A 72,089-nucleotide genomic window follows, 5' to 3' on the forward strand; every position below is an offset into this window, starting at 1 on the left:
TTGTGGGCAAACGGGTGCTGCCCCCCATCCATGCGCCCCTTTTGGGACACGGGGTGCATGGATTCCTATGACGGGGGTGGGAGGGGGTGACAATTTTTGAAGCACCTGATTAGAGCCAGAGGCTCTAATAGGCTTCAAAATAGGCTGGGATCGGGCGCAGAGAGTGCGTCCTCATCCCACCCAATTGTGTGATGATAGCAAATTAATTTTTACTATTTTCACACTAACGCTCCCCCCCGCCAACCAGGGAGGCAGGTTGTCAGACCTGTTTCCCGATTGGCCAAAGCCTCAGGCATCCTATTGGATGCCTGGCTCTTAGGAAGAGGTGGCACAGAGGAGACACGAGGACAGACATTTCCACTGCCACGATCTGCGCTGGTGGACTCAGGACTGGCAATAAGTGCAGGACCACCTGGGGGGGGGGGGTTCTGTCAGAGAGCTGCAAGCGGAGAAATCAGAGGCTCAAGTGGAGGGGGCTGTCAGAGCCACGAGCAGGGGAGCTGTCAGAGCTGCGAGGGGGGTGTGCAGAGCTGTGGCGGGAGGGTTACTGTACCCTGATAGTGCCCAGCAGCCCCACCAGTGCATGTCATAAGTAGCCTGCTAGTGCCCATTATCTGCAGCCTGCCAGTGCCCAGCAGCTTTACCAGTGCTCGTCATATGCAACTTGTGGCGGAAATCTCTGTGTGTGATTGAATCGAATTGCCCGGACTGCAGTAACAATGTCTCGCCCAGTGGCGATGCGTCCATAAGGGTGCACAGGTGCTGCCACCTCTCTCCAGCCACCCACTCTAAGACCAATGGATAGATTCATGCATAGCATGAATCTATCCATGTCCTCTGCTGCCACCCCCCCTATTGAGGCGCCTGGCCCCTTTTCGGGCACCGGGTGCCTAAAATTACAGCAGCGGGGGGTGTTTTTAAAGCACCTGATTAGAGCCATAGGCTCCAATAGGCATCAAAAAAAGTGACCTGCAGTTCACCCAGGTAAGTTGAAACAGTGAATGAATATTTGCTTTCCTAAGACTGAACCGCCTCTCCACCAAATCAGGTGCTCGAGTCGTTACCTGTCACCCGATTGCCTGAACCGACAGGCACTGTGATTGGACACCTATCATGAGGAGAGGACAGGAAGAGAACCATGGAGGACACCACTCGCCACAGCCACTCGCTGCCCTACCAAGACAGGGTAAGTGTTGGGAAGATGGCAAGTGGACAGGGGGGGGTCACAGTAATAGCATTTGATGAGCACAGTGGCTGCATTTGATGGGCACAGTGGATGCCTTTGGCACAGTGGCTGCATTTGATGGCACAGTGGCCGCAATTGATGGGCACAGTGGCTGTGTTGATGGGCACAGTGGTGCTGCAATTGATGTTTTAATTCTGAATTTTTCCGTTTTTGTGCCCCCCCTAAAAAAGTTTGTTTGTGCCACTGCCTACCCATGTCACCTGACTGCTCCCACCAAGTTTCTACCCATGTCACCTGACTGTTCCCACCAAGTCCCTACTTGTGTCACCTGACTGCTCACACCAAGTCTATATTTTCTTGTACAAACATCACACTGAATGAAGAAGTCCTCCTCCCCAGCCTGTACCACAATGTATTTTCCCATCCCCACCTTTTACCCAAATCATAGTTGTCTAATCATGACTCAAACATCTCCATCCTGTCATTTTCCATATCCATCCACATGACATGAATTTGGTGTGTGAACATGATACTGGAGTTGATCAGAGAGTGTGCGAACATGACACAGGAGTGGTCAGAGAGTGTGCGGACATGATAAGGGAGTTGATCAGAGAGTGTGTGGACATTATACAGGAGTTGGTCAGAGAGTTTGCGGACATGATACAGGAGTTGATCAGAGAGTGTACGGACATGATACAGGAGTTGATCCGAGAGTGTGCGGACATGATGCAGGAGTTGATTAGAGAGTGTGCGGACATAATACGGGAATTGATTAGAGAGTGTGCGGACATGATACAGGAGTTGGGCAGAGAGTGTGCGGACATGATACAAGAGTTGATCCGAGAGTGTGCGGACATGATACAGGAGTTGATCAGGGAGTGCGTGGACATAATACAACAGTTGGTCAGAGAGTGTGGGTCAGGAAAGGCTCTGTCTGCTGGTAAGAGCTATCATTTGGCGTGCAGTACTGAGTTCCACCAGCAGGTGTCTCCTGGCAGTTTGGAACTGCCAGGAGAGTCTTTCCCTGCTGGTGTTATGTCATCATTGGACCGCAGTACTGACGTCCACCAGCGGATGGATCCTGGCAGTATGGAGCAGGCAACACTCCCTGCGCTCAGGTGTTACGTGAGGACAATCACTGGCAGTCCCATAAATACCCAGCAAGCCCTCACATGCTTGCCTTGGTATCTTTCTTCCTTGTGCCCTGGCCTGTACCTGTGACCTGTATCCGGAACCTTGTAACCTGAGACTGTAACCAATCCCATCCTGATCCTGTCCCTCCTGTGTTCCTGTTCTCTTGTAAGCCTGATCCCATCCATTAACTCCCTCTCCTGTCCTGCCCTTGATCATTTGCTGATCCCCTGTGTATGACCCTGGTCTGGCTAACGTGTTTGATTTTGGTACTTCCCTTTGGCTGTATATATTATCTGTTGTCTGTGGGTTTCTGTTGGTTGGTTAAGCACTATTTGTATTTGGGGTGTTTACTTATTTATATCGCTTATCTTAAATAAACATTATTCTTATTCACTTTACATGCGTTTTGGTTTGCTCTTTGCAGTCCATACAATCTGGTCACACCTGTTTATGACAGTGTGTGCGGACATTATACAGGAGTTGGTCAGAGAGTGTGCGGACATGATGCAGAAGTTGGTCAGAGAGTGTGTGGACATTATGTGGGAGTTGGTCAGAGAGTGTGCGGACATAATGCAGGAATGATACAGCAACTGTGAAATGTGGACGTGACTTAAATTGTGTAGCGTTACCCCTGTAGGGGCTACTGAGTATAATGGTCCATCTATTATCATGCGAGATACTGTACATAATGCAGAATGACGTAAAGTTAAAAAGAGAATGTACAGTGCAGAGTGGATGGTGGTGGATAGTAAATGCAGGAGAGGGTGTGGATGGTGTCAGTGGTGCAGTGTATGGTGTCATTAGGGCATTGGAAAGTGTCAGTGGGGCAGCAAACTATGTCAGTGAAGCAGTGGTCAGGGGCAGTGGATAATGTCAGTGGGGATGTGGACGGTGTCAGTGGTGGTGTCAATGGGGCAGTGGATGGTGTCAGTGGGGCAGTGGTCGAGGGCAGTGGACGGTGTCTAAACAGCCCTCTGATATTTTCTCATTGAGACAGAGAAAGGACTGTGGACACAGATTCCCCAGTCCTTTTCTCACCACTAAAGAGACAGCGGATCCTCTCCATTCATAAACTGAAGTAAAATAACACACAGGTTACTCTGCTCAGTTATCACAGGACATAGAGTGCAATCTGTAACAAACGCTCTCTGTGCCCCATTCAGAAAGGGAAGGGACCTTCCTCCGCTCTCAATCTTGACAGATTCCCCCCATGCCCATGGGAGAGGAAAGGAGGGAAGCAGGTGGGGGGGAGGGGGCGGAGGAAGAGTATACAGAGACACAGCGGGCAGATGAGAAAGACATGGAGGGGGCCAGAGATAAAGGGGGGGGTGTTGGAGGAGAACACGGGGGCTGGAGGAGGAGGAATACATGGGTGACAGTCGGGGAGGATCGGTGTGGCGGAGACAGCTGAGAGCACCAATCCCCCTGCATGGCTTCTCATCAGCCGTTTCTCCTTCTCTCCCTCCCTTGGCTGTCATCTGAAAAGCCATGCAGGGGGATCAGTGCTCACAGCTGTCTCTGCTACACTGATCATTCCCAACTGTTACTGGACATCCATGTGTATGTGTGCATTACTGATAACACACTCTGTTTTTGCCCAGAACACACGCTACCTCTCCTGTGCATGCTCTAGTCAAGGTGAATGTAGAGAATGGACGGGGAGTCTGCTGATGTCACGACTCCGCCCACCAAGCAATACGCAACAGACCTGCCCACTGAATCCCGAGTTTTTTGGGCCTCCAAATACTTCTCACAAAGTAGTGTTGAAGCCGGGCTTTAAATCACACTACTTTAAATCGTACCCGGAGTGACCGCAGGCTTCTACTCAGTTGCTATTCGTATTGCAAGACATCGCTCATTTATCAAGTATAAAAACATTTTGCTTCTCTTGTAAAGCACTCGCAGACCAAGTTATCGCAATCCAAGGTTTTACTGTATATGTATTAAGCTCTAGAAACAATTTAGCTATTTTCTGTTATTTTTTCTAACTTTACCAGCACCAATAATGCATTGTCTTTTATTCATTGTTTGATTATATCAACAAATGACACACTTCTGTGTGTCAGTAAAAAAATATTTCTGCAACAATGGTCAATTTACACGTTGTTACATTTATCTTGCACTGTGCTGAAAGTATTTGCCATTCAATAAAGTGCAGCCCTAACAAGCAAATCGTAACATTTCCAACCTTGTGAGTCATCAAATATATGCAGAGATCAATAAAAACGAGCAAAGAGATGGAGGTTAGACAGCATAGATGTGACTTGACCCATGACATTGATAATTGCCAACTACATTTTGTGGAAAATACATTTTGTTTATCTATTTTAATAATGTTTTTAGAATGTCATTGAATTTCATCTATCATTTTGTTGATCTATTCTTAAAGCCACCTAGAGACAAAACATTCAATATCTAGTAAATCAGTATATATTATTTTAAAAGAAATGAATAATGAAGCATCTTGTGTGGTAAATGACCTTCATATTTACTTTATGTAATGCTTGTTTTGTTGATATTATTTATTTAATACACTATTGTATTTAAGAGATGCACCGAAATTTCAGCGGCCGAAACATATCGGCCTAAAATGGCAATTGTGCTGTGATTTTGATGCAATTTTACTGTGCCTATATTGTTTTTTTCATGTAACGCAAAATCAAAAGATCAAAAATGTAACACAGGTGCGTTATTGATGCGTTCTTGTTGTGTTTTAAATGCATTTCAACGGAGAGGTGCATTTTTTCTGGCGTTTTTTTTTTTTTTTAAACCAAAAATGCAGCAAGCAAGATTTTTTAACACCACAACAGAAGTGCAATAGACCAGTATGAAGACATACATAGAATTTAAACTGATGCATTTTTCTTGAGATTTTCTTGTGCTAAAGGTGCCTATAATGGCCTACAATAAATTCATATTCATTCAAATTTGTGATATTAATTAAAAAGTCGAATATAATACAATTATATATAAAAAATATATTTTTAAAAACTCATTTTCGGCTGAGTGCATTCTGCATTTTTGGCTTTGACACCTAATTTTCCATTCTGTGCACCTCTATATTTAATATTCAAGTAACTCATTGAGTGAATGTTAAAGTTAGATTTTTTTTGTTGTCTACTTTTTGTTGCCAGTTTCAAGGTGTGGCACATGATGGTCTTTACAACTTTATAATGTTCCTTTTAATCCCCTATGTCAATCTATATTCTCAATGGACGGACATTTAATTTAAATTTCTTTCTATCTATCTATCTATCTATCTATCTTTGAGAAATGCTATGACAATAGATATGCAATTGTTCACTTCTACTTACCGTTTTTAAAGGGCAATTCCACTTTTGTTGGGGAAAAAAACAAATGCACGCTACACTTTTCACATACTTATTTGTAAAACATTAAAAAAAAACATTTATTATTTTCCTTTCACTTCACAATGATGTGCCACATTGTGTTGGTCTAGCACATTAAATCCCAATAAAATAAGTTTATATTTTTGGTTGTAACATGACAAAATGTGGAAAATGTCAAGGGGTGTGAATACTTTTTCAAGCTATTGTATTTGGTAATACATTTTACATTGTTGTCATATTTACTATGTTTCTTGTACAGTAAGAAGGTGGGATTTTCAAGTGTAATACACTATATATTTATATATAATTATATATATATATATTAACATAATCTAATGAGGGTATAATGTACCTTAAAGTAAGGCTTCCTTAAAGTGTTACTAAACCCACAACAGTAAAATCAATCTGTATGTGCAATAAAGAAAGCTTGTTATACTCACTGTGGAACATAAGGGGTTAACCCTCTGCGTTGGGTAAAAAGGTTGTTTGATCCTGTCTTCTTTGACACTTCCCTTTTTCCACTGTCCTCAAACCATCTTCGTATAGAACAGAGCCTTGGGGCAGTGGTGTAACATGGGTTGTCAGTGCCCATGGCATGGCAAGTAATTTGCACCCCACTAACTCATGGACTTCTAGCACTCCCCGAGTCCCTTCCACTTGTAGAGTATTAAACAGACATGTGCAAGTCATTTTGGTCCGAATATAAATTCTGACAAATTTTGGGTTATTCAGAGATTCGGATTTATCTAAATCACCAAATTAAATAGTAACGAATAGTAACAAATTTTGTTAAAATTTGTTTTGTTTATTTGAATTCTAATGAATTCCACATTTTCAGGATGATTATAATTTTGATTGGTTGAAAAAAGATTCAATGATTCAAATTCTGTGTGAAGAATAGCGGGTTGTTAAGCAGCGGGCTGGGAAGCTGGCAGCCGCATCCTTAACAACTGATGACTCATCAGTTGTCAGCGAGCCCCCTTCATGTCTGGTATGGATTCTAAGGGGAACCCTATGCCAAAATCTTTTTAAAAAGGGGCTTGGGGTCCTCCCAGGATCCATACCAAATCCTTATTCGAACATGCAACCCTGCAGGCCAAGAAAGGGGGGGGGGGTGAGTGCCCAGCCTCCTGAACTATAATAGGCCACTTGCCCTCAATACGGAGGGTGCTTTGGGATGGGGCCCCCACCACAAAGCACCTTGTCCCCATAACTCTGGGTTGTGGTTGTGGAGGTCTGCAGGTGGGGGGGCTTTTTGGAATCTTGACATCCCACCCCACTGCTTAACAACTATTCTTCACATAGAATTCAAATTGGTTAATCAACTTATTCAACTGACCCAACTTCGAATTGTTTCAAAAATTTGGAATTTGTTAGAAAATCAATAAACTAAACTAAATTTCATGAAAAAGAAATGAAACAAAATGAATTCTGAAATGACACTATGCAAGATATGAAAAAAACAAAATGATCTTTGATGACGCTCTGTGGGATGGGTGAAATGCATTAACGCAATTTCCGGTTCTCTAACTATGTCGCTTCCACCACCCGTGGAGTGCATTCCAAGCCATGGCTTTCCTAAGCATTACTCTGTTGGATATTCTGTGTTATTTAAATTTTGTGTATTCATAAAGAGAAGATCTGTGCTACTCCCTAACCAGATACAAGCGAGCTTGACCCCCAGACTGTAAAGCTAAGAGCCCATTTTCTCTGGTGAGTAGGGGCACAAGATTGGTGTGTGTCACACTTCATGGCATGTTTATCTGGAGCACTTCAGTACTTTGTTTATGAAGTATTGAGCACTGAGTACTATATTGGAAGATGGATGATTATGGAATGAAACACTTTTGAGCTTGGACCATTTTTCATTTTTTTTGGACTAATTAATTTACATTCATTCAAAACTTGATTAACCGTTTCTCAACAGGCGCACGACGATGTAAGTCGGCAGAATGGCATGGACAGGCACATGGGCGTACAGGTACATCCCTTTAAATGTGCCGCTGTGGACTTGATCGCCATGGAGATACCCGCGATCGTCTCACGGGGAGGAAGAACGGGGAGATGCTAAAGTAAACAAGCATCTCCCCGTTCGGACTAGCAACAGTGACACTGATCTCTGCTCCCTGTGATTGGAGCATAGATCAGTGATGTGTAAAACACAGCCATGCCCCCCACAGTTAGCAACTGTTAGCACCTGTTAGCACAGTTAGCAGTCAGGACACATTTAACTCCTACACTGTCACCTCCTGGTTAACCCCTTCACTGCCAGTGTCACTTACACAGGAATCAGTGCATTGGTATAGCACTGATTGCTGTATAAATGACAATGGTCCCAAAAATGTGTCAAAAATGTCCAATGTGTCCGCCATAATCTCACAGTCACAATAAAAATCGCTGATCGCTGCCATTACTAGTAAAAAAAAAAGATTAAAAATACCATAAAGCTATCCCCTATTTTGTAAACGCTATAACTTTTGCACAAACTAATCAATAATCACTTATTGTGATTTATTTTACCAAAAATATGTAGAAGAATACATATTGGCCTAAACTGAGGAAAAAAAATCTTTTTTATATACATTTTTGGGGGATATTTATTATAGCAAAAAGTAAAAAATATTGTGTTTTTTTTTTTTTCAAAATTGTCGCTCTTTTTTTGTTTATAGAGCAAAAAATAAAAACTACAGGGGTGATCAAATACCACCATAACAAAGCTCTATTTTTGGGAAAAAAAGGATGTCAATTTTGATTGGAAGCCACGTCGCATGACCGCGCAATTGTCAGTTAAAACAATACAGTGCCGAATCGCAAAAAGTGGTCTGTTCTTAAGCCAGCAAAATGGTCCGGTCTGAAAGTGGTTAATATTACATATTTTTGTGGGACACACTGTATGTGCTGTGGTAATACTGTAGTTGATATTTTTTTTTCCAAATAATTTTTATTGTTTTAAACAAAGTGCGAACAATAAAGAGAAAAACAGATAATCAATGACATGTATATTCAGCATGTTACATAGTTCCGAGTTACATTACATTTCCACAAGTATAGTATAAGTAAATAACCAAAATCCCTGGGAAGATTACACTTGAGCTATGCTGAGTAGATTGTGGGGGGCCAGATAATGGTCGCCAGTCTTATCCATAAAGAGGATGATTGTACCTTGTCGGGCGTTCATGACAAAAGTTGAAGATAGATCAGTCTCAGATATCCTAGTTTTCAGAGTAGGAGAACTAGCTTGTGGAAAAGCTGAACGTACAAGTCATAGTATGAAAGTTGCGTAAAGATAAAACTGTAATTGTCAGTAGAGGTTAGGGGGTGGAAGGAGAGGGGGGTCAAGGGAGCAAAAAGAAAGGGGAAGGGGGAGGGAGGGTAAGGTGGGAGAGGGCAGGCAGGATACGGGTGTGGGACAAGGATGGGAAGAGGGAAAGTGGGAAGATAAAAATAGAAGGGGGGGAAGGATAAGGAGGGGAAATGGGAAAGGGCTAGAGGGAAAAGAGGGGGGCAGGAGGGGGGGGTCTCTGGCTTTCCCCCGCTGTTAGGTAAGGAAGCGGTTAAACCTAATCCAGGAATCGGATGGAAGATTTCTATTGGGAGGACATAAGGGATAAATATTCTTGTTTAGTTTGGAAATGCAACCAGCAGGCCCATTTCATATTGAACTTAGAGGGGGTGTCATGAGAAATGTTAATAAGTTTCTCCATTTAAGCAACTTTTTGGATTCTGGAAAATCAGTCTTTGACGGTAGGAACTCGGGAGGATTGCCAATGTATGGGTATGCATTGTTTCGCCGCGTTTATTAGATGCATCCCAAGAGATTTATGATAAGTGGAATGTGGTAAACTGGAATGGTGTAGGAGGAACAAAGCAGGGTGAAATTCTAGTTTATAGGAGGAGATTTGTTCCGTCAGACGATGTACCTCCGTCCAAAAGGTTTGGATCAATGGGCAGGACCACCAGATGTGTAGAAGGGTTCCCTTATCCTGGGAGCACCTCCAACAGGACTCAGAGACAGTGGGGTAGTTGATATTTTTAGCATAAGTGGTATAGCACTTGTTGAGCAGCAGCTATGGGAGATTGGATGCATTGAGGTTAACGCATTTGAATTTTAACAAAACATTTGAATAAAATTAGTAACATAATGAATCTATCTGAAACAAAACCAAACACATTTTTCCATTCTGCACATGTTTAGTATTGAACTGAGGATCTGCTCAGCACTGCTCCCTAAGGATCTGCTCTTATTTTACAAACAAGTTTCCACCAAGACCAAGGGAATCTCCTTCAGCTACAACACTAACTAGACCTACAGCCACAAGTAAATCCACCAGCATGATATAGTGGGAATCAAAGTTGCAAATCTCTCTCCAGAGGCATGTTACCATGCTCTGCGGGGGCACTGGGCACTGAGGAGAGGATATGTTGGATCCTGAGACAAATGTAGAAGTTTTACTGGGCAGACTGTAGGTCATTAATAGTTGTTGAAACTGTTTGAGGCTCTGGTGGTGAAAAAGGTCCTCTATAATATAGATCCCTGCAATGTTCCAATGCTGAATAGGTAGGTCTGGGGAGATTAGTTGCAGAGAGAGAAGTGGGAGAAGCTGCAAGGCGTTGTGTATCCAGTGAGAGGATTGATGTAAGGCTTTCCAGAGATGAGGTAGTGGCATTGACAGTGGGTAAGAAGGAACGTTGTGCATGAAAGTTCATCCATATAGCTGCCAGTAGTAGGTGTGGGGCACAGGATTGCCTTTGACTCAATTTGGAGCCATAGGGCAGCGGACGATGATACCACCACTGCTTTGCTTGGTCCAGGAGGACTGTCTTGTAATACCGCTTGATGTTTGGTGCTCCAAATTCAGACAAAGCCGTAGGTGTGCCTAATAGTTAAGCTTTTAATTGAGGCTTGTGGGCTCCCCAGATAAAAAAATTTGGCAAGGTTAGCTGGTAATAGTGATAATGGTAGTGTCCTGAAAAAGTAGAGGACGTGTGGGAGCAAGAACATCTTAGCCAAGGCTATATGCCTTGTCCATTATGGCTCTATATTCATGTCCCTGTATGTGTTTGCTCCTCTGGAGCCTTGTCTTATGAATTTCCTATTACAAATTGGCCCTATTCTCAATAAAATAGGGCTCTTTGCAAATGACACCACCTGGTTCTTATGAAACTTCTACATTCACTGTCTGCAACACAACATACTCTATCCTCATTTGGCGACATATCATACTATAAAATGAATGAAAGCAAATCCCAAATTATTGGCCTCAATATATCACCCCTACCTAAATCGACTATCCAATCTTGATTTACTTACGTATTGCTATCCACTCAACACTCCCCACCCACATCTTGACATCCTGCTACCATCCTCTTCATCAAGAATTTTCTCTTGGAACTTCCAATCTTTTCTTGATAAATTGCTCAAATAATTGGAAAAATTTACCACCACAGAATTATCCATGGGTGGGTAGAAACACTACCTTTTAAAGGGTCACTCTCCCTTCACTGTTTATCTCATTTGTACCATTCCAATCTTTATACCCAAAAATAATTTATCAAATTGCAATCCTTCCTTACCCAATTTATCTGGAAAAGTAAAATACCCTGATGTGTCTTCTCCAAGTTGGGAAAGCACATATTGGCAAATAGAATGTCTGTACCCAACCTTTATTTTAATTTTTTTACCTAGATTTCCTATTAGATCAAACTTGGTATTGGTGGAACATTTTGGCTTTGCCTACTAAAAACATTAAGCCCTTGTACACACGGTCGGACATTCCGGCAACCAAATCCATCGGATTAATTCCAACGGATTTAGTCCAGAAGAGGTCTAGAAGTGGTGTTGCATACACGCAGTCGGACTAAGTTATCGGAAGTTACGGTTGCCCAGAACGCGGTGACGTAAGCCGCTTACGATGGGACTAGAAAAGGGAAGTTCAGCACCATGTCCGGCACCCTTTGGGCTCCTTCTGCTGATCTTGTGTTTATCGCGTGTTAGTAGAAGTTTGGTGAGAGACGATTTGCGCTTTTCAGATTTGTGCTTCAGTTCGGTACTGCTCTTCAGGTTGTGCTTGTCTTTGCGTATCTGATTATCAGTGTGTGTAGTCAGTAAGCATTTCATTGTGGACTATAGACATGTGCATTCGTTTTCGTCCGAATGCATTTTCGTCCGAATTTCAGCTATTTTCGTTTTCGTTTTGACAAACGATAACGAAAGCACAAAATCCGAAAAACGAAAGATCCGACATAAATAAATGCTTTATTTTCGTTTTCATTGTTACAACAGTTCGATATAGAATAGGAGATTCGACATGACTCTGACGATAACAATCTGTCTATAGAACCTGTGGTCGAATGTGCTTAACCTTACCTCTATTAGTCCAAGATTATATAGAGAAAATATTCGACAGAGAAAAAAGATTTGACAGAGAGAAAAGATTCTGCAAGTTACTGTCCTAAAAAGTGTTTGGGGACCCGGGTCCTGCCCCAGGGGACATGGATCAATGCAAAAAAAAGTTTTAAAAACGGCCGTTTTTTCGGGAGCAGTGATTTTAATAATGATTAAAGTGAAACAATAAAAGTGTAATATTCCTTTAAATTTCGTAGGGGGGGGTTGTCTATAGTATGCCTGTGAAGGGGCGCATGTTTCCCGTGCTTAGAATTGTCCCTGCACAAAGTGTCATTTATGCAGGAAAAAAAGTCCTTTAAAATCACTCGCAGCTATAATGAATTGTCGGCTCCCGTAATACAGAGAACACTCATTGAAAGTCATTGATAAAAAAATAAATAAATAAATAAATAAAAAAGCGTGGGGGTCCCCCAAATTCAATTTCCAGGCCCTTCAGGTCTGGTATGGATATTAAGGGGAACCCTGCCTCAAATTTAAGAAAAAATTTGACGTGGGGTTCCCCCTAAATATCCATAACCAGACCCTTCAGGTCTGGTATGGATATTAAGGGGAACCCCGCATCAAATGAAAAAAAAATTTGACATGGGGTTCCCCCTAAAAATCCATACCAGACCCTTTATCCGAGCACGCAACCTGGCAGGCCGCAGGAAAAGAGGGGGGGACGAGAGAGCGGCCCCCCCTCCCTCCTGAACCGTACCAGGCCACATGCCCTCAACATTGGGAGGATGCTTTGGGGGTCCGTGACCCCTCAAAGCACCTTGTCCCCATGTTGATGAGGACAAGGGCCTCATCCCCACAACCCTGGCCGGTGGTTGTGGAGGTCTGCGGGCGGGGGGCTTATCAGAATCTGGAAGCCCCCTTTAACAAGGGGACCCCCAGATCCCGGCCCCCCCCCCTGTTTGAAATGGTAAGGGGGTACAAAAGTACCCCTACCATTTCACAAAGAAAGTGTAAAAAATGGTTAAATAAAACAAACACACTTTTGAAAAATTCCTTTATTAAAAATAAAAAAAAGATTCCAGCGGCGGTAATCCACTCTTGCTATCCAGCGACGGACGGTCAGCTCTCCATCGATGTCTAATGTCATCCAGCGCAGCGCAGCATCCTTCTTCTGTCTCCGTGGAGAAGACACTACAGACATTCCGGCGGCTTGACGTTTCTTATATAGGGTGGGCGGGGCCACCCGTCACCTGACCCCGCCCCCCTCTGACGCAAGGGGAAACCCGGGGTTCCCTGTGACGTAGGGGTGACCCGCACCCCTCTGATGTAACACAGGCAGGTTTCCGTTACATCAGAGGGGGGCGGGGTCACCCATACGTCACGGGGAACCCCGGGTTTCCCCTTGCGTCAGAGGGGGGCGGGGTCAGGTGACGGGTGGCCCCGCCCTCCGTATATAAGAAACGTCAGCGCCGGAATGCCTCCAGTGTCTCCGTGGAGGAGACAGAAGAAGGATGCTGCGCTGCGCTGGATGACATTAGACATCGATGGAGAGATGACCGTCCGTCGCTGGATAGCAAGAGTGGATTACCGCCGCTGGAATCTTTTTTTATTTTTAATAAAGGAATTTTTAAAAAGTGTGTTTGTTTTATTTAACCATTTTTTACACTTTCTTTGTGAAATGGTAGGGGTACTTTTGTACCCCCTTACCATTTCAAACAGGGGGGGGGCCGGGATCTGGGGGTCCCCTTGTTAAAGGGGGCTTCCAGATTCTGATAAGCCCCCCGCCCGCAGACCTCCACAACCACCGGCCAGGGTTGTGGGGATGAGGCCCTTGTCCTCATCAACATGGGGACAAGGTGCTTTGAGGGGTCACGGACCCCCAAAGCATCCTCCCAATGTTGAGGGCATGTGGCCTGGTACGGTTCAGGAGGGAGGGGGGGCCGCTTTCTCGTCCCCCCCTCTTTTCCTGCGGCCTGCCAGGTTGCGTGCTCGGATAAAGGGTCTGGTATGGATTTTTAGGGGGAACCCCACGTCAATTTTTTTTTTAATTTGACGCGGGGTTCCCCTTAATATCCATACCAGACCTGAAGGGTCTGGTTATGGATATTTAGGGGGAACCCCACGTCAAATTTTTTCTTAAATTTGAGGCAGGGTTCTCCTTAATATCCATACCAGACCTGAAGGGCCTGGTAATTGAATTTGGGGGACCCCCACGCTTTTTTTTTTATTTATTTATTTATTTATTTATTTTTTTATCAATGACTTTCAATGAGTGTTCTCTGTATTATGGGAGCCGACAATTCATTATAGCTGCGAGTGATTTTAAAGGACTTTTTTTCCTGCATAAATGACACTTTGTGCAGGGACAATTCTAAGCACGGGAAACATGCGCCCCTTCACAGGCATACTATAGACAACCCCCCCCTACGAAATTTAAAGGAATATTATACTTTTATTGTTTCACTTTAATCATTATTAAAATCACTGCTCCCGAAAAAACGGCCGTTTTTAAAACTTTTTTTTGCATTGATACATGTCCCCTGGGGCAGGACCCGGGTCCCCAAACACTTTTTAGGACAGTAACTTGCAAATTAGCCTTTAAATTTAGCACTTTAGATTTTGAACGTTGGAGTCCCATAGACTTTAATAGGGTTCTAAAGTATGCTATATAGTTAGCTCCGTCGAATCTTCTTTATACATTCGACAGACACCATAAGCCTTCCAAGACAGATTCGACCGTAATTCATGTGGATTTTCGGACGAATGCAATTTTTGAACGAAAAACGAAATAAATAAAAACGAATTTCGGGAGTAACTAAATAAATTAAGTTTTCAGACGAAAACGAAATTCCGAAACGAAATATTTTACTCTGCACATGTCTAGTGGACTATATCTTGGTACACGTTGATTTGCATTGCTTATTGTCTGCTTGCTTCTGCTTTTCAGGTCGTTCTTTCAGGCATTGCTGTTTATCAGTGCTTTCTGTTGTCCATTCTGACCAGCCGACCGTTTTAAACCATGTTTCCTGTATGTACTCGTCGTAGAGTTTGTGCTGTGCAGGGGCTTGGTGTTGGGCTTTTAGCTTTCACACAAGCCCAGTCCATGAACAAGGAGAGGAGGCGTTTGTGGAGCAAGAATTGGTTGCGCCAGCCTTTGCTCCATGAGATCCGGGAGAATAATCCTGATGATTTCAGGAATTATCTCCGGATGACTGACCCCATTTTTGCTGGCTTTGCTGTCCCCTTATATCACCAGGCAGGATACCTGCATGTGGCAAGCCATCACTCCAGAGCAGAGGCTCATCACCATGTTGCGCTACTTGGCAACAGGGAGAAGCATCTCCCCCCAGGCTCTGGGGATCATTATTCCAGAGACCTGTTCTGCCATAATTCAGGTCCTGCAGAAGGACTATATGAAGGTGAGTTTTATCCTTTAACATCACATTCTATGTATTTAATGATTGCTAATGTCTTGGATTTCTTTCCTCATTCCCTAATTACCATAAGCTCTAATTCATATGCTCTGCCCCTTTGTCCTCATGCATGCTGGAAGATTTTCAAGTTCCTTTTTTTGTCCTTCATGCATATTTGCCTTCACTAACTTTAACACCATGCTCTTCGGGGCCCAAAAAAACTATAGTCTAGCCACTTAGCAATGTCTTTTGTGAGCTCCATAGTATTGCTTTCCCCTAAACACCCCTAAAATGTTTACAAATTTTATGTGCGTGCTTCAATTCATGCAGAGTGACATTTTTTTTTTTTTGGTTGGGCCAAACTCATTATGAACCCCCCTCCCCCCAACTGCTAGGTCAGCTGATAGCAATCCTCTATCTGCTGACTTTACCAAACCCAACACACACTCTACCTACCGTAAGCACCACCAAAGCATGTAGTGTAAGGGCCTGCCTCAAAACTTTCAAATGCTATATTTTTGTTTCTCCTATTATTATCTTGATAGGTAATAGCAGAATGTCAAAATGTGCTTTCATTTTGTTTTATTTTTGGTATTATGACACTTCTTACCTGTCCGGTGGGCTGCCAATAGTGTAAGTAAGGAGGGGCTTCCCAAAGTACCTCACATTATTTAGGCATTCAGCTCTTAATCAAATGGAGAGGGTTACCTGTCCAAACATTTTTTTGGCCCATCGGATGGGGGGTGGGTGAGGGATGGGGGGGGTGATGACTCTGATAAGGGGACCTTATACTTTAGGCTTTAAATACTAATTTCCCAAAATTTTATACTGATCTTGGCCCAAAATGTTGGTGTCTAATCTGCTTGCAATGTTGATGTGCAAAATTACTAATTTTTTGTCTTGTTTCACTCCACAGTTTCCTTCAACGCCACAGGAATGGCAGACTGTGGCCTCCCACTTTGCTAGCCATTGGGACTTTCTGGAGGTACAATTGATGGGAAACACGTCCGCATCATCCCACCCCCCAACTCGGGGTCGTACTATTATAATTACAAGGGGTTTAATAGTATTGTGATGTTGGCAGTGGTGTCAGCAACCTATGACTTCCTGTATGTGGACGTGGGGCAAAATGGCCGGATGTCAGATGGTGGAGTGTTCTCACGGACGGAATTCTATTGGCATCTCCAGAGTGGTAGTCTGGGCTTGCCACCCCCAGAGGAGAATCAGGAAGGACTCCCGTTCGTCTTCGTCGCGGATGAGGCATTTGCCCTGGCAAACAATCTGATGCGGTCTTTCCCGATGAGGACCCTCACCCCGGATCAGAGGATCTTTCATTTCCAGCTGGCCAGAGCCAGAAGAATCGTGGAGAACACTTTTGGAATACTGGCCAGCCGGTTCCGCCTTTTTTTTAACGCCAATCCACATGTCTGAATATAAACTCAATCACATAGTGCTTGCCTGCTGTGTTCTGCACAATTTCTTGAAAAGACATTCAGCAAACTATGTGGTCTCAGTTGGCCCAGATGCAGATTTGCCTGAAAATGACAATCTCACGGCCCTTGAAGCTGCTCGTCCTGGCTTGCCCCCCCAAAGCACCCACGAGGTCCAAACCCAATACATGGAGTACTTTGTGGGTAGGGGGGCTATTGATATGCCACACAATGTCTGAGATGCATTTTTGTTATACATTTTTCTTTGAAACTAAAATAATCTTTATTTTCATTTACTGCTTGGCTTGGTTTTAGGTGTCTCCTAGGTATTTTTGCTTTTTTTTGTTGGGCCTATTTCTACAACAGTGCAAACCAAAGTTCTGAGCGAGATGAGGGCACAGTCACTTCTTCAGATAATCTTATTATGTTGTGGGTCTGCTACACACACACACCTTGTTTTTGTTAACTAATGTTTGTAGTGCATTACTGACCAAAATCTTGCTCGTTTTCTGCACCATGACAAAAATATGTGGGGTCAGGAAAATGGCATGATTGGCAAAATTTACACATCACTGTGGGTGTTATTTACTAAAGGCACATCCACTATGCACTACAAGTGCACTGCAAAAGTGCACCTGAAACTGCACTTGGAGTGCAAAGTGGAGTTGCCTTTAGTAAATAATACCCATTGCCACCGAAAACAACAATTTTACTCCAAATACTGCTTTTGCGCATTGAAAAAGAAAGCCACACATTTTTGATAATTTAACTTTTTAATCAAAGCACATTCACATGTGCGTTTAGAAAAGGGCTTTACAACAAACCAACATATTGGGTGTATCAAAAACATTTTTTAAAGTAATTTTTTTGTAACTTGCTGTTTTTGTGTAAACAGGCATGTATCAAAGCGTAACATACAGAACACAGGAACTTACAAAGTTCAACTTTGAAAAGTGAAGACAATATCAGACATGAGTATGTACAAACTAGGCTGATATTGCCTTCATCACATGGGGTGTGACCCCTGGCAAAGCCAAATTTGGAATATGCACACAGTGTGTCAACATGTGCTAGCTCCAATCATGGGGGATCAATGTACATGTTTTGGGGCTGCAACCCCTTCATCTCAGCCACTTTCCACAAAACGCGTACATTGATCCCCCATGATGGGAGATAGGGCATGTTGACACACTTTGTGCATCTTCAAAATTTGGCTTTTTGTAAAATACAAAATTTGTTGTTTCAAAACACAAAAATAAAACCCTAGCTAGTTTGGGGTGTTTCAGACTCTCCCCAAAGCATCAATGATGTTCTTCATTTTATTTTGAACATCATTGATGTTTTCTGCATAATTTCTAAATCCCGATTGCACCCCATTATCTCCCCAATCAGGACCTGGGCACTTTCACTGGTAAAATGTGATTCTTCTTCCACATCACCTAAAAAAAAGCAAAAAAAACCCACCATGTATTATAAATATGACGACATACATTGATGAGCTTACCGGAAGCTGTGGTCTCAGACACTCACCTGTTGTGGTGACAATTTGTCCAACTTCAACGATCTTTCCTTCCTCCTCCTCCTCTGCTTCTGGTGTTGGAATTTTGCCTTCTTTGGGAGGTGTGGGGTCCCTGGTGTCCTCAGACTTCCCGAGTTTTTCTCTCCCCCCCCTACAGAGGGCAGAAATAGGAATATGAAACATTGCTTGGAAGTGTCATACAATTGTGTTTTTTGGCCGAGTTCAAAGGTGAGAACATTATTGTGGACACTTTGTTAAGCTGGAATACTTACCTGCAGTGTGAAGAAATGTAGTGAAGTGTAATTTGGGAAAACATTGGGTTGGGAGTGAGCTAACGAACAATGTTTCTTACGAACGATTGAAACCATGAACTTGAAAGTGGCCATTTAAACTGTACGACATGATATCAAGGCACATGGAGCAGTATGCAAGCAACAATAATCATATAAACACACGACAACTACTTACCTTTTTGAAGAACACGCTTAATCCTTCTGTACTGATCGTGCTCCCTCAGTTTCAGGTCTGACCAGCGTTTTCTCAGTTGATTCTTGGATCGGCCTACCCCAAAATTCTTCTGAAGACTCTTCACAACTTTAGTCATGATCTTGGCCTTTCTGATATTTGGGTTTGGGTAAGGTCTATACTTCCCATCATAGCCGGCCCTCTTCAATATGTCCACCATCTCCAACATCTCTCCAAAAGACATATTTGAGGCCTTAAATCTTCTCCTCCAGGATCGTGACGTTTCGGGCTCCGGGCTTTCCTCACCCCCTCCTCGTTAGTGGAACTCTGATTGCGCACCTGTGTTCTCTCCGCCATGTGCTCTCCCCACTGCGCCGAAAGAGAAGGGGCAGGGAATAGTCTAGAAAGAACGTCAGGGGTGGGCGGAGTTTCACGCATGCGCACTATATATAAATGCAACATGCGGTGTCGTGCGTACGATATGTCAACAGAGTGGGGAGCTGACGCGCCGATCGTGCAAACGAAGGTACAATTTTTAACTTGGTACATCACTAGACTAGACTGCTTCTATCTAGGCCTATGTTGGGACAAGATTAGGAGGGTTTATCATGGCATAATTAGTATTTTAGGGTTTGTCTTTTGTTGTGTCTTGCAGACAAGATGGATCCCTTACAAAACGCCAATTTTATGGGGCTATTCATTGAACTGTTCAGGGAGTTGACCTGCCTGTGGCAGATGAACAACCCATTTTATAATGACCGAAGAAAGAGGAAGGCAGCGATGGAGAAGCTTCTTGCTTTGGTGCGGATCATGGTCCCCACGGCAGACATGACCTTTGTGATGTTTAAAATTGGTGCCATGAAGAGTAAATATCTCAGGGAGAAAAAGAAGCACCTGGAGTCCCTGAGATCAGGAGATCCAGAGGCCATTTATTACCCCAGGATGGTGTACTTCAAGAGGCTGCATTTTCTGGTAGACCAGGGGGTACCCAGGCCACCACTCGACCGTCTTCCTTCAAGGCTTCCTTCACCCCCAGCTAAGGCTTCCAACGTCCAACCTGGGCCTTCCAGGCAACAACATGTGGAGGGGCCCAGCTTGAGACAGGTATAGCATTGTTGAACATATTTCTTGTTGTACATTTAATGATGTTAACTAGATGTTATTATTGATCAGTAAGTTGTGATTTAACAAAGTGGTTTACATCTCAATAGACAGTAGTGAGCAAAAATGTTTGGGCCAAGAATGAAAAATGCTGGGCTCAGAATGATAGTCTGTTCTCTTTGGTAACATTTGATTTGCAACAGTCATGGGCACAAAATGGTGTGATTGATGAGCAAAAAACTAAAACAATGTCCCATTTTCATACACAGGAAGATCTCAGCCGGGGGGAGGCTGTGGCAAGTGGCAGCCGGGACATCACCCTCCTTCTCCTCCTCCTGCCACAACTACAGGAGCCCAGCCACAGCCTGGAAGGAAGCCTGGAGGGAAGTGCCCAAGGAAGACGAGAGAGTGATGGCCTGGGTTCAGTCTGGTCTGACAGAAGATGCAGCCTCTTGAAGAACCACATCCTGGGGACATAGATGGCATCTGCTCTTCATGATCTCTAGGACTTCTGGACCAGACTTCTCTCCCTGAGATATGTACTTCTCAGGCCACCAATTTTTCATTTTTGAATTAGTTCATGTCTGCCCTGGGGGCCAAAGGCTTCGCCAAATTGACAAGTTTCTCCAGCGCTGCCTTCCTCTTTAGTTGTTTGACACCTAAATAAAGGGTTTTTTTGGTTTGAAGAAATACTTGCGTATGTGTTTTACTTAAAAAAAGAGAGTTTATGTGTGAGTAGGAAGGTACATTTCAAAAATACAAAGTGAAATGAATAACAAGGGGCACCAACACCAAACAACCTCCTGTAGATTAAAAAAGAAAAACAAAATACAAAAAATATAATAATGGTGTTGTGGTAAGTTGAAACCCAAAACACACCCAAAAAAAATGCAAAGATGAACAAACTGACAAAAAAGGAGATGTTGATGGAAAAAACCAAACACAACATTTTAAAACAAAAACAACAAAAAAAGATTGTGTAGATGGGACGATTTAAAATATTGTATTGCTGAAATTAGTAAAAAGACTCAAGAAATACATTCGGGGGAAGTGTGTGTGAATATGAGCATCAAAAGAAGTCAATTCTTGCAGCATTGTAAAGAACAAGAGAATGCGCTTCATGAAAGAATTTTTAACATTGCAGCGTGACGAATGTGCTATATCGATTATGAGCGATAGTTTTACCTGAGCGAACGCTTCCGTGTCCGGATTTGATTGTGAGCATGCGTGGCAGCTTGTCCGTCGGAGTAGGCTACACATGATCAGACTATGTCCGATCGGAGCATGTTGTCGGAAAATTTTATAGACAAGTTGGAAAACTTGGTCCGTCGGATAATCCAACGGAAACAGTCTGATGGAGACCACACACAGTCGGATTATCTGACAACACGGTCCGATCGGACAACTTCCGTCGGAATGTCCGACCGTGTGTACAAGGGTTAAAGAGGGATTCCGCCCAAAAAAAAAATATTAAAAGCCAGCAGCTATAAATACTACAGCTGCTGACTTTTAATAAATGGACACTCACCTGTCCCGGGTTCCAGCGATGCCGGCAGCCGAGGCCGATCGACCGCTCGGGCCTCGGCTGCTGCCGCCGCCTTTCGAGGTGAGGGAATCAGGAAGTAAAGCGAATCGGCTTCACTTCCCGGTTCCCTACTGCGCATGCGCGAGCCGCGCCGCGCAATAGGAAATCTCCGCGCTGTCACTGGGACCCGTGTGTGTCCCAGCAGACAGCGCGGCAGGGCAGGAAATGGCGTAGACTCCCGTGGGAGTCTATGCCCGGAAGTGGGTGAAAATACCTGTCTTTGACAGGTATCTCCACCCCCCTCCCCCCTGAAAGGTGTCAATTGTGACACCGGAGGGGGGGGGGGTTCCGATCAGCGGAGGTTCCACTTTAGGGTGGAATCCCGCTTTAAGACCACGGCAACTCTAAACAAAGAGCTTCCTCCCAAATCTCTGTACCCGACCATCAGAGCTACAATCCTCACTCTTCACGCCCTTACCACTACTTTACAAATTAATACTTTTGATAACATACTCTTACTCCAGCTTCATTATTTACTATCTCACATACCACACACACCTTAATTTTCCAACATGGGACTGGGCTAGTGTTAGATAATTTAGAGATATACTCATAAATAATACCCTACTACCCTTTGCTGAACTCCATTCTACGGTTCGGACTTCCCTTGTCTGAATATTTCCTGTTCATTCAAATAAATCTTTGTAAAAAAGAGTACACTACTGTGACCCTAAATGTAGATGTGTCTTTATCTCATACATATGATTCATCTAGTACATCTGAAAAGGACATCTCCTTTTTTCTGTTCAAAAAGTTTTTATTAACATAGAAGACATAGAGTACATAGGAAGCAGTTTTTTGTCTTGTACAAAATAATGAAAAATAGTAATAATATGTACTCTAAACCATGTCAGGTTACAATAAAGTTGACAGGTTAACAATGTGTTTTACAACTGTCGAAAACCTAATATACGCAAACCTAGGCATCAGGGCATATAAACATACATATGCAACATACATGGAGGCTAGGACATTATCATGAAGAGAGGAGCGGGAGAACTAGCTCAGCGCATACAAAAAGCTACAGAACATTCTCATCTTAACTAGCGTTACTCAAAATCACCTCCAGGGTGAACGAATATTACAATTGAGTACATTCAGAGGGTGGACAGTAAAGTACAAGTCAAAAAAAAAGCATAGAAGGAGAAAAGGAGGAAAAGATGGAAAGACTAGAGAGGGGGTGGTGAGAAGGAGAGGGAAAAAAAAAGGAAAGAGAATAGAGGGGGGATAGGGGAGGAGAAAAGAAGAAAGGCAAGGTTTACGGCCGGCAGGCTCCCACTAAACAGTTATAAGCCAACTGTCAATCGCTAACCAGGGAAAAAATGTTACTATGGGTCTAATAAATGGTGATCGAAGTGCAGGGGTAGGTAGCGTTCAAACCATGGGTGCCAGATTTTAGAGTGTCTGGGGACAGTGTCTTGTACAGTTGCTTCGATTTTGCTATGTATCATTGCCTGCGTAACCCTGTTCTTAGTTTCAGCCAAGCGCAGGGTGGGAGTTTTCCAGGCTTTAGCTATCGTTTGTTTGGCTGCTGTGGTGACCTGTAGGGCAAGACGCATCTGCGCTCTTGTATACAGATTTGGATAGAAATTAAGGAGGGCTAAAGCCGGATCAGGGTCTACTGTGTGGTCAATTAAAGTGGATAAAATCAGAAAAACCTCAGTCCAGAAGCGTTGAACCACTGGGCAGGTCCACCAAATGTGCAGGTGTGTGCCCCTCTCGCCACAGCCACGAAAACAATTTGGGGAATAAGAGGGTAAAAATTTTGCTATTCTATCTGGCACTAAGTACCAACGCATGAGGACTTTATAACTCGCTTCCAGGGCCACAATATTCTGTGAGGAAAGTTTAGTATGAAGCCAAATATCAGACCAGTCGTGTCCTTCCAAGTTCAAGTTCAGATCCCTGGACCAACACTGCGCATATGTCGGTAGTGTTGAAGGTTGGGAAGTAAGGTGTGCATATAATTGTGATATGGTACCTGGGGCGTGTGGATCAGAGTTGCATATTTGTTCGAATATTGTGTACGAACTTCCTCCCCTGTTCAAGCCTATAGTCTGTCGCACAAAGTGTGAAATTTGGAGATAGCGGAAATATTCACCATTTGGTAATTGTTTTTGGGCTTGCAGGGAGGAGAACGATTTGATTGAGCCATTAGCCACCAGGTTACATATACGAGTTAAATATGATTGCACCCATGCTCGGAATAAGGAAGAAGAAGTGTAAGCAGGATAGAACTTGGGGTGACCGATGTAAGATAGTAAGGGGGAGTGTGGGGAAATCAACTGAAATGTTTTGCATAACTTATCCCAGAGTTTGAGAGAGTCGGAGGTCAGGGGGTTGGAGATGAGGCCTCGGGCAGTATGGGGAAGCCAAAGAAGGTTAGTTAGGGATATAGGGTGGAGATCTACCGCCTCCAGACTCACCCAAATGGGAACCTCGACTGTGGCATGGTAAAGCGTTATTTGGGCAAGCTGGGCCGCGTGGTAATAATGTTGGAAGTTGGGTACGCCTAGACCACCGGCCCTATAGTGACGAAGTAAGGTGGGTCTAGAGATCCTAGGTTTCGTGGAGCCCCATATATAAGTGAAAACCCGGCTTTGAATGATACGGTGGAAATAGGAGGGCACTGGAATGGGGAGAACTCTATATAAATAAAGAAGCTTGGGGAGTAAAGACATCTTGACAGCGGCAATACGCCCCATCCAAGAGATGCAAAGGGGACGCCAATCTTGGAGCAAGGATGAGAGGTGTTTCAGCATGGGGAGATAGTTTGCTCGAAACAGATCTGCAGGATCACTGGTAAGTTTTATGCCTAAATACGGGATGGAGAAGCTAGACCATTGGAACGGGAAATTAGTCTTAAGAAGTGTCATAGTGTCGTCCGGTAGTGTCACATTAAGGGCCTTGGATTTTGCCTGATTAACTTCTAGGCCAGAGACTTTAGAGAATTTGTCAAGGAGATCAAGCAGATTAGGGATAGTAATGTGTGGGGAGGTAACAAAGAGTAAAGCGTCATCTGCGAATAGGCACAATTTCTGGCTAATAGAGGCAATCTCCAATCCCCTAATGTCCGGGTGAGCTCTAATAAGGGCAGCCAGGGGCTCAATTGCCAAAGCGAAGAGTTGCGGTGACAGGGGGCATCCCTGATGTGTCCCTCTCCGTATTGGGAAGTTCTGAGAGCTAAACCCTGAGTATTTCACTGACGCCTGAGGATCAGCATATAACGACATAATCCATTGAAGGAAATGGGGACCAAAACCCCAACGTTTCAAAATGAATTGTAAATAAGGCCAGGAGACAGTATCAAATGCCTTTCTGATATCTAAGGATAGGAGGTGCATGGGAATTGAGCGCGCTTTCGTAAGGTGTTGCAGCAGAACGACTCGACGGATATTATCACTAGCCTGTCTACGGGGAATAAACCCTACCTGGTCCTTGTGAATCAGTTTTCCTATGATCGGGTTGAGGCGCTGGGCAAGGATCTTGGCTAAGATTTTTATATCTACATTAAGTAGGGATATGGGGCGAAAATTAGACCACAGGGTGTCGTCAGAGTTGGGTTTGGGAATCATAGCTATCGTGGCCATTAAGGAATCTCTACCCAGGGTTTGCTGCCTTAATAGGGCATTAAACGAATTCGCTAGTAGGGGGGCTAATACATCTGAGAATTTTTTATAATAATTACTAGGTAAGCCGTCGGGGCCAGGGCGTTTATGGGGTTTGAGAGATTTTATAGCTGATAGTACTTCCTTCGTCGTAATCAAAGTATCAATAGAATCTCTAGCTGTGTGGGATAGTTCAGGTATGGACAGATTCTGAAATAGGGATTCAGCATGTTGATGGGAGAACTGGGTTTTGTCCGAATATAGGTCAGCCAACTTCTCACGAAATTCGGCTAATACTTTAATGGGATTACTAATATAGGAATTTTTAGCAATTTTAAGTCTGATTGGTTTACGGGTCTTGTCAGGTTGGCGAAGACGTAGGGCCAGAAAGGTATCAGGTTTATTTGCTTTGGTATATATCTTATGACTAGCCCTACGAAGGACTTTGTCAGCTGATTCGGCTAATAGAAGGTCTAGTTCCAGTTTAGTTTTTTCAAGAATAAGCCTATGGGGTTCTGTAGGTGAGTTTTGAAACTGGAGAAAGTGTAAGTGGTACTCTTCCTCCAGCTTTTGCTGTCTGCGTTGCCGGTCTTTCTTGATATGTGTGGCTAGGGAAATGCAGCTGCCCCGAATTACCGGCTTATGAGCCTCCCAGAGAAGGACCGGGGATATGTCTGCAGAAGTGTTGTGTCTTAAGTAGTCTGTAATAGCAATACGAATATCAAGGCAATAAGTTTGATTGGTAAGATGAGCTTCGTTCATACACCAGGACCTTTCCTTGGCCCTGGGAATCAACGAGGTGATAGTAGTGATAACAGCGCAGTGGTCAGACCAGGGAACCGGACATATACTGGACTGGAGCACAACTGGGAAAGAGGCCACCGGAGTCAAAATATGATCGATCCTAGAGAACGATTTGTGAGGGTACGAATAGAACGTGTAGTTCTTCTTCAAGGGATTACATTCCCTCCAAGTGTCTAGGAGGGAAGCCGTATGAAACTGCTTCCTAAGCTGGGCCGAGAGGGAGTGACTTTCAGGCGTATATGGTGATTTGTCTATGTGAGGGTGCAGGGTTAGATTGGAATCCCCACAAACAAAAAGTGTACCTTTGCAGTGAGTTTTGATAACCTGTAAGAGGTGTGAAAAAAAGGGGTTAGGGTTGCCATTCGGGGCATAATAAGAGACTAGTGTGGTTTCAGTATCTTGAAGTAGACCTACCAAAATAATGTAGCGGCCCTCAGGGTCCTTAATTTCTACAGTGGGTGTGAAGGGTAAAGAATGATGGAACGCTATCAGAACACCCCTATGTTTAGTAGCTGCTGAAGCCGTAAAGACCTGAGGGTAGCGGGGACTAAAAAATTGGGGAGTTTGGGATATCGCAAAATGGGTTTCCTGAAGGGCTACTATCCCAGCTTTCATGGAATGGAAATTTCGGAAGGCCTTAACCCTCTTGTTGGGGGAGTTAAGACCCTTGACATTCAGAGATAATATGTTCAAGGGGGCCATCTATAAGCTGAGTGGGAGATAATAAAGAATAGCGTATGGGGTGTGGGAGCCGACCGACCTGAAAGAAACAAAAGAGAAGAGAAAGAAGAAGCAAAGGGGGGAAAGAAGAAAAAGAAGAGAAGAATACTGTCTGCAGGGCAAACCATGAGATGGCAGGAACCGTCAGACACCGAGATGGTTTGCTCGGCCAGGTAATGCTCAGTCCCCAGGTGCCAAAACATGTGACCCAGGAGAGAGTGCATTAGAAGAGGGGGGAGCAGTGACTGCTCTCCGCCGCCACAAGGGCAATAGTAATACATAAACAATACAATTCGCTAAACCAAGCAATAACAAGAACAAACAGAAGTAGGAAAACAAAAGAACAAAAATAGAACATGAAGAACTAGTCCAAACGACAGAGCCACAAAAAGTAATGGATATACAGTTGGACTGGTGTATAGTACCCCAATACTATAGTATCACAAAGGGCTTTAAGTGGTGAGGGGGACGGGGATGGGGTAGATAGGGAAAAGGAATAGGGCAAGCCAGGAAAGAAATGGGGGGAAGGGGGTGAGAGCCAGGGTAAGAGACAGGGGGGAAGGAGGGGTGAGGAGGGATGAGATGGTATATGCTAGGCCAATGAGATAACTGACTTACTTCTATAGCAATTATAATGGGAACGTGAAGACACGATAATTACAGGCATAGCCAGATTGCACCGAACAGGTATTCAGAAAGTATGAGGTGCCAGCGTTTCATATTAAGAATAAACTAAGACATGAAGATTAATTGTGAGAGACTGGTTGTAAAGAAGCTTATAGGCAAAAGTCATAATGAAGAGCTGTGAGTCAGGGGCCATCGATAGCGAAAAAATCCGGGAGCAAATAATAAAAATTAAAAAAAGGAGGAGGAATAAAAAAAGTAAAGTACATACGGAACAGCAGGTAGGAAGGATTCGGTGGAAGATGTCCTCCGGGACAGAGGCCAGTAGTCGTCTTCCGCACGGATGTCCGAATCCTAGAAATACTCACAGTGGGAGATAAAACATGAAGAAAATAAAGTAAGAGAGGATAAGAGCACCTATACAATCAGTTCAGCGCGGTGGGCGAGATTTGGGAGTAGAAACAACACCATCCGACAGCTTAGCAGGGGTTCCTTTGCGAACATACACAGGGCCTGGTTGGTTGCGATGTGGTGTAGCCGAATAAGGATGAGCCGCCGAACGAGCTGGTGTACGAGGCAGGTTGGACTCTGTATGCGGGTCCGGATGGGTGAGATGAAGGCCTTCCAGGAGGCGCTGTAAGGATTCCGGAGACGAGCAGGTGTGCTGTTGTCCTTGGTAGGAAAACTGTATTGCGAACGGGAATCTCCAGGTATATTTCAGTTGGTGGTGAAGTAAGATCTGTAGCTGAGGTTTCATGGCTCGGCGTTTGGTAATGGTAAGGGGAGCCAGATCTGAAAATAGTTGGTATGTGTGCCCCTGGAATTGCAAGGAATCCTTGTTGCGGGCTGCACTGAGAAGCTGTTCTTTCGTTCGGAAAAAATGTAGCCGAACAATAATGTCCCTGGGAGGGCCATCTGCTTGTCGTCGGGTGAGGGCTCTGTGGACCCTGTCAAATTCTAAGCGTTCAATAGGTATGCCCGGGGCTAGTTCTTGAAACATGGCCATTACAAAGGATTGAACATCGTCCACGGATTCGGGTATGCCTCTTATCCTCAGGTTGGCTCTACGTGAGCGGTTCTCAGCATCCTCCCAGCGTGAGAGAAGGGTGACATTCTCTTCTCTGAGAGCTGTCTGTTCCTGAGCTTGTTCCTGCAAAGCGAATTCGATGTCATCAACTCTGGATTCTAAGGCAGCAGTGCGCTGGCCTATATCGCGTATCTCCCTCGAGAGTCGATCTGTAATCTGCTCCGAGGTGGCGTTTAGGGCCTTCTGCAGCATGGTCTCCATGTGCTTGAGGAAATCGCTGGGGATCATCCCCGACGGTAGCGGGGATACTTCTGCGGGATCATGTGTGCTCACCTCCCGGTCATCGTCGCTGTCCGAGGTCTCTCGGCTGGGGGCGGAGGATGCTCGCTGGATAGCGAGGGCCTTCGCCGCCATTTTGGACGAGGCACGGGCGAGGGCTTCCTTGATTGGTTTTGGCTTGTTCTTCCCTCTGTGGCCCGTCAGCACCATTCCACTGGATGCCAGGGCTAGCGGGGGTGAGGTACGGTCCAAGATGAAGATTGTTTCGGGCTTGGCTTAGCGATTAAATCCCGAAGCGGCGGCGAAAAGTGCGGAGCCTTAGGAGGACGCGTCCGCCATGCCAGACCTCGCGCATGCGCCCCCGACATCTCCTTTTTTTACAAACATTGAAAGAAACTGCTTGGTGATCTGTCTTCAGGCTGACCTTCAGATCCCATTTATGCATGGATCACTGGGATTTGCTTCAGAAAGTTCTAAATAGGTGGTACATCACTTGCTATAAACTCTCCATGATGAGTCTGAGCCTTCTTATGCAATTTCCTTTAGATTTACCTTCAACTATGCAGTGCAAGGGCCTGTTTGATTGCATACAAATTGAAGTGGTAAATCTAAAAGGAAAATTGTACAAGAAAATTGTAAAATGTATGGCCATTGGCCAGCCTTAATGTATCGCTAGATTGTTGAAACAATTGTGTTTCAATAGTCTTGTTAATCCACATTCTCTACTATTGCCCTTCACTTGCTGTATATCATACTGGAACCAGATTTTTTAATTAGTATCAGCATTTACCCCCTAACATTTCAGACATAGTTAATGACCTAAATCCCATCTATTCATTAGAACATCTGTATGCAATAAAAAAATCATGGTCTGAAATCTTTCACTTCCTCTTGGTACCTTTGGCTGTCACATAGGTTCTATGTATGTTGAACCCATAGGTGTGTGACAGGTGTGCCTAGGCACACCCTAAACTTTTCGTGTGCATACCTCCCATCCGCCCTGGATTTGAAAAGACCGTCCCTAGATGTGAATTAAATCCAGATGTTCCTCCAATGCAGGCTAGATCCCAGAGCCCAGTGCCAAAACACATTACAACACTCGGCTCCACTAGCCTGAAGGGGTAAAGCGCTGTCTCAGCCCTTGTACACATGGTTGGAGATTCAGACGGAATGTGTCCGATCGGACCGTATTGTCAGATAATCCGACTGTATGTGGTCTCCATCGGACTGTTTCCGTCGGAATATCCGACGGACCAAATTTTCCAACTTGTCTATAAAATTTTCCGACAACATGCTTCGATCGAACATACTCCGATCATGTGTAGCCTACTCCGACGGACAAGGTGCCACGCATGCTCAGAACAAATTCCTAGACCAAAGCTATTGGCTACTAGCCTGAACGTAGTCCCATCGTAACGAAATAATGTCATCACGTTATGCACAATCGGATTTTCCGACAACTTTGTCCGACCGTGTGTATGCAACAGTTTCGGACAAAATCCAACGGATTTGGTTGTTAGAATGTCCGACCGTTTGTACAAGGGCTTAGTGTGTCTCATGCAGCTGCACTTATCACAGACAGCTACAGAAGAAACAGTATTTGTTTATTGGTGTCTATAGTATGCCTGTAAAATTGTGCTTTTTTCCCATGTGTAGAACAGTCCCTGCACAAAATGACATTTTTAAAAGAAAAAGTATTTTAAAAGTATTCTTGGCTATAATGAATTGTCAGTCCCGGCAATACAGATAAAAATAATTGAAAAAAAAATGGAATGGGATTCCCCCAATCCATTACCAGGCCCTTTGGGCCTGGTATGAATATTAAGGGAAACCCCGAACCAAAACTAACCACATGCCGACGGCTATAGCCGAAAGACGGCTACAGTGCGGTCGGCTTATTCTGGAAGGGGGGCCATAGACGTCCTCCCAGAATCTTACTCTTGTACGCCCCCTGGGGTGCACTCCTGGAAATATCCATGACTGCTGGGTCTTCTGGATCACGAATCATGGTAAATGGCCACTGATAGCTCCCGTTTGCCACGTGATTGCTCCGTCAAATGACGGAGCGATCACTTGTAAACAAACCGGCATCACGTCATGACGCCGGTTCCTCCCTCCCCTCTATGTACCACTCGGTACACTGTGAGGGGAGAGGGGGAGAGATTGCAGCAGTGCTGTGGGCTGGATGTGTAGTGCCCACAGCGCTGCTCAGTGACAATACTCTGCAGTACTCTGCCCATACTGTGCCGTACTTTGCCCATACTGTCCCATACTCTGCAACACTCTGCAACACTCTGCAACACTGTGCAATACTCTGCAATACTCTGCCAACACTGTGCAATACTGTGCAAAAACTCTGCAACACTGCAATACTCTGCAGGTACTCTGCTAATGCTCTGACAATACTCTGCCAATACTCGCCAATACGATGCAATAAATTTTAACAGAAACAAAGAATTATTTTGTTTACCAAATTTTCAGTCTTTTTTGATTTATAGCACAAAAAAAAAAAAATCCAGCGGTGATTAAATACCACCAAAAGAAAGCTCTATTTGTGGGAAAAAAGGATACAAATTTCATATGCGTACAGTGCTGCATGACTGACTAATTGTCATTCAAAGTGTGAGAGCACCGAAAGCTGAAAATTGGTCTGGTTAGGAAGGGGGTTTAAGTGCCTAGTGGTCAAGTGGTTAAAAAAAATATTATGTGGGGTCCCCTCAAATTCCATACCAGGCCCTTCAGGTCTGGTATGGATATTAAGGGGAACTCAGCGCCAATTTTTTCTTAAAAAAATGGTGTGGGGTCCCTCTCAAAATCCATGTCAAACCCTTATCCAAGTACACAACCTGGCAGGCTGCAGGAAAAGAGGGGGGACGAGAGAGCGCCCCCCTCCTGAACCATACCAGGCCACATGCCCTCAACATGGGTATAGTGCTTCGGGGTAGCCCCCGAAAGCACCTTGTCCCCATGTTGATGGGGACAAGGGCCTCATCAACACTAGCCTTGCCCGGTGGTTGTGGGGGTCTGCGGGCGGGGGGGCTTATCGGAATCTAGAAGCTTTAACAAGGGGATCAAAGGGATCCCCAGATCCTGGCCTCCCCCCATGTGAAATGGTAACAGGGTACAACTTGGGACAAGTCCATTATTAAAAAAAAAAAAAAATGTCCCGCAAAGTCCATTCATCTTCTCTCGCTCTGCCGGAAAAAAAACCCTGCACATCGCCACCGATCTGCCTCCATGGGAGGCACCCACCGTAATAACCATCCACTCAGGTAACAGTTCTTCTATAACTTAGGGCGGGGCCACACGTTGACATACCCGGGTGACCCCACTACCCTCTGACGAACGAGGACTTCCTGGGGCATCAGAGGGAGGCGGGGCCACCCACTTTCATAAACAGGTGGCCCCACCCCCTCCAACGCCACGGGGAAGCCATTGGGAAGTCCCCATGCGTCAGAGGGGGCGGGGTCACCCGGGTACATCACCATGTGGCCCGCTCCCCTCTGGCCCCCCAGGAAAGCCATGGAGAAAGCCATATATATTTCACTAGAGGCAAAAAAAAAGAAATACTACTACAAGATACAAGGTAATAGGATTTGCACTTATGTGTAACTTACACAAAATGGGGGAATATTATGTTAGATAAATGGAGATACACTCCATTCATTTTGTACAATCACTGCCACAACCATTATGTGGAAAAGGACACATGAGGACAATAGAGAAACTCTTGTGCTCCCCTCTTAGTTTAAATCAAAGTATAGCCAAAATCTACAGAACACTAAAGAAAAAGAACTGGAATTCCCTCCATATCTGGAAAAATGGGAAGAAGAGATAAGCCCACTCAGAGGGGAGGAATATAAAGAAGGAACATTTTAAGAATGGCTTGCTGCTCCTCAGGAGACATAAAGACAGTTGAAATGTGCTACAAACTCCTGGCGAGATGGTATGTGACCCCCAGAGGGTGCGCAGGATCGGGACAGAGGGGCCCCCCATCTGTTGGAGGGCATGAGATACCCTGGGGACCTTTGTGCACCTCCGGTGGGAATGCATAAGGAATTAAACCATTTTGGGAGGGAATCCTACGAGCAATCTATCAAATTACAGGAGAACAGATTCAGAAGAATCCATGGGACTGTTTATTTCATGATACAAGGAAAACGGCATCTCAGTATAAGAATACCTTAGTCCCATTTCTTTTAAATACAGCCAAAATCTTGATTCTGAATCTCTGGAGGGCCCATGAAGCTCCAAGTATGAAGGACTGGGTTGTAAGGGTTGAAATTATAAAAGCCATAGAAGAAACTATTCATATAGAAGAGAACTCACTGGAGAGATTCCAGAATATATGGGGGAAATGGTGGGAATTCAAAGACTTGGGAACCTGGAGGAATTGTGAAAGTGTAGGGACATGAGAATACGAGGGGGTAATGGGGGTATGGGCCATTTTTTTTACATTTTTTTTGGGGGGGAGGGTTTTCTGGGAAGGGGGGATAACTGTTTAGAATATAGTTAAAGGTAAATTATGTTTTTAATATAAGAATATGTTTATATTTGTCTATACAATAAAAAAGGGAATATTTTAAATAAAAAGCGTGTGTGGCGGCAACCAAGTGATGATTACAAAGACAAGTGTGTCTTGCCTACATTCAAGCATGGTGGTGGGAGTGTCATGGTCTGGGGCTGTCGGCACAAGGGAGCTACAGTTCATTGAGGGAACCATGAGTGCCAGCATGTACTGTGACATACTGAAGCAGAGCATGATCCCTTCTCTTTGGAGACTGGGCCGCAGGGCAGTATTCCAACATGATAATGACAACAAACACACCTCCAAGATGGCCATTGCCTTGCTAAAGAAGCTAAGGGTAAAGGTGATGGACTGGCCAAGCATGTCTCCAGACCTAAACCCTGCTGAGCATTTGTGGGGCATCCTCAAGCGGAAGGTGAAGGAGCACAAGGTCTCTAACATCCACCAGCTCTGTGATGTCGTCATGGAGGGGTGGAAGAGGACTCCAGTGGAACTCCATGCCCAAGAGGGTTAAGGCAGTGATGGAAAGTAATGGTGACCATACAAAATATTGACACTTTGTGCCCAATTTGGACATTTTCACTTAGGGATGTATTCACTTTCGTTGCCAGTGGTTTAGACATTAATGGGCTGGGTGTTGAGTTATTTTGAGGGAACAGCACATTTACACTGTTATACAAACTGTACACTCGCTACTTTACATTGTAGCAAAGTGTCATTTCTTCATGTGTTGTCACATGAAAAGATATAATAAAATATTTACAAAAATGTGAGAGGTGTACTCAGGTGAGATACTGTGTATGTATGTATGTATATGTGTGTGTATATATATATATATATATATATATATATATATATATATATATATATATATATATACACTGCTTAAAAAATTAAAGAAACACTTTTTAATCAGACTGTAGCATCAAGTCAAACTCCTGGGATATTGATCCGGTCAGGTAAATAGCAGAAGGGGGGTTTTCAATTAGTTTCAGCTGTTTTTCACTAGTTTTGCATTTGGCTAGGGTCAGTGTCACCACTTGTAGCATGAGGCGATACCTGGACCCTAAGGAGGTGGCACAGGCAGTCCAACTCCTCCATGATTGCACATCAAAATGTGACATTGCCAGAAGGTTTGTGGTGTCTCCCAGCACAGTCTCAAGAGCATGAAGGAGATTACAGGAGACAAGCATTTACTCTAGAAGAGATGGGCAGGTACGTAGAAGATCCTTAAGCCATCAACAGGACTAGTATCTGTTCGATTGTGCCAGGAAGAACAGGATGAGCATTGCCAGAGCCCTGCAAAATGACTTCCAGCAGGCCAGTGGTGTGAACGACTCTGACCAAACAATCAGAAACAAACTTGAGGGGGGACTGAGGGCCCAACATCCTCTAGTGGGCCCTGTGCTCACTGCCCAGCACTGTGGAGCTCGATTGGCATTTGCCACTGAACACCAAAATTGACAGGTCTGCCACTGGCACCCTGTGCTTTTCACAGATGAGAGCAGGTTCACGCAAAGCACATGTGGCAGACATGAAAGGGTCTGGAGAAGCTGTGGAGAATGTTATGCTACCTGTAACATCGCTAAGCATGACCGGTTTGGTGATGGGTCAGTGATGGTCTAGGTAAGCATATCCATGGAGAGATGCACAGATCTCTACAGCAGTGGCATTACTAGAGGGGGTGTGGTGTGGACTGAACCCACGTGACACCCACCAAAGGGGTGACACCCGTTGGTAGGGCCCAGTGCAACGCCACTGCACTGATCCTGCTCCGCATCTCTCATGGGCTTACTGAAGCTGAGCTGTCCTCGCTGTCTCACAGAGCGGAGTGAAGCCGCCTCCCCCTCCTCTCTGTTTACAACTACATAGGAGGAGGGACACTGAAATTATGGGTCTGCACTGAAGGGGTGGTCTGCACTGAAGGAGGGGTCTGTACTGAAGGGGGCTGCACTGAAGGGGGGCCTGCACTGAAGGGGAAGTCTGCACTAAAGGGGAGGTCTGACCTGAAGGGGGTCTGTACTGATGGGAAGGGTCTGTACTAGGGAAGGGGGGTCTATTAGACATGTGCACCGTCAATAAATTTATTTCATTTTGTTCCGTTCCATTTCGTTAATTAAATTTAGTTCGTAATTTGTGTCCGAAATTCAATTTGGATTGGATTCGTACATATGAATTTTGGTTAGGTTCATAAACTTTTCGTAACAATAGCGAAAGTTCCTTATGATAAATTTTTCATTATCAGGGGCTCCCACCATTCCTGTGCTGTGCTGATTTTCTGGGTTTTTAACCTTTAGATTAGTTAACTTTTCGTAACAATAACGAAAGTTTGTTATGATAAAATTATCTGAAATTCGTAAACAAAATTTCATATTTCGTACAAAATTCGTATGCATAAAAATTTGTATTTCGGATCCTCGTGAATGTATGAATTTCCGTAATTTCATACGAATTTTCGATTCGTATGAAACTAATTGCACATGTCTAGAGATGGCCTTGTGGTTCGCTCGGCGGTCGGTTTGCGGCAAATTTTACTCATTCGCAATTCGCCAAACCGGCGGACTTCTGGGGCAGGTTTCCGTTACATCAAAGGGGGCGGGGCCACTCATACGTCATTAGGGAACCCCTGGCTTCCCTCACCAGCGTTAGAGGGGGTGGGGTCAGGTGATGGTTGGCCCCGCCCTCCTAATATAAGAAACGTCAGCGCTGGGATGCCCGCAGTGTCTCCTCAGTGGAGACAGAAGACTGATGCATGGATGGACTGCGCTGGACTGAAAATGAAGCTGAAGATACATCTGACCACAGACATGTGGTCTAGCAAACACGGGCAGGGAAGGTATATACGTTTTACTGCCCACTGGGTGAACCTTCTGACGGCCGTCAAGCATGTAACCCGTGGCACCCGTGTAGATTTGGTTTTACCGCCACGGATTGCATGCAGACCTGCCTCTTCTTCTCCTCCTCCTCCTACTCCATCCTCCCTCTCCTCCTCGGCTGACTCCTCTTTTTCTGCTGCTAGCATCTCTTCCGATGCGCCACCCAAGATCCCCAGAACCTATTCGACATGCCAGGTGAGACGTTGCCATGCTGTGTTGCGTCTGTTGTGCCTGGAAGCCAAGAGCCACACTGGCCCTGCACCTCTTTTCAGCTTTGCGTTCACAAGCAGATCAGTGGCTAACACCGCTCAATTTGACAGTTGGTAAAGTGGTGTGTGACAATGGTGCCAATCTGTTTAGCGCATTGAAACGGGGCAAAATTACATACGTGCCATGCATGGCACACGTCTTAAACTTGGTCGTGCAGCGACTTGTTGTCAAATACCCTGGGGTCCAGGACATCTTGTGGCAGGCAAGGAAAATTTCGGCCCATTTCAGAAGATCTTACACGCTCATGGCTCGCCTTGCTGACATTCAGTGGCGACACAATATGCCAGTCAGACACCTTATTTGCGATTGCCCGACGCAATGGAACTCAACCTTCTTTATGCTTGATAGGCTGCTCCAGCAGAAACATGCAGTTAACGACTACCTGTATGAACTCTGTGACAGAACAGGTTCTGGGGAGCTTGGTTTTTTTCACCGCGTCAGTGGCTGCTCATGTGCGATGCATGCAGACTTCTGCGGGCATATGAGATGAGATCACCAAACTGGTCAGTCGAAGGCCATGGCACCATCAGTGAAATCGTACCTTATGCCTTATTTATGGAGCGTGCATTGCATCGTGTCATTGATCAAGCCATGGAGGAGCAGCAGCAGGAAGATGAGGAAGTCGCAATGCTGGATGAATTCCCAGGGGGGGCTACTCTATCTGAGACAAGTCAACAACAGGAGTCTGAAGAGGAGTCAGAGGAGGATGGTGCTGGGGCGGAAGAGGAGGAGCAAGAAGAGCATGCTTTAAACCTTTCTGGGATCCCTGTTGTCCGTGGATGGGGAGAGGAGAACGAGGAGGATGACATTATTCTGGATGATGAGCAGGAGCCAGGCCACAACACCGCTTCCAGTTTAGTGCAAATGTGGACTTTCATGCTCTAGTGTTTTAACAGGGACCCCGTATAAAAAGCATAAAGGTCAAGGACCAGTACTGCATGGCAACGTACTTAGACCCCTGGTACAAGCATAATATGGCGGAAATGTTACCACCATCACAGAAGGCTGTCAGAATGGAGCACTTACAGGCCTAGCTTAGAGAAATGCGGCATTCTGCTTTTGCATGCGCTGGCAGAGGAATTCCCACTCCCAGAGAAAGAGTTGCGGGTACCAATCCAACAGCACCTGCAAGAAGAGGGCGGTTTGAAGATGTGTTGGTGACTTCTGATATGAAATCATTCTTTCAGCCGACCCATCGACAGTTCTCATCTGGATCCAGCATCAGGGAACGCCTAGACCGTCAGGTGTCTGACTACATCCGGTTAATGGCCGATGTGGATGCTCTGAGAAGTGATGAACCCCTGGACTACTGGGTGGGCAGGCTTGACCTCTGGACAGAGCTTGCCCAATTTGCAATGGAACTGTTGGCTTGCCCCTCATCCAGTGTCCTGTCCGAAAGGACGTTCAGCGTAGCAGGGGGGGTCGTGACAGATAAGCTCACTCGCCTAGCTCACGACAGTGTTGACTACCTCATATTTATAAAAATTAATGAGGCATGGATCTCGGAGGATTTCAACACATGTGACCAGTAGACTATGTATATGCATAACTCTATAAACGATTTATATAATCTAGCACACCTTTTTTCTACCTTTGGCTCACTTCCTTGTACAAAAAAAAGCACACCGTACTATATGCCCGTACCCTCCTGTTTGAAGAGGTTGAGCGGTGTCATATTTTTGGGTCCCGCAAAGAGTTGCTGGTATCAATGCTGGTGTCAGTGCTCTCTATCTCGGTGCTGGTGTGGTGTCAGTGCTCTCTATCACGGTGCTGGTGTCAGTGCTCTCTCTCTATCTCGGTGCTGGTGTCAGTGCTCTCTATCTCAGTGCTGGTGTCAGTGCTCTCTATCTCAGTGCTGGTGTCAGTGCTCTTTATCTCGATGCTGGTGTCAGTGTTCTCTATCTCGGTGCTGGTGTCAGTGCTCTCTATCGTGGTGCTGGTGTCAGTGCTCAGTCTCTATTGCGGTGCTACTTTCAGACAGTGAGGGAGATAGCAGCGGAGAAGCCAAATCAGCAGGCAGTGCCAGCACCATGGCTGAGGATCATCACTGGACGGGCACCTCCGGACCACCACAGTGGAGCCCTGCATAGGTGGGGGTAAGGGCCGGGCAGAGGGAGGGGCTCAAGCACAGGTTGGCACACTGGGACACTGGCACAGGACTGCGCTGCCCTGACTGTAGCACTGATCATCTCCTGCACCCCCTTCATAGCTTGGCCTGACCTTGCCTCTCCCCCATGGCCTTCATGCGCTCCTGAATTGTCAAAATTTCACAGATAAAAAAAGAATGCTTGTCGTTGTCGATCCCAGATTCACTTAATACTTTTGTTATGTCAGTGTCCATGTTGTGGGACTATGTGTGCACAGCTAGTAAGTATTTTGTGGCTGAAAAGATGACCTGGAGGTTTTTAAGGTTTCGACTGCCATTAAAGTCAATGGGGTCCACCACGAACCTTCGCGAAATGTCCCGTCGAAAGTTCATCCATCACTACACATGTCTATGGTCTACACTGATGAGAGGGATCTGTACTGAGGAAGGGGAGTCTATACTGATGAGCAGGGTCTTTACTGAGGGAGGGGAGCTATACTGATGAGAGGGGTCTTTACTGATGGAAAGAGGTCTATACTGATGAGAGGGGTCTGTACTGAGGGAGGAGGGGTCTATACTGATGAGAGGGATCTTTTCTGAGGGAGGGAGGTCTATATTAACAGAGAGGGGTCTGTACTGGAGGAGGGAGTCTATACTGATCAGAGGGGTCTTTACTGAGGTAAGGGGGTCTATACTGATGAGAGGGGGTCTGAGATTTTATGTTTAATAGTTTTTTCTTTTGTGTTTATTGGTATTAATTAAGGGAATAGTGAAGTGAATAGTGCGGCACACTGGAGTTTTATACATTTATGAATGAGTTATTCTTGATCCTAGACAAGCAAACTGATAGATAAAAGCAGACACAGTTGAAGGGGCCAAATAAGCGTAGCAGAAATTTCACATATTGACTTGGAAAATTACATTGAGCTCTTTAGTAAGACAAATTTTCTTTCATTGCTTGTCAGTAAGATTTCATGACTGTGCTTGCTTATATGCATGTTATATTTTCTTCTCGTTTTTGCAACAGGCACACATTGTGTGGATTTTTTGCATGGGTTTATATTTGTTTCCTTGTAAATGAGGGACAGTAGAAACATATTGCTTTTCTTTTATAGTTTCTTTCTTTGAATAGTTATTGATTTGTATTTGAAATTAGTATTGCTAAAAACCTTTATATCTTTTGCATATATATATATATATATTTATTTTTCAAAAAGTTTTTATTTGGTTATGAAGAAATATACAACAGGAACAGTAATCAAACAGGGTACAAGGGAATGTGGGCACAGCCACTGTCAAAGAAAAGCATGTGTATACAAAGTAAAACGTGCGGGTACAGTTCAAGATAAACATTTCAATTCCAAAGCTGTCTCAAATAATGTAATTTTGTGTATGGGGCTCCATGCATATATAAAGTAAGTGTTGATAATGTGTGTCTAATCTGACACGGCGATGCCTTTTGTTGCTGCTGATCTCACATAGAGGCATGCGAGTGGGGATTTCTAGGAATATCCCATGGGTGTGGGGTGGGCTAAGGGGTAAAAAGGAGGTCTACTTCTTAGGAGGTGTCCTATCGTGGGTATGTAGCTTGCATGAAGGGTCTAGGGGGGTGTAGCGGGTCTGGGTGTCAAAGGAAGGGAGGCGATGTAGGGGAGGGCAGGGTTAAAGGTATTCTCTGTCTCCGCTGCAGTCTGCGGAAGCCCCTCAAAGTAGGGCTGTTTTATACTCTTCAGAGGTGGTGATGTAGCCAGTAAGACCATGTGTTAAGGAATTTGCATGGTGTATCTTTGACCTGATGGATCAGATCTTCCATTTCTGCTGTTTTTTGTATGCGCGCAAACCATTCTCGTTTAGACGGTGGGTCAGTAGATTGCCATTTGCCTGGGATGCACATCTTGGCTGCGTTGACCATGTGCATGGCTAAAGAACGATAGTAAGAACATGTGGGAATTTCCATATGGTGGAGCAGGAATTGTGCTGGTGTATAGTCAAGCGTATATGTGGTGATTTTGGAAATTAAATCGTGGACTCCTTTCCAGAAAGGTTGGATTTTGTCACATGTCCACCAGATATGCAGAAATTAGCCTATTTCTTTATTGCATCTCCAACATTGTTGAGAGACAGATGGAGAAATGTGATGAAGTTTGAGGGGGGTGCTGTACCATCGGGAAAGTATTTTGAAGCCGGTTTCTTGCGTCTGTGTATTTACTGTACCCTTGTGGATGTGTTGATAGACGGATTCCCATTCCGCCTCCGTGAGATTAATTGAAAGTTCACGTTCCCATCTCTGAGTAGTCCAATGCAATTTAGGGGTGTGATCTGAAAATAACAGCGTGTAAGTAGAAGAGATTAGGTGTCTTTGTGGCTCTATCTGTAAAAAGAGTGATTTGAATATGGTAATGTTTCTGGACCATTCAGGTTGAGGATTAGGTTTGGTAAAGAAGTGTCTGAGTTGGATATAGGTCCAGAATGGAAATGAGGATATGGACAGCTTGGTAGCTAATTTGTGTTGAGAGAGAAGATGACCCTTGTCAAAGAATTGTTGTGCTCGGATGGGAGGGCAAGGCCAGATGTCCGCTAAAAAGGATTTATGCATCCCTGGCATAAAGTCCGGATTGTATTGTAGTGGTGTCATTGGGCCTAGTATTGAGGATATTTTGTGTTTGTTACAAGCCTCTCAAAAGGAGAGGAGTGTCGGTTATATGAGCGGGTGGAGTATGTCGTGGGGAAGTCCATGGGAGTTGCACTAGTGGGATAGTAGCAAGAGCGTGTTTTAAGTGGACCCAATCCTTGTGTTGAGCATGTATATTCCAGTCTCCACTCTGGTGAGGTGGCTTGCCAGTTGGTATTTGCGTATATATCCGGGAGACCTATACCCCCCTTAAGTTTAAGGGTAGTGAGTCTAGAGTAAGTAAGTCGTGGGCGTTTTTTGTCCCAGATAAACTCTGTGCCGGCCTTTTGGTAGGTCGAGAAAAAGGTGGGTGGTAATTATACTGGGATTGCTGGGAGGAGGTATAGGACCCTAGGGAGAATGTTCATCTTAATAACGGCTGCCCTGACAAACCAGGAAAAGAGGCTAGGGGACCGTTTCCTTAAATCTTTTAGGATATTTTGTAGTAGGATTGCGTGGTTCAAAGCGTATTTCAGGGAAGCCGGAAGTTGAATACCTAGGAAAGTGATCGTGCGATTTTTCCATGTGAATGGGAAGTTAGCCTGGCATTGGTTAAGTAGAGCCGGGGGTAGGGTGACATTTAGGGCGGTAGATTTTGCAAAGTTAATTTGTAGATTGGTCAGTGTTTTGAATGTGTCAAAGTCTTTCAGTCGATTGGGTATTGTCGTGATGGGATCTTTGAAAAAAGTAGGATATCATCCGCAAAGGCGGCTATTTTGTAGGTGGAATGTTGGATGTCTATGCCCTTGATGTCAGGGTTGGCTCGCAGACATCATAGGAGAGGTTCTAGGGTAAGGACAAATATGAGGGGGGAGAGGGGGCATCCTTGGCGGGTTCCATTTGAAATGGAGAAGGCATCCAACAGGTGGGCGTTAACTCAGACTCTAGCAGTGGGGTTAGAGTATAACGTCAGAATAAAATTGAGCATTTTGGGAGGGATGCCGACAGCTTTCAGGGTTTCTGTCATGTAGTCCCAGGCCACCCTGTCGAATGCCTTCTTGGCATCAAGAGAAAGTAGGAATCCTTGGTTATGGGAGGACGTTAGCCAGTGGTGGATATTGATGGCTTTGAGAGTATTATCTCTCGTCTCCCTGCCGGGCATGAAGCCTACTTGGTCCAAATCGACCAGTTGGGGTAGGAGGGGAAGGAGCCGGTTCGCTTGAGTTTTGGCGTACCATTTCAGGTCTACGCTTAGTAGGGAAATTGGCCTGTAGCTTGTGACAGCTGCGGGGTCTTTTCCTGGCTTTGGTATGACTGCGACATGGGCGGATAGAAGATCTCGTGGAGGTGTAGTGGGTGTCACGAATGAGTTGAAGGCTTCAAGGAAAAAGAGGGAAAGGAGGTCTGTGTATGTTTTGTAGTAAGCTACTGTTAGTTCATCGGGGCCAGGGCTCTTCCCTGATTTCATTTGTTTCAGTGCAAGATCTATTTCTGGTTTTGTTAGGGGAGAATCTAGTGTCTGTGCCGTAGATTCAGATATAGGGGTCAGGCTGTACTGTTTTAGAAATTCTGTGATCATGTGTTGTATCGTATTGTCGGGAATGGATGGGTCAGTTTTTGGCAAGTTGTATAGTTGCAAGTAGGGATGAGCCAAACACCCCCCCGGTTCGGTTTGCACCAGAACTTTCGAACGGAACGGCTAATATGCAAGATACTGTCCTAAAAAGGGTTTGGGGACCTGGCTCCTGCTCCAGGGGACATGGGTCAATGCCTAAAATGTTTTTAAAAATGGCCGTTTTGGCGGGACCACTGATTTTAATAACGATTAAAGTGAGAAAAAGTGAAATATTCCTTTAAATATGGTGCCTGGGGGGGTGTCTGTAGTATGCCTGTGAAGTGCCACGTGTTTCCCGTGTTTAGAACAGTCCCCGCACAAAATGACATTAAACAGAAATAACATCATTGAAAACTGCTTGCGGTTTTAATGTTATATCTGGTTCCTGCAATACGGTTGAAAATCATTGAGAAAAATGGCATGGGTAGCCCTCCCTGCCCATTACCAGCCCCTTTGGGTCTTGTACGCATATTAAGGGGAACCCCGTACCCATATTAAAAAAAGGAAATGCGTGTGGTCCCCAGGCCCTATATACTCAGAACAGCAGTATACAGGCGGTGCAAACAAGACAGGGACTGTGTAGGTTTGTTGTGTTAAGTTGAATCTGTTTGTAATATTCAACTAGTACATTTTTAAAGTGTAGCTCCAGTCAAAAAAACTATTTTTAAGCTTTTTGGAAAACATAGGGAAGGGTTATCACCCCTGTATAATTTGTTTTGTTGTCCATCTTTTTTCATCTCACTTGCTGTTGTCTCCTTCCGTTTGCAAGTAGGAGATGTTTGTAAGTTGGATGTTTGAAAGTAGGGGCCTGCCCTATATGCTCTGCAGAAATGGCGGAACAAGGTGTTGGTTTTGCCACAACATTGTAAGCCCTCAAAGTGACTCTTGGTGGGCGCTGGAGCGCCCTGCTGTGAACGATTATATCAAGAATTGTAATTACATGCCATTGTTGAACAGTGGTAGAAAAATTGACCTTTGGTGGTTGTGGTGCTGGTGCCACAACACCATACGTCCTCACAGTTACTCTGGGTGGGCACAGGAACGGGCCCTCCTGTGAAATATTATATCAAGAATTGTAATTACATGTCCCTGTTAAACAGGGGCAGAAAAATTGGGCCTTAGGCACTGGTGCTGGTGCCACGACACTGCAACCTCTCCCATATACTCTAGTTTTATTGCAGGAATTAGCCCTGCTGCAAAGCATTGCATCAAAAATTGTAATTAAACGCCCCTGTTAAACAGGGGCAGACAAATTGGGCTTTAGGCACTGGTGCTGGTGCCACCACACTGCAACCTCTCTCATATACTCTAGTTTTATTGCAGGAATTAGCCCTGCTGCAAAGCATTGCATGAAAAATTGTAATTAAACGCCCCTGTTAAACAGGGGCAGAAAAATTGGGCTTTAGGCACTGGTGCTGGTGCCACCACACTGCAACCTCTCCCATATACTCTAGTTTTATTGCAGGAATAAGCCCTGCTGCAAAGCATTGCATCAAAAATTGTACTTAAACGCCCCTGTTAAACAGGGGCAGAAAAATTGGGCCGAAGGCATCACCCAGAACCAGAAATGTTCTTCCAACATATCAGCGGAGGAGGAAGAGAATAGACAATCAACATAACAGGACAGTCACTCAGCATCAGCATAGGCAGTCTTGAAGGGATGTGATATTTCAAAAAAAAATATTCGGTTACATCAGCTTCAGGTGCTTGGTAGCTGTGGGTGATCCAAGACTGATTCATCTTGATGAAGGTCAGTCGATCAACTGATTCGGTGGACAGGCGCACCCTGTGATCGGTAACAAAGCCACCAGCAGCACTGAAGGTGCGTTCCGAAAGAACGCTGGATGCAGGACAGGCCAGTAGCTCAATTGCATACTGTGCAAGCTCTGGCCAGTGATCCATCCTCAAGACCCAGTAAGCCAGAGGATTTTCGGTGGGAAAGGTGTCCAAGTCTGACCTTGCCCCTAGGTATTCCTGCACCATGTAAATCAGACGCTGGCGATGGTTGCTGGAACCGATCATACCTTGGGGCTGCGGACTAAAAAATAGTCGGAAAGCATCAGTCAGACAGCCACCTTCTCCACCGCTCCTTCTGACCGATGCCTCAGCAACACGTTGTCCAGGACCAGGAGTTTGTAACCTCCCAGTCTCTGGGAACGCGTTGCACAGACCTTTCTGCAAGGCCTCCCGGAGATGTCTCATCCTCTGCTCCCTCTGCGATGGCAAGATAAGGTCGGCAACCTTACCCTTGTACCGTGGATCAAGGAGAGTGGCCAGACAGTAATGGTCCCTCTCCTTGATCCGAAGAATACGAGGATCCTTCCACGGGCTTTGCAGGATCAGGGAGGCCATGCAGCGTAGGTTAGCTGAGGCATTCGGTCCGGAGTCCTCTGGGTCACTAAGGGCAACATGATCCGCAGCTACCTTCTCCCAGCCACGTACAAGTCCACGTGTTTCTTGGGACTGTAAATCATCCCTACAAGACTGCTGCTGCTGATGCTGAGTGCCAGCCTCCACCTTCATGCTGACACAATCATCCTCCTCCTCTTCCTCCTCCTCCTCATCCTCTTCCTGTGTGATGGGTGGCACAGCAGGAACACTGTCTGGATAAAGGGGGCCTTGAGAGGCAAGGAAGTCCTCCTCTTCCTGCCTCTGTTCTGCCTCAAGTGCCCTGTCCATTATTCCATGCAGCATATGCTCCAAGAGGTGGACAAGAGGTACAGTGTCACTGATGCATGCACTGTCACTGCTCACCATCCTTGTGGCCTCCTCAAACGGTGACAGGACAGTGCATGCATCCCTGATCATGCCCCACTGGCGTGGTGAGAAAAAACCGAGCTCCCCTGACCCTGTCCTGGTGCCGTAGTTGCACAGGTACTCATTGATGGCCCTCTGCTGCGTGTGCAGCCGCTGAAGCATGGCCAACGTTGGGTTCCACCTGGTGGGCATGTCACATATAAGACGATTCTTGGGCAGGTTCAAATCCTTTTGGAGATCAGCCAGCCGAGCACAGGCATTAAATGATCAGCGGAAATGCACACAGACTTTCCTGGCCTGCTTCAGGACATCCTGTAAGCCGGGGTACCTGCCCAAGAACCGCTGCACCACCAGGTTAAGCACGTGAGCTACACAGGCCACATGGGTCAGTTGTCCCTGTCGGAGGGCGGAGAGGAGGTTGGTGCCATTGTCACAAACCACCATTCCTGGCTTAAGCTGGCATGGCGTCAACCACCTCTCGGCCTGCCCCTGCAGAGCTGACAAAACATCCACCCCAGTGTGGCTCCTGTCCCCCAAACAAACCAGCGCAAGCATGGCATGGCATCATTTTGCCTGCGTACTTGTGTAACCCCTGGAACGCCTATGGAGCACCGCTGGTTCTGAGGACAGAGCACTGGAAGAGGCCATGGAGGAAGAAGAAGAGGAGGGGGTGGAGGAGAGAGGTGTGTCACAACCAATAGTAGCATTTTGGAGGCGTGGTGGCGGAACAACCTCCAACACTACTGCACCTTGTCCTGCATCCTTCCCAGCTGCCAGAAGAGTGACCCAATGGGCCGTGAAAGACAGGTAACGTCCCTGTCCATGCCTGCTGGACCATGAGTCAGCGGTAATATGCACCTTACCGCTGACCGCCCTGTCCAGCGAGGCAAGGACATTGCCTTCCACATGCCGGTAGAGAGCCGGAATCGCCTTCCGTGAGAAAAAGTGGCGTTTGGGGACCTGCCACTGAGGAACCACACATTTCACAAACTCACGGAAGGGGTCTGAGTCTACCAACTGAAAAGGCAGCAGTTGAAGTGCTAGCAATTTAGCCAAGCTAGCATTCAACCGCTGGGCATGTGGATGGCTGGGAGTGAACTTCTTTCGCCGGTCCAGCAGCTGGGGCAGGGACATTTGCCTGCTATAATCGGACGTGGGTGTACTGCTAGCAGAGTGCCCGGAAGCACTTGGCTGTGACACACCTAATTCTACACCTTCATTCCTCTCAGAGCAGGTTTCAGAGAGGACTGAAGGTCTAGTGGGGTTGGAGATGCCAGCTGATGAGGAGCAAGGAGAGGTCCGCTTTGTTCTTTGGTGTGGGTCTTAGAGATACGCTTGCCAACGAGCTGCATGGCAGGTCAACATATGTCTGGTCAAGCATGTGGTGCCCAAGCGGCTGATGTTTTGGCCACGCGAGATACGCTTGAGACATATATGTTGCAAATAGCAGCGGTGCGATCTGATGCACTCGTCTCAAAAAAGGCCCACACCAAAGAACTTTTAGAATAACGCGCAGAGGCAGCGCCCTGCACAGGCGGAGCTCTGCGGTGTGATTCAGACAGTGTGCTGCCCCTAAGCTGGCCCCCGGAGGGCATCCTGCCTCATTGGACATGTGCCTCCTCCTCCTCCTCCTCCTCCCCCTCTCTCCTACCAGGCACCCACATGGAGTCAGTGCCCTCATCATCCCCTCCCTCTTCATCGCTGTAGCAAACCTGGCAATATGCTGCAGCTTGTGGAACATGACTGCCAGATTGCTGTCCTTCTTGAGCATCCCCTCTGTCTGCGCTCACGCTACTGCCTTCCTCTAGCTGAGTGTCATCATCAGAGCCTACAAAACACTGGGCATCCTCCTGGAGCATGTACCCAACACTGTGCTCAAAGAGTTCAGGAGACTCCTCAGGAGGACGTGGTGGGTCTAGGGAAGGAGTCACTGATGATGACATTGAGAGGAGGGAAGACGATACGTTGGCAGCTGCTTTGCTAGTACCCTGAGACTGGGTGAGAGAGGATGAGGAGGATGAAGAGGGCTTGGTCTTTCACTCTACCAAGTCGTTGGCATGTTGTGGTTCAACATGTCCAGCTGCCGAAAAGAAGGACAAGCGTGTCCCATGGCCACGTGCTGATGACAATGCACCGCGTCCACGACCAGCACTGTTGTCTCTAGACACAGAGCCTGCTTGCCCTCTTTTATCGGCTCGCGCCTGTCTGCCTCTCCTTGCTGGCCTTCCAGACATGGTAATGGCCTGAAGGGAGTTGGGTAAAACAGCAGTTGGGTAGTGTATATTGTGCTGGAGGCACACAACACCCACTAACTCCTGCAGATGCCTTTATTATAGAACACCAGAGATAAAGGGGTATACTGTAATGGAGTCACACAACACCCACTAAGCCCTGCAGATGGCGCTATTAGAGAACAGCAATAAACGGTAGATACAGGTGTATATTGTGCTGCAGTCACACAACACCCACTAACTCCTGCAGATGCCTTTATTATAGAACACCAGAGATAAAGGGGTATACTGTAATTGAGTCACACAACACCCACTAAGCCCTGCAGATGGCTCTATTAGAGAACAGCAATAAAGGGTAGATACAGGTGTATATTGTGCTGGAGGCAGTCAGGGCGGTCTGCGGACTGCGGTCAGGGCAAGCAGACAACAACCACTACAGAAGAGCAAGATCGAAAATCGGCCGATAACGATTGGTGTGTACTGTGTTGAAGGTACACAGAACACCCACTAACTGCTTCAGACGCCAACACACTACACAAGGCCGCTGCGCTGGCGGCCTTATATAGTGTGGGGCGTGTACTACACAGCCTGAGCTATGATTGGCCACAGGCATCCTGCCTGTGGCCAATCATGGCTCTCCTCGCTGCTGGCGCTGTGATTGGCCAAGCATGCGGGGTCACAGTGCATGCTCGGCCAATCATGAGCCAGCAATGCACTGCAATGACGCAGTGCATTGTGGGCCGTGAGTGCCACACGAATTTGGCGCGAACGGCCCATAACATTCGGAATTCGCCGAACGGGCGAACAGCCAATGTTCGATTCGAACGTATGTTCGACTCGAACACGAAGCTCATCCCTAGTTGCGAGTAATATTTTACAAATTGTGTGGCAATGTCTGGGGTTGATGTTTTGTTTACGTCCCGAAGTGTCAGTCACAGAATGTATAGTCGTGTTGGCCTTAGTCGGTTGTAGAGCTCTCACAAGTAATTTACTGGCTTTATTTCCATATTCATAGAATGTTTTCTTTGTCAGTATATATCTGCGTCGTATTTGTTTGCCAAGCATGTGCAATAGGTCGGATCTGGGATTTGATTTTCCGTAACGCTTTGTAGGGGAGGGATGACGTGTTCGTGGATATGTCCTGTGCGGGGTTGAGTGGAACATTGAAGTCCCCTCCTAGTATTAAGGTACCTTCCTGGAATGTGGCCAGAGCTTCACTGACAGTGCAGATGAACGGTACTTGGCCCCTGTTAGGGGCGTAAACCTTGGCCAGAGTGAGTTTTCTACCTAGGTACAAACCTTTTAAGAAGAGGTATCTGCTGATTCATCTAAGACTGTATCACTGGTTTGGAACGAGCAGTGTTTTGCTATAATAATTGACACCCCTTTTGATTTGGAAAGGGGATTTGTTGCGTGGAATGCCGTGGGAAAGTGATAGTTCTTTAGTTTGGGAGTTGAATCCGTGCGAAAATGCGTTTCCTGTAGGAATATGATATCTGCTTTCTCGCGATGCAGGGCTAAAAGGAGTTGGGATCTTTTTTCCGGGATGTTGAGTCCTTTAGCATTGAGTTAGAGTATTTTGAGTGTTTGTGAGGGTGGGCTAGAAGATGAAGCGGCCATTATCGGTTTTGTGTCTGTAGATTTTTCCCCAGTACTAGGTGAAGAAGTTCCGCGTGACTGCAGCGGAGATAGATTTGTGGGAGTGGGTATAGAGGAGGAGTAAGGGTAGTGTGGGTGGTGGAGAGGGGAGCGGAGGGGTGGGAATGTATATAGTAAACTGCGTAGAGAAGCGTGCACGGGGTAGACGGGGTTGGGGTGGGGGGAGAAGAGGTATTCCGGTGACAGGTGAAAATGAAATCACCTGTCAAAATAAGAGGGTGGGACCGCAACGGGTGTACCGGATGGGTTCAGTGGTGGTATGCCACTGTGTGGGGGTGGTGTGCCGAGAAAGACTGAACCAGGAGTCTGGTCCGTCAGACTATTGGCCTTAATTGGCGTATGCAGTGAATACGGGGATAGAAGTGTGTAGGTGGGGATAACACCTGTGGGGTGTGTGAGGAGTGTGTAAGATATCTACAGGTAGTGGCCGTGTAAGTTAGGGTGGGATCCCAATTGTATACGTGTAAAATTGGAGCATAAGAGGCAAGTCTCCTGGTACTGAGCGATGTGGGTAGAGTGGGTGTTTTGGGTGGCTCTAATTAGCCTTACTGGGGCATACCACGTGAGGGAGTAGTGGATGAACTATATAGTTAGCTGCAGTTTACACATCGCAGCGTGGTTCTGTCTCCACTTCAATGTGGTGAGACTCTACATTAAAGTATAAAATCAAACTTTGTCAACATGACAACAAAAGCAAACAAGTACAATTCCTTGCTAAAGGTTAAAAATGAAGAATAAAAACTGCTGCACTTTTATTAGATCTTCCCACATCTGCCCTTCATTACATCTAATTTTCTTATTTATGTCATTAGATGTTTAACTTTTTTTAGCCTCATGGTGCAGCATCATACATTTCAATTTATGTAGAATCTTATGTACAAAACAAACTATTGGTCTGCTTTTACAAGCTGTCTAGTATAACTTTAAGATTGAACACAATTTATTTTATTCTTGACAGAATGCCAAGCTGCATGCTGGTACCTATGGCTTGAGCAAACACATGGGCCAGAGCAACAACTTAATGCCCGAAGGGAAAATTGTCTCCTTGAAGAAAGAATGCATTCAGAATAGAACACTTTTCCTGGACTCTACATTTTTTACAGTAAGGGTTTTTTTATCAAATTTTCACAAAGAATGCATACACCCATGTTTAATGTGTCCCCACTGAGGTAACGATACCAACAGCAGATATTTAGACTCATTCAAATGCAGTCCAAAGCAAGGGAGCACACTAGGGATAAGCTTTAGATTGGGGTTAAACATGAGCATAACCCAAACCCAAGTCATTATAGCTAGGGAAAAGACATACAAATGCACCTATTCACCTATTAATCTCCATGACAAACATTTACCAATAATGTGCTACCTGACCTTTGAGCAATAATCAGGGGGCTTAGAAGGGCCAACAAAAAAGATTGTTATGTGGCAGTCCCTCCCCTATGAAAGTTAGGGTTACGCTAATTAAAAACTGCTACCTCCCATGGATGGGGGTGGCAGGAACAGGGCTTACTCGCAGAACATAATTAAGAGACGAGTTGTTTGACACTGAATCAGTCTAGATTCCATTTTTTTACTCATCTCACTTTATTATCCTGAGTTTATTAGAAATACATTGTGATGGTTAGCCCTTTGGATTTATATTCGTGATTAGTGGCCCCTGCGAGGGCTCACAAGGAGATGATTATGCTCTTTTGTTTACTACTGTTTATTCAAAAACTCACAATAAACATATTGAAACAGAAAGTTAGGGTTACTAGTATTTTGTCAGGGTATGGAGGCTTGGAGAAGATAGGGAGAGCTGATGTGTTTTCAAGCAGAAAATAGGATTTTTATATACAGCTTACCTGTAAAATCCTTTTCTTGAGAGTACATCACAGGACACAGAAGCTTCATTACATTGTGGTTATATAGGCACCTCAGGTGATTGGACACTGGTTAACCCCCAATTAAGGAGAATTCCTCCCCTATATAACCCCTCCCATATGGGAGGCACCTCAGTTTTTTAGCAAAGCAATAAGAAACCACGTAAAATCCAAGAATGGCGGGAGCTCTGTGTCCCATGATGTACTCTCAAGAAAAGGATTTTACAGGTAAGCTGTATATAAAAATCCTATTTTCTTGATCATACATCACGGGACACAGGAGCTTCATTACATAGTGGGATGTCCCAAAGCAATGCTCAGTTTTAGGGGAGGGAGACACAGATCAGAAATATAGACCACCATGGACCAGAGGATCTAAACTGCAGCCTGCAGTACACTGTGCCCAAAGGCGGTATCCTCTTGCCCTCTGACATCCACCTGATAAAATCTGGTGAATGTGTGGACTGATGACCAAGTTGCAGCCTTACAGATCTGAGCCAGGGAGGCCTGGTGATGCACTGCCCAAGAAGCACTTACAGCCCTAGTTGAGTGCGCTTTCACTTGAAAAGGAGGACTCTTCCCCTTTACACTATAGACCTGAAGAATAACCTGTCTAATCCATCTTGAGAGAGTGGATTTTGATGCCGCTTGGCCCTTCCTAGGGCCTTCCGGCAAAATAAATAAGCAATCAGTCTTTCTTATCTGAGCAGTTGCCTGAAGATAGATACTGATTGCCCTTACCACATCTAAAGTGTGCAAAGACTCTTCTTCTGCGGACTGTGGATCCGGAAAAAAGGATGGTAGGATTACATCTTGATTCAAATGGAATCCTGAAACCAACTTAGGCAGAAAGGATCTATTAGGACGCATTACTACCCGGTCCTTATGAATAATTAGATAAGGTTCCTTGCTGGAGAGAGCTGCTAGTTCTGACACTCTTCTAGCCGAGGATATGGCTATCAAGAAAACCATTTTTTTAGTCAAAAGAACTAATGAAGCCTGATGCAAAGGTTCAAATAGTTGCCCCTGCAATGCCGAGAGAACCAAATTCAGATCCCATGGGCATACCGGAGGTTTGACTGGCGGCCTTAACCGCATAGCCCCCTGGATGAAAGCCTGACAAGGGAATTTGATGCAAGTGGCTTCTGGAAAAACACTGACAAGGCCGAAATCTGCACCTTGATAGTGCTTATCGCCAAATTTATTTCTAGGCCTGACTGAAGGAAAGCCAAGATCCTGCTAATGACATACTTTCTAGGATGCCATCCCCTGGGTTCACACCAGGAAACATATGCCTTCCAGATTTTGTAGTAAATAAGCCTGGAGTCCGGCTTTCTGGCATTGACCAGAGTAGAAAGGACTGGCTCCAAAAGTCCACAATCTCTCAGAATGTGGGTCTCTGCAGCCAAACTGTTAAATTCAGACTGTGTAAAGCAGGATGGTAAATTGGACCCTGCTAGAGCAGATCTGTCCGGAGAGGAAGGATCCATGGCCTGCTTACTGCCAACTTCATGATCTCTGCGTACCAAGGTCGCCTGGGCCAAGCCGGGCCTACCAAAAGAACCGACTTTGTTTCCCTCTTGACTCTTCCCAGGAACCGTGATAGAAGCGGGTATGGTGGGAAGGCATAAATTAGATTGTACCGATCCCAGGGAACTGTCAGAGCATCTGACCGCTGAGCAAGTACATCTCTTGTCCTTGACACAAATTTGTCCAGCTTCCTGTTGAATCTGGGCGCAAACAGATCTACGTCTGGAGTGCCCCACTTGTGACATATGTTCTGAATTATGTGGGGGTGTAGAGCCCATTCTCCTGGGCATAACTGTTGTCGGCTTAGAAAGTCCGCTTGCCAATTTTCCACTCCTGGAATGAAGACTGCAGAAAGGCATGGAGCATGCCTTTCTGCCCAAGCAAGTATGCGATTCACCTCTCTTTGTGCAACCAGACTCCTGGTGCCACCCTGGTGATTGATATAGGCCACAGCTGTGGCATTGTTGGACTGAACTCGAACAGGGAGACCGTGTAGTCTGTAAGACCAGTTTATGAGAGCCATATAAACTGCCCGAATTTCCAGAATATTTATGGGCAATAACTTCTCGGTCGCAGACCATTTCCCCTGCGTGCACACCTCCTCCAACACTGCTCCCCAGCCCGTCAGGCTGGCATCTGTAGTTATAATCTTCCATGGAAGAGGAAGAAAAGTTTTCTAGGTTTATAATCCAACCTAGGTGTTTCAGGTGTTCTAATGTTTTGGTAACACTGTGGTTCAAGAGCGCTGTTTGCTCTATGAGTAGCAAATCGTCTAGATAAGCCATCACGGTTATACCCTGAGCTCTTAGGTTTGCCAAGGGAGGGTCTAGAATCTTTGTGAAGACTCGAGGAGCTGTAGCGAGACCGAACGGCAGGGCCTCAAATTGAAAATGGTGCTGATCTACCGCGACCCTTAGATACTTTTGGTGTGCGGAAAAAATTGGCACATGAAGATATGCATCCTTGATATCTATCGATGCCATAAACTCTCCCCCTTGCAGGGAAGAGACCACAGAATGTAGTGACTGCATTCGGAAAGGCCGGATGTGCAAAAACTGGTTCAGATCCTTCAGATCCAGGATAGGTCTGACACCTCCATTTGGCTTTGGAACAGTGAAGAGATTTGAGTAAAAGCCTGAACCCTGTTCTTTTGGGTCCACTTCCACTATCACCCCCTGGGATAGCAAGTGATCTAAGGCCAGAAGTAGTGGTTTTTGTTTTACTGGATCCTTGGGGACCTTAGGAGGCAAGAAGGTGGAATCTCCTGAAACTCTAGCTTGTAGCCCAGAGATATCGAGGAGGTTACCCAATCTTTTGGACGAATTTATCTAATTCCTCCCCAAATAAGTGTTCCCCCTTAAACAGGAACCCAGTCAAATACTTCTTACACGACAGCTCAGCTGCCCAATTTTTTAGCCATAGGGCCCTTCGCATGTGTACCAACAGGAGAGACAAACAAGATGCTTGTTGGACAGAATCCAAAATCGCATCAATCGTAAAACACAGAATTTGAGGAATTTCTGCATAATTCTCCACTTCCTCACTGGGAAGGAGGCCAAGCATCTGCTTAACCTGTTCCTTGAGGAACTGACACAACCCCACAGTTGTGACTGTAGGTTGCACTACAGCGCCAACCATGGAAAAGGAGGCTTTCAATAACGTTTCCAGCTTCTTATCAGTTGGATCCTTAAATACCTGAGCATTATCCAAAGGACAGGTCAGGTTTCTATTCACACAAGAAACAGCCACATTGACAGATGGGACCCCCCATTTTTTGGCGAAACTTTCCTCCAGAAGATAAAGCATAGAAAACCTTTTAGGAGGAGCAAACAATTTATTGGAATGTCCCCAATCCTCATACAACAATTTATCCATTAAGGGATGAATTGGAAAGGAAAAGGCAGCCTGTGGGATTCTCCTGACCTCCAGGGAAGAAACAGAGGATGTAGCGGCCTCAGCAGCGGGCATTCTGAAAGTGGTACGCACCAACTCAGTATAATATTGAACCTGCTTTCTGAGTGCCTGGGAGGAGGGGACTCTCTCCTCTTCCTCTGATTCATCCGACTTCTCTTGATCCCTATCCCATGATAGGGATCTCTCCTCATTGTCAGAGGTGTCGCCTGAAAGAGGAATTTCAGCAGAGGGAGGGGATCTACCCCTTTTTCTGCTATCTTTTAGGGAAGCTGAAATAAAATTCATAATTCTCCCTTCAAAACCCTCCAGTGTAGCCTTAAGGGAGTCTTCAGTGACATACACTGGGGCTGAAACATTAGGAGAGGCTGTGAAACCTGACAGGGGCACTGACTCATCCTGTGAGGCTGACTTCAGTCTTGCAGGGGGATGGTAATCTACAGGCATCTTTAGGACCCCTAGACCTAGGCGGTGATTTACCAGTTCCCTTGTTACCTTCCCCTAAGACCCTCTTACGAGGAGACATAGTTCTAAGCTACAAAGCAGAGGTACTAGTGCAAAAGTGCAATCACTGTTGTGCTACAAGTCTCACAATAAATATATATGCTTAAACTGCACAACCTGATGCTGAGTGGGTGTCTTAGGTTTGCCTGGATCCAATCCCTTAATGCCCACAGCTCTGTGTCTTCCACTTACAGCCCCCTGGCGTTCTGGGCTTTTTAGAATTGCCGCTTTGGCGCCTGTGCAGTAAAGCGCCATGCACGCTGGCATGCACGGCCCGCAACCACACCCCCCTCCTTCCATTAGTATGGGAGCGGGCTCAGCACGCGTGCGCGCATGAGGACTGCCGGTCGTCCAAGGGGGGGGGGGGGGGGAGAGGATCACCTACGGAGCCGTGCGGGACCCCTAGACTATGAGGGACCTCTCTCTTACCTCTATTGTGGCAGAGTCTGCAGCGGAAGATGTGAGCCATGTGAAAACAGGCTTCACTGAGCGTGTGTATTTGAAAGGCATGTAAGTATGCATCACGCTGCTCTTACTCCCTCTAGTGGTGGAAACCAGGTAAGACATACAACTACTCACATAAAGAAATCCACAATATATGATTTATATAGGATTAACTTCTCTAACCTGTCACTGCCGCAAGAATTGCTGAAAACAGACAGATTCCAGCCTTCACCCATCACGGTTCCTTCTCAGAGGAATCTCTTACCTTGACCTTGTAAAAGACTCTGCCAGAAACTTCCGCTCCTCTATGTAAATAGTACACCAAGTCTGGTTTTCCCAGAGCCCAGCCTTCCAAAAGGAGAGGACTTACAGGCAGAACCTTGTTTCTTCGGATGACGAGGCCCTGGTACCATATCATCTTGGGCCCGAGATATGGATCCCGGTTATCATTGCCCTTAGACCCTCGCAGGGTCCTGCACAGAGCTTTCTTCATAGCACATGTTTTACGTGACCAACCACCTTAGACACTGGCGAAAAAACGGAGGTGCCTCCCATATGGGAGGGGTTATATAGGGGAGGAATTCTCCTTAATTGGGGGTTAACCAGTGTCCAATCACCAGAGGTGCCTATATAACCACTATGTAATGAAGCTCCTGTGTCCCGTGATGTATGATCAATAAATAGTTACTTCTATACAGTGGTATACAATTGCTATATATAATTCTGTATTGTGCTACATTATAATGAATCGAAATGTGGTGGGCTATACAGTGTATAATTATAATGCATTACCCTTTGAGTTCACAGTGCATAGACCCAACCATCAATATAGGATTACCCTTTTGTGCATGTCAGGAACAAGTTAAATTGCTGTTTAGCTGCTGACCACCTTACCCCCTGTGTTTCTTTCTTTTTTTGGCAGAGGGTGTTATTGTAATAAATAGTGCACCAAAACACCACAGCCTCTGCCCCCCCCCCCCCTTTTTGCCATAGCTGCCAATAAAGTTGGGCAATCACTTGTTTTCATCATGTTTAGGAAGTCTAAAGGGAAGGGCAGAAGTTTCTTTGTGTCATTTTAGTGTTTCAGGGCAGGTTTACTGCAGTACATTGAAGTGTGTGTGAAGTATATTGACATTCATTAGTGCACTTTTATGGAAGTGTATTGAAGTGCATTAGTGCACTTTTACTGCAGTATCTAGAAGTGCATTAGTACACTTTTACTGCAGTATATTGAAGTGCCTTAGTGCACTTTTACTGCAGTATATTGAATTGCATTAATGCACTTTTACTGCAGTATATTGAAGTGTGTTAGTGCAGTTTTGCTGCAGTATATTGTAGTGTGTCAATTGTGTGTATCTTTGTAGTGAGTACTCAAGTTAAAGTGCACTAAACACCACTTTTTATTGATTAAAGTGCATCCAAGTACACCATTACCCTTCTCTATTACTTTTTGATAATAACCCTCCCCCATTATGTCTGGAAAGCCAATAAGGAGAGACCGACAACCCCATGGTACTGTGAGGGAGCCAGCAGCATCTGTGTCCATAAGAAAAGCTGGACATGGTCTATCCTCAGGCAGGGCACCATTTCCTCTTTTGAGTGATGTCCCCCGTGCTATCCATCCACAGCATGCAGAGGAAGTGGGAGATTGGCTTACTAAACCATCCTTCTCATCCTCTGTCACCTTTACGGCAATATATTGAACTGCGTTATTGCCCTTTTACTGCAGTTTATTGAAGTGCCTTAGTGCACTTTTACGTCAGTATTGAAGTGCATTAGTACACATTTACTGTAGTATATTGAATTGCGTTAGTGCTCTTTTATTGCAGTATATTGATGTGCGTCATTGCAGTTTTGTAGTCAATGGAGTGTGTAGTGAGTACTCAAGTTAAAGTGCACCGCACACCACTTTCCATTGATTAAAGTGCATCCAAGTACACTGTTGCCTGTGCTATCCATCCACACCATGCAGAGGTGGTGATGGATTGGCTTCCTAAATCATCCTTCTCATCCTCTGTCAGTTTTACGGCAATATATTGAATTGCATTATTGAATTTTTACTGCAGTATATTGAAGTGCCTTAGTGCACTTTTATAGCAGTATTAAAATGCATTAGTACACTTTGACTGCAGTATCTAGAAGTGAGTTAGTGCACTTTTACGGCAGTATCTTGAACTGCTTTAGTGCACTTTTACTGCAGTATATTGAATTGTGTTAGTGCACTTTTACTGCAGTATGTTGAAGTGCCTTAATGCAGTTTTACTGAAGTATATTGAGGTGTGTCAGTGGAATGTGTCTGTATAGTGAGTATTCAATTTAAAGTGCACCAAACAATACTTTCCATTGATTAAATTGCATTCAAGTACACATTTCCTCTTTTCTATTACATTTCTAAAAAAAAGTCCCTACCATTCTTTCTGGTAGGCCAACAAGGAGAGGCAGACCTTCCCTTAGCACTGTGAGGGGGCCAGCAAAGGTGGATGTGGTCTGTCCTCAGGCAGGGCACCATTTCCTCTGTTTAGTTATGTTGCCCGTGCTATCCAGCCACAGCATGCAAAGGAGGTGGTGGACTGGCTTACTAAACCATCACCTTCCTCCTCCTCATCCTCAGTCACCCAAGCAGAGACTAGTCCACAGTCCATCTCAGCAGCCAGAATGGCTTATTCTTCCTCCTCTTCCGCAGCTACTTCTGCAATAGCCAAAGCATCATGCATGGAGGAGTCAGCTGAGTTATTTGAACACAGCATCAACCACTTGCCCCTTGACAATGCACCAGAATTACTTGATTCGGATGCTGGTTCTAAGGTTGAGGAAGGTAGGAACATTAGCCTACCACGAGGGGAGAATACTGTCATGTTACCCTAGCCACAGCATATTGCCTAGTTGGCTCCAGAGATGATGAGGATGGAGGGGATGAAGATGATGATGATATCAACTGACATGACTTTGGTGCTGTATAGAGCAGAGGAGGAAAATGAGGGTGTGGTACAACCCCAGCTAGGCACCAGTCATGAAACTGTATAGAGCAGCCACCCTATTCCATCAGATTGTGAAGCTATCTCCTGGCCCCTTTCCACAGTTCAGCTGTATGGGCCTATTTTTAACACAGCCAATGTGCCATCAATCGCACTGTAGAAATTTGCCAACTTTGCCTCAAGCAGATCAAGCGTGGCAAAAACGCCAACCATGTGGGTACCACATGCTTGAAACCTCCCACCACTCAGCCCATTGGCAAGAACACCTGAAAGCCACAGAAAAGGGATACAAATCTGCTGCTCCTCACTCCTTCTCACCTTTCAGGTCTATCCCCACTAGGGATGAGCTTCGTGTTCGAGTCGAACATACGTTCGACTCGAACATCGGCTGTTCGCCCGTTCGGCGAATTCTGAACGTTATGGGCCGTTCGCCCCAAATTCGTGTGGCGCTCACGGCCCACAATGCACTGCGTCATCGCAGTGCATTGCTGGCTCATGATTGGCCAAGCATGCACTGTGACCCCGCATGCTTGGCCAATCACAGTGCCAGCAGCGAGGAGAGCCATGATTGGCCACAGGCAGGATGCCTGTGGCCAATCATAGCTCAGGCTGTGTAATACATGCCCCACACTATATAAGACCGCCAGCGCGGGGGCCTTGTGTAGTGTGTTGGCGTCTGAAGCAGGTAGTGGGTGTTCTGTGTACCTTCAACACAGTATACACCGATCGTTATCGGCCGATTTTCGATCTTGCTGTTGTGTAGTGGTTGTTGTCTGTGTGCCCTGACCGCAGTATACACCGCTATATTCACCTCACCTATATAGCTAGTGATCTATCTTTTATAATAGAGCTTGCAGTCAGTAGTGTTAGGAGCTTGTGCGTGCTGTCTGCGTGCTCTGTACCCAGTACACACCGCTATATCCACCTACATAGCTCTTCTCTATTTGAGCCCACTTGCCATCTGCAGGAGTTATTGGAAGTTGTGTGTGCCTCCAGCACAGCACAGTATACATCTGTATATACCCCGTTATCTCTGGTGTTCTATAATAAAGGCATCTGCAGGAGTTAGTGGGTGTTTTGTGCCTCCAGCACAATATACACCTGTATCTACCCTTTATTGCTGGTCTCTAATAGAGCCATCTGCAGGGCTTAGTGGGTGTTGTGTGACTCCATTACAGTATACCCCTTTATCTCTGGTGTTCTATACTAAAGGCATCAGCAGGAGTTAGTGGGTGTTGTGTGCCTCCAGCACAATATACACTACCCAGCTGCTGTTTTACCCAACTCCCTTCAGGCCATTACCATGTCTGGAAGGCCAACAAAGAGAGGCAGACAGGTGCGAGCCGATAAAAGAGGGCAAGCAGGCTCTGTGTCTAGAGACAACAGTGCTGGTCGTGGACGCGGTGCATTGTCATCAGCACGTGGCCATGGGACACGCTTGTCCTTTTCGGCAGCTGGATATGTTGAACCACAACATGCCAACGACTTGGTAGAGTGGATGACCAAGCCCTCTTCATCCTCCTCATCCTCTCTCACCCAGTCTCAAGGTACTAGCAAAGCAGCTGCCAATGCATCGTCTTCCCTCGTCTCAATGTCATCATCAGTGACTCCTTCCCTAGACCCACCACGTCCTCCTGAGGAGTCTCCAGAACTCTTTGAGCACAGTGTTGGGTACATGCTCCAGGAGGATGCCCAGTGTTTTGTAGGCTCTGATGATGACACTCAGCTAGAGGAAGGCAGTAGCGTGAATGCAGAGAGAGGGGATGCTCAAGAAGGACAGCAATCTGGCAGTCATGTTCCACAAGCTGCAGCATATTGCCAGGTTTGCTACAGCGATGAAGAGGGAGGGGATGATGAGGGCACTGACTCCATGTGGGTGCCTGGTAGGAGAGAGGAGGAGGAGGAGGAGGAGGAGGAGGAGGAGGAGGCACATGTCCAATGAGGCAGGATGCCCTCCGGGGGCCAGCTTAGGGGCAGCACACCGACTGAATCACACCGCAGAGCTCCGCCTGTGCAGGGCGCTGCCTCTGTGCGTTATTCTAAAAGTTCTTTGGTGTGGGCCTTTTTTGAGACGAGTGCATCAGATCTCACCGCTGCTATTTGCAACATATGTCTCAAGCGTATCTCACGTGGCCAAAACATCAGCCGCTTGGGCACCACATGCTTGACCAGACATATGTTGACCTGCCATGCAGCTCGTTGGCAAGCGTATCTCTAAGACCCACACCAAAGAACAAAGCGGACCTCTCCTTGCTCCTCATCAGCTGGCATCTCCAACCCCACTAGACCTTCAGTCCTCTCTGAAACCTGCTCTGAGAGGAATGAAGGTGTAGAATTAGGTGTGTCACAGCCAAGTGCTTCCGGGCACTCTGCTAGCAGTACACCCACGTCCGATTATAGCAGGCAAATGTCCCTGCCCCAGCTGCTGGACCGGCGAAAGAAGTTCACTCCCAGCCATCCACATGCCCAGCGGTTGAATGCTAGCTTGGCTAAATTGCTAGCACTTCAACTGCTGCCTTTTCAGTTGGTAGACTCGGACCCCTTCCGTGAGTTTGTACAATGTGCGGTTCCTCAGTGGCAGGTCCCCAAACGCCACTTGTTCTCACGGAAGGCGATTCCGGCTCTCTACCGGCATGTGGAAGGCAATGTCCTTGCCTCACTGGACAGGGCGGTCAGCGGTAAGGTGCATATTACCGCTGACTCATGGTCCAGCAGGCATGGACAGGGACGTTACCTGTCTTTCACGGCCCATTGGGTCACTCTTCTGGCAGCTGGGAAGGATGCAGGACAAGGTGCAGTAGTGTTGGAGGTTGTTCCGCCACCACGCCTCCAAAATGCTACTATTGGTTGTGACACACCTCTCTCCTCCACCCCCTCCTCTTCTTCTTCCTCCATGGCCTCTTCCAGTGCTCTGTCCTCAGAACCAGCGGTGCTCCGTAGGCGTTCCAGGGGCTACGCAAGTACGCAGGCAAAACGATGCCATGCCGTGCTTGCGCTGGTTTGTTTGGGGGACAGGAGCCACACTGGGACGGATGTTTTGTCAGCTCTGCAGGGGCAGGCCGAGAGGTGGTTGATGCCATGCCAGCTTAAGCCAGGAATGGTGGTTTGTGACAATGGCACCAACCTCCTCTCCGCCCTCCGACAGGGACAACTGACCCATGTGCCCTGTGTAGCTCACGTCCTTAACCTGGTGGTGCAGCGGTTCTTGGGCAGGTACCCGAGCTTACAGGATGTCCTGAAGCAGGCCAGGAAAGTCTGTGTGAATTTCCGCCGATCATTTAATGCCTGTGCTCGGCTGGCTGAGCTCCAAAAGGAGTTGAACCTGCCCAAGAACCGCCTTATATGTGACATGCCCACCAGGTGGAACTCAACGTTGGCCATGCTGCAGTGGCTGCACATGCAGCAGAGGGCCATCAATGAGTACCTGTGCGACTATGGCACCAGGACAGGGTCAGGGGAGCTCAGTTTTTTCTCACCACGCCAGTGGGGCATGATCAGGGATGCATGCACTGTCCTGTCACCGTTTGAGGAGGCCACAAGGATGGTGAGCAGTGACAATGCATGCATCAGTGACACTGTACCTCTTGCCCACCTCTTGGAGCATACGCTGCGTGGAATAATGGACAGGGCACTTGAGGCAGAACAGAGGCAGGAAGAGGAGGACTTCCTTGCCTCTCAAGGCCCCCCCTTTATCCAGACAGTGTTCCTGGTGTGCCACCCATCACACAGGAAGAGGATAAGAAGGAAGAAGAGGAGGAGGAGGAGGATGATTGTGTCAGCATGGAGGTGGAGGCTGGCACTCAGCATCAGCAGTAGTCTTGTAGGGATGATTTACAGTCCCAAGAAACACGTGGACTTGTACGTGGCTGGAAGGAGGTAGCTGCGGATCATGTTGCCCTTAGTGACCCAGAGGACTCCAGACCGAATGCCTCAGCTAACCTACGCTGCATGGCCTCCCTGATCCCGCAAAGCCTGCGGAAGGATCCTCGTATTCTTTGTATCAAGGAGAGGTACCATTACTGGCTGGCCACTCTCCTTGGTCCAAGGTACAAGGGTAAGGTTGCCGACCTTATCTTGCCATTGCAGAGGGAGCAGAGGATGAGACATAAAACAAAACAAGATAAAGTTGGCGCACAAATGAATGGTCTCTTTAAGAGCATTTGACTATCTCGTGGGATGTTTGTTTATTTAAATAAATGTCCTGTAGATGGTCTCAATGTGCGGCTGTTAACCCATTATGGACTTGGCAAAAAATGGATGCAGCAGAAAAAACGATCAAAAACAGCGCATCAAAGGGACTAGTAGATTGATGTGAAAAAGACTTTAAAATGTCATTTATTAAATGTAAAAAATAAACACAGACATCTGATCCCTGCAGGATCTCAAACACATAAAAAACACCAATCATAAAACGGACAGATGTTTGGTAATGAAAAGCTCCTCAGATCTCTCAATTATAACTTTGGGAAGGTCAAAACCAAAGACCAATGTGCACAGCTTTCGAATGCCTAATGAATGCAATCAATCATCTGAAAGAACCCAAAAAGTCAGTGTAAACGAATGGAACAACGTTCCTAGGGACACTCACTTCATAGGTGTTCAATGGGCTGCAGAGCTGATGAGTCCAGTCTGATGACCGAGGGGGAGGTGTTTATTTCAGCTCCATCTGAAGCGTTCGGCTTGGAGGCAGAGGTGTAATGCTGCACGCTAGGTGGTAAAGATCAAGCTTAGTCACCAGATGATATCAGCTGTACACATAGGCAGCTTGGAGAACGCTGCACTGCCTGCAGTGCCGCTTGTCCGAGCGGCTGTGGATCACATGAGAGGCTTGTCACGTGGAAGGCTGTGAAGGGGAAGGTTGCTATGCCGACTCTCCTGCTTACATGTTTCGCGCTCCTGCGCTTTGTCAAAGCTGGAGCGGCATACAGCAACCAGAAAGATAAAGGCATCGGGTAGTGTGTAGGGGTAGTGTGTAGGGGCGGGGACTGTCGAAGTCTCTCAGGTTAACCCCTAATGTGTCACTTAGTGACACATTAGGGGTTAACCTGAGAGACTTCGACAGTCCCCGCCCCTACACACTACCCGATGCCTTTATCTTTCTGGTTGCTGTATGCCGCTCCAGCTTTGACAAAGCGCAGGAGCGCGAAACATGTAAGCAGGAGAGTCGGCATAGCAACCTTCCCCTTCACAGCCTTCCACGTGACAAGCCTCTCATGTGATCCACAGCCGCTCGGACAAGCGGCACTGCAGGCAGTGCAGCGTTCTCCAAGCTGCCTATGTGTACAGCTGATATCATCTGGTGACTAAGCTTGATCTTTACCACCTAGCGTGCAGCATTACACCTCTGCCTCCAAGCCGAACGCTTCAGATGGAGCTGAAATAAACACCTCCCCCTCGGTCATCAGACTGGACTCATCAGCTCTGCAGCCCATTGAACACCTATGAAGTGAGTGTCCCTAGGAACGTTGTTCCATTCGTTTACACTGACTTTTTGGGTTCTTTCAGATGATTGATTGCATTCATTAGGCATTCGAAAGCTGTGCACATTGGTCTTTGGTTTTGACCTTCCCAAAGTTATAATTGAGAGATCTGAGGAGCTTTTCATTACCAAACATCTGTCCGTTTTATGATTGGTGTTTTTTATGTGTTTGAGATCCTGCAGGGATCAGATGTCTGTGTTTATTTTTTACATTTAATAAATGACATTTTAAAGTCTTTTTCACATCAATCTACTAGTCCCTTTGATGCGCTGTTTTAGAGGATGAGACATCTCTGGGAGGCCTTGCAGAAAGGTCTGTGCAACGCGTTCCCAGAGACTGGGAGGTTACAAACTCCTGGTCCTGGACAATGTGTTGCTAAGGCATCGGTCAGAAGGAGCGGTGGAGAAGGTGGCCGTCTGACTGATGATTTCAGACAATTTTTTAGTCCACAGCCCCAAGGTATGATCGGTTCCAGCAACCATCGCCAGCGTCTGATTTACATGGTGCAGGAATACCTAGGGGCAAGGTCAGACTTGGACACCTTTCCCACCGAAAATCCTCTGGCTTACTGGGTCTTGAGGATGGATCACTGGCCAGAGCTTGCACAGTATGCAATTGAGCTACTGGCCTGTCCGGCATCCAGCGTTCTTTCGGAACGCACCTTCAGTGCTGCTGGTGGCTTTGTTACCGATCACAGGGTGCGCCTGTCCACCGAATCAGTTGATCGACTGACCTTCATCAAGATGAATCAGTCTTGGATCACCCACAGCTACCAAGCACCTGAAGCTGATGTAACCGAATAATTTTTTTTGAAATATCACATCCCTTCAAGACTGCCTATGCTGATGCTGAGTGACTGTCCTGTTATGTTGATTGTCTATCCTCTTCCTCCTCCGCTGATATGTTGGAAGAACATTTCTGGTTCTGGGTGATGCCATCAGCCCAATTTTTCTGCCCCTGTTTAACAGGGGCATTTAATTACAATTTTTGATGCAATGCTCTGCAGCAGGGCTAATTCCTGCAATAAAACTAGAGTATATGGGAGAGGTTGAGAGTAAAAGTATTCTCGCGCCTACCAATGTGTCCTAAAACTAGTGGGGTTGCAGCAAAACACCGGCAGGGGTATACACCCTCCCCAGATTAAGTAATAATGGTTAAGAAATGGTGTTGCGCTCCGACTACATAAATCTAATTAAATTAACATGTACTCAAATGACAACCAAAACAGTAATAAACTAAAGTGTGGAACTGTATGTTTAAATAAACTCAGAAAATGTGCATAAATATTAAAGTGCAATACACCAGGTCACATTGTGCGCTTGACAAAAAACTTGATATGAGAAATCCTCTATAGATGACAGTGAGATAATATTAAGTATATATCCGAATATATAGATGATATGACAAAAAAAAAAAAAAAAAAAAAAGAAAAAAAAAAAAAAAATAACCTGAGTGTCGTTATAAAAGTGCAAAACAGATCAAAGAATACACAAAATACTAATAATCCATGTGTAGTGTGTCACGTGTCTGAACAAAATACTAATAGTCCATAAGCAGTGAAATGTGTGTTTGAGCAAAAATTCCAAAAACAAAAATAAGGTGAACTATAGTTATATAGAGAGCATATCCATTTAATGATAAAATGCGTCCATTTGGTGATCAACAAAGCAGTATCCTGCGTGCTCCAAAGGCAGGGGGTGGATTCCACCAGTGCTCCTATCCGTATAATATCCTCACACTAGGTGCAGTAATTACCTTACCTTACTGCTGTAAGGTAAACAGCATTTCCAAAGTGACGCTTGTTGTCCAATGTAGGTTCAGTAGGTGATGTAATCCTGGACTCTCATTCACCGTGGGCACGTTGTAACATGCAGAGAAAGCAAGGGGAACACTCCAATAGTGAAGTACGTATTCACAATTTTTTTTTTTTTTTTTTTTTGTCATATCATCTATATATTCGGATATATACTTAATATTATCTCACTGTCATCTATAGAGGATTTCTCATATCAAGTTTTTTGTCAAGCGCACAATGTGACCTGGTGTATTGCACTTTAATATTTATGCACATTTTCTGAGTTTATTTAAACATACAGTTCCACACTTTAGTTTATTACTGTTTTGGTTGTCATTTGAGTACATGTTAATTTAATTAGATTTATGTAGTCGGAGCGCAACACCATATGGGAGAGGTTGCAGTGTCGTGACACCAGCACCAGTGTCTAAGGCCCAATTTTTCTGCCCCTGTTTAACAGGGACATGTAATTACAATTCTTGATATAATATTTCACAGGAGGGCCCGTTCCTGTGCCCACCCAGAGTAAATGTGAGGACTTATAGTGTTGTGGCACCAGCACCACAACCACCAAAGGTCAATTTTTCTACCACTGTTCAACAATGGCATGTAATTACAATTCTTGATATAATCGTTCACAGCAGGGCGCTCCAGCGCCCACCAAGAGTCACTTTGAGGGCTTACAATGTTGTGGCAAAACCAACACCTTGTTCCGCCATTTCTGCAGAGCATATAAGGCAGGCCCCTACTTTCAAACATCCAACTTACAAACATCTCCTACTTGCAAACGGAAGGAGACAACAGCAAGTGAGATGAAAAAAGATGTACGACAAAACAAATTATACAGGGGTGATAACCCTTCCCTATGTTTTCCAAAAAGCTTAAAAAATAGTTTTTTTGACTGGAGCTACTACTTTAAAAATGTACCAGTTGAAAATTACAAACAGATTCAACTTAACACGACAAACCTACACAGTCCCTGTCTTGCTTTCACCGCCTGTATACTGCTGTTGTGAGTATATAGGGCCTGGGGGCCACACGCATTTCCTTTTTTTAATATGGGTACGGGGTTCCCCTTAATATGCGTACAAGACCCAAAGGGGCTGGTAATGGGCAGGGAGGGCTACCCATGCCATTTTTCTCAATGATTTTCAACCATATTGCAGGAACCAGATATAACATTAAAACCGCAAGCAGTTTTAAATGATGTTATTTCCGTTTAATGTCATTTTGTGCAGGGACTGTTCTAAACATGGGAAACACGTGGCACTTCACAGGCATACTACAGACACCCCCCAGGCACCATATTTAAATGAATATTTCACTTTTTTTTCACTTTAATCGTCATTAAAATCAGTGTTCCCGCCAAAACGGACATTGTTAAAAACATTTTAGGCATTGACCCATGTCCCCTGGGGCAGGAGCCAGGTCCCCAAACCCTTTTTAGGACAGTATCTTGCATATTAGCCGTTAAAATTAGCACTTTTAATTTCAAACATTCGAGTCCCATAGACTTCAATGGGGTTCTAAAGTTCGTACGAATTTGGGGTCCGTTCGAAAGTTCTGGTGCGAACCGAACCGGGGGGTGTTCGGCTTATCCCTAATCCCCACTATATCTCATGACCTCTCAGCAGCCACTATTGACAGAGATAATGGTATAGCGAAGGGCGTCACAAGCCCTTGCAGCACGTCTGCCAGCAGCACACCACCAGCTGTAGACTATAGCAGGAACATTTCTCTACACTTGATCAAAATTAAGGGAGAACAACATTGAGCATATCCCCAATACCACCCTATTTTGGGAAACTTGAAAAGCTTTCCCAAGATGTAGAATAATATCCTTCGCCAGTGCTTAAAAAAAAATCCATAATACCCTACCTGGAAAGCTAACATAGAGACAAAAAAAGCCATTGGGAGGGAATAGCACCCTCAACCGGGAAAGTACCAACATCCCTTACCAAATCTGAACTATAGTAGACAACAAATGGGGCTTTTTAGATACTAATTATGCAACCCTATAATATATTTTATATATATATATATATATATATATATATATATATATATATATATATATATATATATATATATATATATATATATATATATATATAGTACAGGACGCCAAGGTGGGGTCCTGGACGGGTAGCACCTGTATTCGGTTTGTGGTCCCTTTAAGGGAATCCCGGTAGGCTTCAGGGGGTCACCCAAAAATGGGTGAGAAATTCCGGATATAGTCATTAGGAGAGGACTAACTCGTGGTCCTCTCTATTTTAAGAGAGAAATAGTTGGTACCCAGAATTTGGGGGGCTCTGAAGTGACATTTGGATGGGAAAGACCCTCCCTCCCTGACCACAGGGATTCTGCACACAGGGGGTTAAAGGCCTCCAAGAAGACAGGAAGTAGTAGAGAGTTGGTGGTGAGGAGGAGTAGGAGATTAACACCTGTCTTGCTGTGTTGCTATTTTGGAGGCTACAAAAAGATTTCCATAAGGACTCTGAAAACTTTGGGACGAAGACCCGGCTACAGAACTGTGTTTTTCTTTAATTCTTGTTTTTTTGTGCTGAAGATAAGCGGGCTTTAATTTATGTGTTGCTTTGTATGCTGAAGAAAGACTTATTTTTGATTTAATTATAAATAAGTCTTTTGGTTTCAACCTTGAATGGTTTATACACTTGGTCCCGCGGAGCTGTTATTCCCAAAGTTTACAATATATATATATATATATATATATATAAAAATCGTGCATACTTTTTTTTGTTTTTCCATAAAATAATATAGTACTTTAAAATATTCAGGCTAGTACAAATGTGCTAATCACATACTGTAGATCCATCTACTTTAACGTTCCGTTCTTCAAACTTATTTAGTTTAATATCACTATGTAATCCTCTTGCAACTAGACCACATGTGATACCCTTCCCCTTCCTTCCACCTCAGATCTTTCCCCTCCACCCCTTTTTTTTCTTATTTCTTCTGTTATATATTTTTATTTTACATTATTATATTATTAATATATTCCTATCTCCTACTTTTGTCTTAATTTGTTATATTTTAACAGACAAAAAGAGAAATCTTTATGGAACTGTCTAAACTAAACCAATACATGCAAGTGTTTGTATTCACACAGGTATTTTATTCCATCTAATAAGCTTTTTTCAACAATCATTTGCTTACATCTTTTATTTTCTTTATGTGGAACAATGCACTTTTACTACATCCTAATCTGTTGCTTCCTTCAGAATGGAATCTTTATATGCGGTTTGTTCCTTGTTTTTGAAAAAATCCAATAAAACTCTTTGTAACCCAAGCTTATATAGGGGGCATGTACCATAGATATCCCGAAATTTGACATATCAACAATGAGGGCAAGGAACAATTCTTTCCTCACATGGTTTATGGATTATGTCTCTAAGCAGATACATTAGTTACGAACAAATCAAGAACATGAGACATCATGAATATTGCACTCAATATACTACTAATAGTGTGCTCTGTAACAATATCATTTTTAACCAGCCATTTATGATGTATGCCCGGTGGGACATGCACCCACGTCACCCAAGATCAACCAGCAAACTTCAGTGGATACTACACACAGTTTACATAATCAGCATCTGTGAATATATTAAATTAATCCAACCTTATAATTAGGTGATTTATATAAAGCGTAACATTGGGGGATGTTTAACTCAGTGGCAGATGTCTTTTCATTAAGTTCACAGCGAACAGGTACTTTTGTTTAAGGGCATGGTAGCCCACTTTTATTAAAAAGGAACAACATAAAGTTCATACATGCACTTGGTTGCCCACACAGGGGTTCTTCTCCCAAAGACAAAACATGAAGAATGCCAAGCCACCTGGCTCTCTTCAGCAGTACTGCCACCTAGGCTTTACACTTCAGCCCTCTTGGCCATATAACAGGGTTCCCGTACAACTACTGTACCTCTTTTCAGCTTCCTTGCTGCTCAGGCCTTCCACTTCAGGCTCTCATTTGTCTCAGATGCACACAGCTTTAACACACACAGTGTCTATCTAGAAAGCAGCCCCTCACTGCTCTGATTCCTCAGACTTGGCTCTCTGGCTTTCTCTAGTGCACACCTGCACTCTCTGAACTCCTGGAGACCTCCTGTCTCTCTGGGTGGAGCCCAGAACCCTAAGGCCGCGTACACACGGGCGGACTGTTCGCCCAACCTTGTCCGCTGAACAGTGTTTGGGCGGACAGTCCGCTCGTGTGTGGGCTTTCAGCGGACAGTTTCAGCGGACAGTTGGACGGACAATGTCTTTCGGAAATTCCGAAAAACTGTCCGCTGAAACTGTGTTTGAGCGAACAGTCCGCCCGTGTGTGGGCTTGTCCGCTGTACTTTCGAAATGAGCGGACTGTTCCCGCTCGGAAAGTCCGCCCATTTCGAGCGCGTGTACAGGTAGGCGGGGCCCGCGAAGGAGACGTCGCGGGCTCCGCCGCCTGGAATGGGCTTAAAGGGGAACCCCAACGCCGAAAAAAATCGGCGTGGGGGTTCCCCCCAAGTCCACACCAGACCCTTGTCCGAGCACGCTACCCGGCCGGCCAGGAAAGGGGGGCGAGCGAGCGCGCCCCCCCTCCTGAGCCGTACCAGGCCGCGTGCCCTCAACATGGGGGGTGCCTTGGGGAAGGGGGGGCCGCGCGGCCCCCCCACCCCAAAGCACCTTGTCCCCATGTTGATGAGGACAAGGGCCTCTTCCCGACAACCCTGGCCGTTGGTTGTCGGGGTCTGCGGGCGGGGGGCTTATCGGAATCCGGGAGCCCCCTTTAAGAAGGGGGCCCCCGGATACCGGCCCCCCACCCTATGTGAATGAGTATGGGGTACAATGTACCCCTACCCATTCACCTGTGAAATAAAGTACAAATAAAAACACAACACAGGGGGAAAAAATATTTTATTGCACAGCCGGGGGTCTTCCGTCTTCGGGGGTCTTCTCGCCGGACTCCTCCGCTATGTGTGTGTAGCTCTTTTGCCAGCGGAGGAGTCCGGCTTTCTTCCTCCCCGCCGCCGGCCTCTTCTCCCGACTTCGGGGGTCTTGTCCCCCTCTTCGGTTCTTCTGCCGGGCCACCGCGCCTGGTCCGGTGGCCCGGTCTTCAGTCGCCGTCTTCCGTTCTTCTGTCGCCGCCTTCGGTTCTTCTGCCGGGCCACCGCGCCTTCTTGTAGCTCTTTTACAGGCGGTGGCCCGGTCTTCTGTCGCCGCCTTCCGTTCGTGTTCTTCTTCTTGTTCTTCTTGTTCTTCTCCTGGAGATGTTGACTCGACGAGCTCTCCGGCCGGAATGCCGGGGACGCGCTGTGCGGTCACTTATATAGTGACAATGGGGCGGGGTCACATGGTATATGTCACATGGGTTGGTCACATGGGTTGATGTCACATGGGGACTATGACATCGTAAGGGGGCGGGGTCACCATGTGACATCAACCCATGTGACATATACCATGTGACCCCGCCCCATTGTCACTATATAAGTCACAGCGCAGGGCGGCTCTGGCATTCCGGCCGGAGGGAGCGACGTGTCAACATCGCCTGGAGAAGAACAAGAAGAACAAGAAGAAGAACAAGAACGGAAGGCGGCGACAGAAGACCGGGCCACCGCCTGTAAAAGAGCTACAAGAAGGCGCGGTGGCCCAGCAGAAGAACCGAAGGCGGCGACAGAAGAACGGAAGACGGCGACTGAAGACCGGGCCACCGGACCAGGCGCGGTGGCCCGGCAGAAGAACCGAAGAGGGGGACAAGACCCCCGAAGTCGGGAGAAGAGGCCGGCGGCGGGGAGGAAGAAAGCCGGACTCCTCCGCTGGCAAAAGAGCTACACACACATAGCGGAGGAGTCCGGCGAGAAGACCCCCGAAGACGGAAGACCCCCGGCTGTGCAATAAAATATTTTTTCCCCCTGTGTTGTGTTTTTATTTGTACTTTATTTCACAGGTGAATGGGTAGGGGTACATTGTACCCCATACTCATTCACATAGGGTGGGGGGCCGGTATCCGGGGGCCCCCTTCTTAAAGGGGGTTCCCGGATTCCGATAAGCCCCCCGCCCGCAGACCCCGACAACCAACGGCCAGGGTTGTCGGGAAGAGGCCCTTGTCCTCATCAACATGGGGACAAGGTGCTTTGGGGTGGGGGGGCCGCGCGGCCCCCCCTTCCCCAAGGCACCCCCCATGTTGAGGGCACGCGGCCTGGTACGGCTCAGGAGGGGGGGCGCGCTCGCTCGCCCCCCTTTCCTGGCCGGCCGGGTAGCGTGCTCGGACAAGGGTCTGGTGTGGACTTGGGGGGAACCCCCACGCCGATTTTTTTCGGCGTTGGGGTTCCCCTTTAAGCCCATTCCAGGCGGCGGAGCCCGC

This window comes from Lithobates pipiens, unplaced genomic scaffold, assembly GCF_037356315.1.
Source record: "Lithobates pipiens isolate NorthernLeopardFrog02 unplaced genomic scaffold, aLitPip1_a1.2 Scaffold_25, whole genome shotgun sequence".
Classification (NCBI taxonomy): domain Eukaryota; kingdom Metazoa; phylum Chordata; class Amphibia; order Anura; family Ranidae; genus Lithobates; species Lithobates pipiens.